The 60,948-nt window shown below is 42.8% G+C and overlaps 2 protein-coding genes and 1 pseudogene across 4 annotated transcripts; 2 read left to right on the forward strand and 1 right to left on the reverse strand.

Moving 5' to 3' along the window:
- Window positions 1-24,027: 24,027 nt before the first annotated feature.
- On the forward strand, window positions 24,028-25,328 carry LOC129024813 (sperm protein associated with the nucleus on the X chromosome N2-like). Its single transcript, XM_054472037.1, has 2 exons — window positions 24,028-24,218; window positions 24,863-25,328. Exons 1-2 carry the CDS (start codon window positions 24,144-24,146, stop codon window positions 25,247-25,249), a joined length of 462 nt encoding a protein of 153 aa, XP_054328012.1. The 5' UTR covers window positions 24,028-24,143; the 3' UTR covers window positions 25,250-25,328.
- Window positions 25,329-31,226: 5,898 nt separating this feature from the next.
- Window positions 31,227-42,087, reverse strand: LOC129024575 (protein SSX7-like). Of its 3 annotated transcripts, XM_054471723.1 has the most exons (8): window positions 41,999-42,087; window positions 40,678-40,766; window positions 40,142-40,256; window positions 39,470-39,565; window positions 37,578-37,627; window positions 35,466-35,601; window positions 33,807-33,911; window positions 32,626-32,726 (listed from the first exon to the last, which is right to left on the reverse strand). In XM_054471723.1, the coding sequence occupies exons 2-8, from the start codon at window positions 40,744-40,746 to the stop codon at window positions 32,626-32,628; spliced, it is 672 nt and encodes a 223-aa protein (XP_054327698.1). In that variant the 5' UTR covers window positions 40,747-40,766; window positions 41,999-42,087. The 3 variants fall into 3 exon arrangements, with proteins under 3 accessions (XP_054327699.1, XP_054327698.1, XP_054327697.1); XM_054471724.1 differs by lacking the exons at window positions 33,807-33,911; window positions 35,466-35,601 and adding an exon at window positions 31,227-31,836 and having other exon boundaries at window positions 32,622-32,726; XM_054471722.1 differs by lacking the exons at window positions 33,807-33,911; window positions 41,999-42,087 and adding an exon at window positions 40,377-40,517 and having other exon boundaries at window positions 40,678-40,746.
- On the forward strand, window positions 40,762-44,830 carry LOC129024081 (ornithine aminotransferase, mitochondrial-like; annotated as a pseudogene).
- Window positions 44,831-60,948: the final 16,118 nt, after the last annotated feature.

Genomic DNA, 60,948 nt, shown 5'->3' on the forward strand with positions numbered 1-60,948 from the left:
ATTTGACACTTCGAGTTTATGTGATTCATATTTGCAGGAAATATCTTCTTCCATCTTTTATTGGTATCTTATTTATATTTAGAGTGCAGTTCTTTTTTTTCAAGATACAGATTACTGATAAATACATTGTGAAAATCAAGATCTTCTTACGACTGTGCAACAACAATAAAAATACCAAAAAATTAGATGCAGAAGGTAATATACAACTAAAATATTATGCAGAAATACACAGAATACTTTGCTAGGTTCTTCAAAAGAACCTCAATCAAACTCTTTGACAGCCTTTCTGGAAAGATATCTTGACACCAAAGTGATATAATTATATGAAAAATATAATTTTATCCCCGTATTTTCTACAGTAGGGTTTTGGATAAAATTTCATTTCATGAAGGTGTTCTTTTGCTAAAAATTCTTTGAAAAACAACTATATAAAATGATCTCTCAGAGTTCTCTTAGCTTTGAAATCTGAGGATTCAAATATCCTTCTGTAGATTGAGGAGGAAAAGTAAAAAAAAAATATATATATATATCTATATATATATCTATATATATATCTATATCTATATCTATATATATATCATAGGGGAGGAAATGTTGGTCTCCTGCACTTTTCTTTTCTTTTTCTTCCTAGACTAACCAGTCTGTGTTGGTCCTCAGATGGGCTGTTAATCCAGGGAAGAGTTGGCCTTCTGGAGAATACATGGATTTAATGGAGACCAAGGCAGGTTTGAATCGCTCAGAAACAACAGCCAGAATAACTTTTGAAGGGCTGTAAATGAAGATGATTAAAATCCTCTGATTTATGTTACTTTTCCCTCAAGTTTCTAAAAGTGCCTTCCCACCAAGAGCTGTTTGGCTAGAGGCAGAAACGTTTGTTCAGCCCTATTTTTCTCTCTCTCCTTCCTTCCTTCCTTCCTTCCTTCCTTCCTTCCTTCCTTCCTTCCTTCCTTCATTCCTTCTTTCCTTCCTCCCTTCCTCCCTTCTTCTCTCCCTCCCTTCCTCCCTTCTTCTCTCCCTCCCTTCCTCCCTCTCTTACTTCTTTCCATCCTCTCTCCCTCGCTCCATTTGTCCTTATTTTCTCCCTTCCTCCCTCGCTCCCTTTATGTCTCACTCCCTTCCTTCTTTCCTTCTTTTTATAAAAAGAAATGAACTGATATTTTTAAGTAGAAAGATCAGAAGAGTTCACAATTTTTTGCGAGTTTTCTTTTAACTTTTATTTTGCATTCGGGGGTGCATGTGCAGGCTTGTAATATAGGTAAACTCATGTCATGGGGTTTGTTGTACAGATTATTTCATCACCCAGGTATTAAGGCCAGTGCCCATTAGTTATTTTGTTGATCCTCTCCCTCCTCCCGTCCTCTACCCTCTGATAGGCCCTGTCATGTTGGCCCTCTCTGGGTGTCCATGTGTTCTCAGCAATTAGCTCCCATTTATAAGTGACTTCTTGTGGTATTGGGTTTTCTGTTCCTGCATTACTTTGCTAAGGATAATGGCCTCCAGCTCCATCCGTGTTCCTGGAAAGGACATGATCTCACTGTTTTTTATGGCTGCATAGTACTCCATGGTGTATATGTACCACATTTTAAAAAGTGCAGTCTATTACTGATGGGCATTTAGGTTGATTCCATGTCCTTGCTATTGTGAGTACTGCTACAATGACCATACATGTGCATGTGTCTTTATAACAGAAAAATTTATGTACCTTTGGGTACAGTCCCAGCAATGGGATTGCGAGGCCAAATGGTACTTCTGTTCTTAAGTCCGTGAGGAATTGCCACACTCCTTTCCACAATGGTTGAACTAATTTATACTCCAGCCAACAGGGTGTAAGCATTGCCTTTTCTACACAAACTCACCAGCATCTGTTATTTTTGTTCTTGCTTTTTATCCAGTCTTATAGACTCTGACTCTGTTTTTTGAGACGGGATATCTTTCTGTCTGTGAACGTGAATTCCACTGGTGTCTGAGACTTCCCAGGATTCCAGCTCTCTCAAATGCCTGTGTTTGAACTTTATGAATTTGTTACATTTTCAGTGGTTTTCTTCTTACCCCCTGTTATGGCTGTCACTTCTTCCACACATGCTCTGCCACAGGTGATGCAGTTTGTGTGTCTCATCCCTCCTCAGAGGGACTAGTCACCCTTTTGGATCAGTTCTCATGGCTGCCTTGTTACCTCAGGTCTCTCATGATCTACAAACAAAGCAAAACAAAAGATAATGTTATAGATTATTAGGCTTTTTCCCATTTTCAAGGCTAAAGTGACCTTCTCTTGAGGCTTTCTAAATCTTGCCTGGTGGTAGAACTCTCCTTTGTTAATATTTTGACTACTGGTACAAAAATACAGCATTCAAATATGTGAAGTAAAAGATAATCCAGGGGCTAGCTGACTATGGCTTGAGATCTAAATACAGCCCATAGCTTGTTTTGCGTAGCCATTGAGATAAGGATTTTGTTTCCATTTAAAAGTATTATTTCCAAAAAACACAACACTATGCCACAGAAACTTCGTGACCCACAAAGACTGAAATAATTACGATCAGATCTGTTAAAGCAAAATTTGGTGATGCCGTATTAATCAAATACCGGTTATTCTGCTTTGCATTGTTGCATACATCTTTTCATCCATTAATTAATTTATTTACACTCGAATTGAAAATATGGATGTCACTCTATCTCCTCAAGAAAGCATCCAGCTTTATGATACGATGGTTTCAGTCTGGGAAGCTTGTCTCAAAGCTCAGGTCAATACACAAACATATATTTGAGGTAGGAGACTGGCAGGACTTGTTTTCTGGTCATAACTGAGCCTAGAGCCTATGATCAGAATCTATGGCTATTTCTGAAACACACACTGTCCGAATGACCTACAGGTATATTCAGGGAAATTAGTTACCAGTCCAGAGATTTAAATGTGTAGTAACACAACCTAAAAGAAAAAAGTAAACAGGCGTGAATGTATTTAGTCTACAGAAGAATTTATTCAATTACGTTTATTCGAAGCATGGCAGAAAACCCAGAACCAGAGAACAAAGTGATTAATAAAAGCATTTATAAAACTAGCCAAGGTGAGAGGATGGCTTGAGCCCAGTAAAAGGAGACCAGCATGGGCAACACAGTGAGACCACTATCTAAAAAATAAATAAACCAATTACCCAGGTGTGGTGTCTGCATCTGTAGTAGCAGGGACTGGGGAGGCTACATCGGGAGGATTGTTTGAGCCCAGGAGATGGAGGCTTCAGTGAGGTATGGTCATGCCACTGCCCTCCAGCCTGAGCAACAGAGTGACACTCTGTCCGGAAAAAAAAAAGTAAAAAAGGCTTTATAAATAAAGATATGAAAATAATTTATTTCTTCCACAAAAGATCTTTCTGAGACACATCCTCCGGTAAGGGACTGTCTGTTCCCAACGTTTCTGAATGCATGAGATTGGACAAAGAGAGACGAAAGCTCTCAAGTCCCTTTTTCTACTACAAATGCCCTGGGGATGCCCTGCAAAGTCCCTGGCTCAAAGTGCCTGTCCCTTTCTATGAAAGTTCCTCGGTGCCCTGCAGTCATACCTCCTGCATTAGTGTGAGAAATTGGCATAGACTATCCAGGGACATGGGGAAGGGAAACCAGGAAAGATCTGAAACAAAGTAGGAGATAAAAGATTGGAAATTGGCGACGGAGCGTGTTATGGGCTAGGGTGTTCTGGATTGGCAAATTCTGGAATTCTTGTTAAGTACAGTGAGGCTGGTCCTACGAGGGAAGGAGAATAATTTGGGGGTGAACAAATTTCTGCACGTGGATCTGGTGCTCTTTTTAGTTTAGAATGGTGCATTCAGTGTGGAAAGGATGTTAGCTTTGGCGCTGTGGGAGTAGTTAGCATCACCTGGTGAGAATCCCTCCACTTAGGTTGGAGAGGGGAGGAGGAGGAGTCTGTGATTCAGACCCAGTCCCCTGGTTGTAGGGACAGGAAGGAGTGTTTTGAGGATGGACTTTTAGGCTGGGTCAAGCAAGCATTTGCGTATTGTCTTATTAGATATTGGGTGAGGTGTAACGCTGGCCAAGTATTCCATATAGAAGGGGGAGAAAATATGGGGATATTTTGGAGGATAAAGGGGGATTTGTACATGAGTTTACATGGGCTTAGGCTGAGGGGCTTTTGGGAAATGACTCATAAACGCATGAGGAACAGTGGGAGAATTGAAGTCCAGGCCATTTTAACCTTTAGGGAGAGTTTGGTTAGTTGTTGTTTTTTATAAAATTTTTCCTGAAGATTCGGGGTGGCAAAGAATATGCAAAGCCGATTTAATGTTTAGAGCCTTTGCCAGCTGTTGGTTAAACTGTGAAACAAATTGGCACATTATCTGACTGGATGCAAGAGCGAGTTTAAACCGGTGGATAATATGGGTGAAGAGAATAGAAGCGATGGTGCGTGCCTTTTTGGTGGTGGTGGGAAAAGCTTTTGTCCATCCAGATAATTTATCTACTATTATCAGAAGGTATAGGAATCACTTTCTGGGGGGCATGTGAGCGATGTTGATTTGCTAGTCCTGCCCTGGTAAGTGTCCTCAGGCCTTGTGTGTTGGAAAGGAGGTGGTTTGATAGCTTCCTGAGGGGAAGTTTGAGTGCAAAGGGAACATGCCTTAGTAATATCTTTGAGATGGGCAGCCACGGTGGAAGAATATATATAAGTTTTTAAAAACTGGAGTAGGGGCAATAACTGGCATGGAAATGGTTGTGCGCATATGAAAGTACAGAAGGTTTTTTAAACTTGGACAAGACACTTTTATCATTGAGGTGGAACCATTTTTTCCTGAATGGCGCCAGTCCGGGCAAGTGGGGTTCGTTCCTACTGGGTATATGCAGGGTGTATGCTGGGAAAAAATGAGCAATAACGATGGGGTTTTAAAGGCTGCCTGCCAGGCTGCCGAATTTGTTGAAAGGTTTTTCTCGGTTTTGGCATCTGTAGCCTTTCAGTGTCCCTTGCAATGGATAATGGTGGCTTTTAGTGGTAGTTTATCCACCCCCAGCAGCTTATGTATAAGTTTGCCATTTCTTATGGGAGTTCCTTTTGTAGTTAGGAAACCCTGTTCCTGCCAGATTAAGGCATGAGACTGTAGGATATAGTATGCATATTTGGAATTGGTGTCAATGTTGACCCTCTTTCCCTTTGCTAGTGTGAGGGCCCTGGTTAGGGCAACTAGCTTTGCCTGTTGAGAGGTAGCATGGGGTGGGAGAGCATTGGACTCTAGGAGTTTATTTTCAGCAATGATGGAATAGCCAGCTGCTGGACACGGCTCCCTAAAAGAGCTTCCATTAATTAATCATGTATGTGTTCCCTGCAAAGGGGCATCTGAAGTGTGTTGGAAGTGGGAGGAGAGGGAGTCTAAGAGGTCCAGGCAGGAGTGAGAGCGCTTAGAGTCGGAAGTGTTTACAGGGAGGAAGGTGGCTGGGTTGAGAGTTTTATGTTTCTGGAAGGTGATTAGAGGGTTACCTATGAATAAGGCATGTACCTGATGTAAGCAGGATGGTGTGAGGGATAGAAGAAATTGATGGTTTATGAGGTACTGTAGGTAATGGGAAGATGCAATAGTAATGTGTTGGTAAAGAGGGAGTTTCCGTGCCTCTAAGGCCAGCAACGTGGCCGTCCCCAAGATTTTTAGTCAGAGTGACCAGCATTGGATGACAGAGTCCAGTTGTTTTGAGAGATGTGCAATGGCTTGTGCGGCATCACCGTATGTTTGGCAGAGTGGTCCAAGGGCAAGGCCTTGGTCGGAATGTACATACAAAGTAAAGGGCTTGGTGAGGTTGGGCAGTCCCGGTGTCAGGGCAATTAAAAGGGCATTTTTAAGTTTTGTTTGTTTGTTTGTTCGTTTGTTTTTGTTTTTGTTTTGTTTTAGTGGGAATTGATGGGGTAACCTCGGTTTGGGGGTTTTGGGATGGGCCCATGTGAGGCCATGTAGAGTGGCTTGGCCAGCAAGTCAAAGTTGGGAATTCACAGCCAAAAGTATCCCACAAGGCCCAAGAAGGAGAGGAGGTCCTTTTTTGTGTGTGGGGAAGGGGCATGTCCCAAATTAGCTCCTTTCGTTGGTTTGGGATGGTTCGAGAATTAGGGGTTAGGACAAACCCATGTTTGTGCTACCTGAGATTTTGTGGGTTAGGCCCAATCTCCTTGATTATGGAGGAAGTTAAAAACCTCAGTGGTATGTTGAATGGACAGGTTAAGGAAAGGGCTACAGAGAAGGAGGTCATTGACGTATTGGAGGAGGGCCCTAGGAAAAAGAGGAAGTTCAGCTAGGTCCTTGATGAGGGCCTGTCTGAATAGGTGGGGGCTATCCTGGAACCCCTGTGGGAGTATAATCCATGTTAGTTGGGTGGACATGTGAGTATTAGGATTTGGCCAAGTTAAAACAAAGAGACTTTGGTAAGCTGGGTTTAAGGGAATAGTGAAATAGGCATCTTTTAGCTCCAACACAGAGGAGTGTGTGGTAGAGGTAGGAGTACAGGAGAGTAGAGTATATGGGTTGCAGACCACCAGATGGATTGGTACCACTGCCTGGTTAACAACTTGGAGATCCTGGAAAAAGGGCTAAGTCTTGTCTGTCTTTTGGAAAGCCAGAATAGGGCTATTGTGGGGAGAGTTGACAGGCTTGAGAATTTTAGCTTGCCAAAGTTTACAAATAGGATTGAGGCCCCTTAAACCGGCTGGATTAAGGGGATATTGAGACTGACAAAGGAAAATGGAGGGGTTCTGAAGGGTTATTTTAACTGGGATGTGATGTGTGGCTATTGTGGGTTTAGAAACATTCCAAACTTTAGAATTAACAGAAGGTAACGGTAAATAATGAGGATGAGTGGGGGGAGAGGGAAGCATTTCGGTGTCAGAGTAAAATAAAAGGGGTAGAATTGTAGGAATCACATTGCATGGAGGCCTGGAATTTACTTAATATGTCCCACCCCAAGATAGGTGTAGGGGCTGAGGGATAACCAGGAAAGAGTGGGTGAAGGGGGGTGTTGAATAGGTTGTATAATAAAGGACGAGTCTGTGCCTAGAGGGGATTCTATTGACTCTCACAATAGAGACCGAAGAACTGAAAAAGGATCTAGAATATTCGGGTAAAATCGAGTAACTAGTTGTCCCATTGAGCATCCAATAGGAAAGACATGGGCTTACTAGAGACTGACAGAATTACCCTGGGTTCCGAGGTGGTGATGGCAGTAGGGGCAGTGGACTCTAGGCCCCATCTGTCTTCAGGTGTGGGTGGTGAAGCAGGATGAAGAGTTTCACTGAGCACAGTTTGACTTCCAGTGTTGCTTGGTACCACAGATGGGGCAAGGTTTTCAGAATATCCTGGGATTAGGGTAGGCTTTTTCCCAGTGTCTGTGTTGGACGCACCTATAACAGGCTCCTGGAGTTGACTGTTGCCAGGTTGAGGAATTCTGTATGCCTTGGGAACCCTGTTGACTGGCAGCTACCAGCATTTGGTATTTAGCCTGGTCTTTCTTTAGGTTTGGGGTTTTCAGTGCTGCCTCTCTATTCTTAAAGACCTTAAAGGCCACTTTGATTAAGTTTCTTTGGGAGGCTTGAGGGTCATCCTCCATTTTTTTTAAGTTTTCTTCAAATGTCTGGGGCTGACTGGGAGATAAAGTGTAAATGGAGGTCGATTTTGCCCTTATTGTTACTAGGGCTTAAGGTGGCATATTTAGTTGTGACCTTTGGAAGGCAGGAGAGGAAAAGAGCAGGGGCAACTTTATTTATGCCAGCTAGAAGGCATGATATGATATGGCCTGGTTTCTGTCTGTCTACGGAAGTTGCCTGACAATTCCAATTGGGGTCAGTTCTGGGGACAGCTAGGGTCCCTATTGGGTTGTGAGCAGCATCTTTTTGTTGGAGGGTGTTCTCATAGGTCTGGGTGCCAATAAAGATGCGTTCCCTGTCCTCCAAGGTGAGGGTAGAGGAGAGGATGACATATATGTCATGCCAGGTAAGGTCATAAGATTTAGGGAAGTACAGAAATTCCTTGCAGAAGGAGGTAGGATCCATTGAAAAGGAGTCAAATCTCTTCAATATGGGAGAAGTCAGCTAGGGAACTTGAATTCAGATTATGCCTTCAGGCCTCGCAACCTCCTGCAGGGGAAAGACTTTGGAAGGCCTTTGGGCATGTGCCTGGTTTTCGGCAAAAGAGGGTTGGGCGTGAGACCTGGTTTGAGGTGGAGAAGGAAGGGGGATGGAGGGCGACAGTAAGTGGGTGGAGGAGCTGGATCCGAAGGAGAAGGTGGAGGGAATGGTAGTGGGCAGGAGGCAGAGGAAGGGGTTTGTTGGCCAGGTTGAGATTCAGAGGAGGAAGGCGCTTGTCTGGAGGAGGAGGCATTTTGGGGGGTTTCTCCTTGAGGAGGAAGATTTGAAAAGGTGAACAAGATTGGCAGAGAGGGAGAGTGAGCTGTGAACGAAGATATAAGCAAAGCACTTCAGATTACTTACCATTGTGTTGGAGAAAGTTTTTTAGATTATGTTGAACTTGGAAGTTGAATGTTTTGTTTTTTTGGAAGAGGGGAGTGAATACTCTGGATGGGAGTGAATACCCCTGAGGAAAGTGAGTACCCTGGAAGAGAGTGAATACCCCAGGGGGAGCGAGTACTCCAGAGAGAAGTGAATACACCAGAGGAAAGTGAGTACTCGATTCCACCTGGAAGAAGGGACCTGGAGAGTCGGGGCAGCCGTGTACTATTCATGCTCCCCAGGGGCTGGATCGGCCAGAGTGGCAAACGTTCTGACTGTCCCCTGAGAAGGGAGGCTGCGGTCACCTGGTGACTGGGGAGACCTCTCACCCAGCACTTGATTGTTTTTTGGAGAACAGGCAGAAATAGAGAGGAATCCGGAAAGGAGGAAGAGGGAGACTCACCCACTAATTGACGCCCAGTGTTGGATGTGATGTCCAGAAATGGGGGTGATCCTTGTTGCAGCAGCTCAGAAAGGGGAAGCAAAGGAAATAAAAAAGGTCGACAGTTTGATCAATATCTGGAGGTTATCCCAGGTCTGGAGAAGACTAGAGTATAAGGGGAACGGAACTAGGAACAGGGAGATGACTCAGGATCCGGAAGCAGGCCCCGGTCTAGTTTGTGCTGCTTTCTGCTTTCCCGGTTGCAGGAGAAAATTTACCCATTAGAACCCAATCACCACTCCAGGTTTTCACACCAAAATGTTAGGTTTTGAAGAGAAGGCGAGGATGAAAGAAAGACACACAGAGAGGGGGCAGCTCAAACAGCAACACAGGAATACTGCAGACGCTTGTGGAAGTGGGGGACCAGCTTAATGCCAGATCCCACCACCACTTACAGTCTGGGGTACTTACAGGTATGGGTGGGAGGGATCTGGGCAGTATGGCTTGCTGCCCGGCAGGATATTGATAAGATGTTCTTATGATCAGGTGGTTTGGCCCTTTTTCTTGTGGAATATCATCGTGGTGTTCCTTAGAACTTTGCCAAGCAAGATACGATAGGGATGTTTCTTTAGTTGGGCCTTTGTCTGCCTTGTGGACAGGTGGTTAGGCAGGATGTTTCTCACGGCCTGAACCCCCATGGGATGTTTCACTTTGACCAAGGTCTGCAAAAAGCAAAGAACTAACAAAATCGTGCAGTTTGGACTAACAGACGACCTTACCCATGCTCCTCTTCTTCTTCCCCATAGATCCCTACCCTGTGATTCAACCTTGTTCTTCTCTGGATCAAACCCCTTCCTCAACCTGCATTCCTTCTCATAAAGCCCCCCTTGCTATCCAGTCTCTATCCTATTCACCCACAATAATGTCTTTCTGGCCTCTCCCTGTTTTCTTAACAGATGCAGGAGACACCAAACAGAGACTTAGCCCTCGAACCGAGTTTGAAAAAGAAGAAAACGTCAGAATATTCAACAGTATTAGTGTTGTGCTACAGGAAGACTAAGAAAATACATTCAAATCAACTGGAGAATGACCAGTCCCGAGAGAACTCCATCAATCCAGTCCAAGAGGAGGTGGACGAAGGCCTAGACTCCGCTGAAGGATCTTCACAGGAAGACGAAGACCTAGACTCATCTGAAAGATCTTCAAAGCAGGATGAAGACCTAGACTTACCTGAAGGATCTTCCCAGGAGGATGAAGACCTAGGGTTATCTGAAGGATCTTCACAGGAGGATAAAGACCTAGACTCAGCTGGAGGATCTTCACAAGAGGACAAAGACCCAGACGCATCTGAAGGATCTTCAGAGGAGGGTGAGGAAGACTAGTCAAACATGGAGAAACCAAATTGGACAAATCCTCACCACCAACGGCGATGATTACAATAAAATCAAGTTTGAGAAGCTGATGGCTGTGTATATCTCTGCCTGTTTTCTGATGGTGGGGGGGAAGGGAAGGGAAGAGGTAGGCATTTGAGAAGGGAGGGATATGAGGTCCTGTAGGGTTGGTGGACAGACTCACAGGTTGACAGTAAGCCAGACATTGTAAATAAGGCCTGGGGGAGGACTGATTCCTAAAGAAAATTTTCTTCTTAAAATTTTATCTCACAGGAAGTGGAGATGTGTATATGTTCATGCAACTGTACCTGGCAGCACGTAGTTCTGCTGAATGTACATATCAAAGGTATTCTCATACCCTTTCCATTTGATATTTTCCTAGGTTAGAAATATATGCTTTATATAGAGTAAATGTTCTGTAAAACACAAAGCACAATACAAAAGAAGATAGTAGATGTAGGCGTAAGTAAACAGCAGGAAAGCATTGCTTGTAATGAAATGATTGAAAAGCCAATTCTAAAACAAAATTTTCAATGCATCTTAAATATTTATGTTACTGTTTTAATGACCTCAACAGTCTTTTATTTTTATTTTTATTTTATTATTATTAGACTTTAAGTTTTAGGGCACATGTGCACAATGTGCAGGTTAGTTACATATGTATACATGTGCCATGCTGGTGTGCTGCACCCATTCCTCAACAGTCTTTAATCAAGATAAGTATGCTTTAGAAATGTGTTGATATCCAGAAAGTGTGAATATTCAAAATCGCCATGACTTGGGAAAAGGAAAGTAAAACACTCCAAGTATGAGGAGCTTTTTTCCATGGAATGTGAACTGCAAGGTGGTGAGAAGGGTTAGGTGTGATGTGGTGAGATCGTTTTTAGGAGAGTGTGTCTATTATCAGCTTTATAACACTTCCATTTTGCATTATAATTTCCTGAAATTCATCATTTAATTAAGGCTATAGATTTTGATTACAATGTTTCTTAAAATGTCAAACAGTATAATATTTATAGTGAAAAAGAAAACTGCTTGGTGGATACACATCGGTTAGCGGGGAAAAGACACCACAGGGATTCACCATGGAGTCACCTGTGGATGGGATTTTAGTTTCTGTCTTTGAATTGACCTTCACATAGTGCCTACCTGTTGAGAGTTCAGGGGATGTTGGAGAGATAATTAGGTAAAACAAGAAGGTCTTCACAGGATACATGAGGGAGTTAAATAAAAATTCAGGAGCAATAACAATTTTAGTTATTTGTAACTGTTGTTTGCTAAGTCATAACATTGTCATTGATAACATGAAAACATAAAATATACTAAATACCAATAGACAAAACCCAGTTTTCTTTTCTCTAACCGAATACCTAAATACCTAGCACTGATTTCCAGAACAAAATCCCCCACATACCATCTTTGGAATAAAAGAATATTCTTTCAAGTTGTCGGACCACAAGGTAAAAACAAAAAATCCCAATGCTTTTTTTCTTACTCTTTGATATGCACAATTGAAGGTATTTCTCATTGCAAACTAATATTTCCATCCAGCACGTGACATGAAAGAATTTTTCATATTAGGATAGTAATACGGGATCACATTCTTTAGCCTTAGGCATTGCAGAGGGGGGGGGAAAAAAAAAAACTAAGCTGAGAGAGGCGGAGCAAGAAAAGCAGAATAGAAGGCTGCACCGATCAGCCCTCTCGCAAGGACACAAATTTAACAGCTATCCACACGGAACAAAACACCTCCATAAGAACCCAAAATCAGGGGAACTCTCATAGCACCTGGTTGTATCACTGAAAGAGGCACTGAAGAGTTAGAAAAAACAGTCTTAAATCGCTGTCGCCACCCCTTCCCTACCCTAGGCAGTGGCAGTGTGGTGTACAGAGCATCCCTGGAAGCTGGAAGAGCAAGAGCAGAGCAGTTGTGAGGCACTGAACTCAGTGCTGTCTCTTACAGGAGAAAAGAAAACCAGACCAAACTTAGCTGATTCCCATCTGGGAAGGGATCATTTAAACCAACTCTAGCCAGAGGGCAATTACCCATCCCAGTAATCAGAACTTGAGTTTCTGCAAACCTTGCCACCACGGGCTAAAAAACTGTTCCAGGTTTCTCAGAAAACCTTAAAGGCAGTCTAGGCCATAAGATCTGTAATTCGTAGGTGAGTTCTAGCATAGAATTGGGCCCAGAGGCAGTGGACTGTGGCGGGTATGTGGAGGGGTGCACATGACCTACTGAGACATCAGCTGGGGCAGCCAAGTGAGTGCTGGTGTCACCCCTGCCCTAGCCTCAGACTTCCCAGCCAGCAGCTCCATAAAAGGCCCCTTCCTTCCACTTGAGGAGATGGAATAGTGAGGAGCATTTTTTTTTTTATTGCATCTTGAATACCAGCTCAACTACAGCAGGACAGGGCACTGGTCAGGATTGTGAAGCCCCTGTTCCAGGCACTAGTTCCTGGATAACATTTCTAGACACACCCTAGGCCAGAAAGAAAACTGCTGCCTTGAAAGAAATGGCCAAGCCCTGGCAGCATTAATCACCGGCCAACTGAATAGTCCTTGGTTCCCGAATAGACAGCAGCGATAACCAGGTACTACATCAAGGACCTTGGGTGAACCTCTGAGACATACTGGCTTCAGGTACCAACATGGTAAGAGGGGAATAGAGTAACAAGCAGGCTACTGGGGTCCCCGATTCCAGGACTTGACTTCTGGACAGCATTTCTGGACGTGCCCGTGACCAGACAGGTGCCCACTGCCCTGAAGGGTGAGTCCTAGTCCAGGCAGCATTCACCAGGAGCTGACTTAAGAACCCCTGGGACTTAAGGGAGCATCAGTGGCAGTGTTGTAGTACTCTCTATGGCCTGTAGTAGGGGATGCTACAGGATGAGGCTCCCCTGCCTTTGAAAAACGGAAGGAAGTGTGGGAAAAACTGCTTCTTGTGGTTTGAGTGTCAGCTCAGTTGCAATACAATAGAACACCAGGTCTTTATCTCTAATCCCTGACTCCTGGATGACACCTCTGAACCCACCTGAGGGAACTCACTGCCCTGAAAGGAAGGACACAGGCCTGGCTAGCTTTGCCACCTGCTGATTACAGAGCCTCAGGGCTTTGAGAAAATATAGGCAGTAGCCAGGGAGTGGTTATAGCAGGCCTTTGGCAAGACCCAGCTCTGTGCAGGCTTCGGGTCTGACCCAGCACAGTCATAGTGTTTGTGGATACAAGAGTGCCTGTATCACTCCACTCCCAGCTTTAGGTGGCTCAGAACATGGAGACAGAGACACACAGTTTGTGTGGGAGAAAGTAGGGGAAAGGAACAGGAGTCTCTGCCTGATAACCCAGAGACTTCTCCTGGATCTTTTCTGAAACCCTCAAAGTGGTACCTCCAGAAGTATGCAAGAACTGCAGCATTACTGCGCTTGGGGTGCCCCCTAAAGCAGATACAGCTTGAAACAAAAGCCCCAAGTCTTTGCAAATAGCTGGAAAATATTCTCAAAAAGGATGGTTACAAACAAGCCCAGACAGTGAAGACTACGATAAGTAACTAACTCTTCAATGACCAGACACTGAAGAATATCTACTAGTATCAACACCATCCAGGAAAACATACCCTCACCAAATGAAGTAAATAAGCCGCCAGGACCAATTCTGGAGAAACAGATATGTGACCCTTCAGACAGAAAATTCAGAATAACTGGGTCATGCCTGCAATTCCAGCATTTTGGTAGTCCGAGACAGGTGGATCACCTGAGGTCAGGAGTTCAAGACCAGCCTGACCAACATGGTGAAACACCATCTCCACTAAAAATAGAAAATTAACTAGGCGTGGTGGCTCATGCCTGTAATCACAGCTACTGGGGAGGCCGAGGCCAGAGAATTGCTTGAACTCAGGAGGCAGAGGTTGCAGGGAGCCGAGATCGCACCATTGCAGTACAGCATGGGCAACAAAAGTGAAACTCTGACTCAAAAAAAAAAAAAAAAAAAAAAATAGGCGGGTTGATAAAACTCAAAGAAATTCAATGTAACACAGAGAAGAATTCAGAATTCTATCAGATAAGTTAACAACAAGTTTCAAATAATTAAAATGAATCAAGCAGAAATTGTGGAGCTGAAAAATGCAAGTGATAGGCTGCAGAATCTCTCAAATTCTGTTAATAGCAGAATCAATCAAGCAGAAGATAGAATTAATAAGCTTGAAGACAGGCTATTTGAAAATATACAGTCACAAAAGACAAAAGAAAAACCGAGTAGAAAGCAATGAAGCATGCCTACAGGATCTAGAAAATAGCTTCAAAAGGACAAATCTAAGAGTTATTGGCCTTAAGGAGGAGGTACAGAAACACATAAGAGTAGAAAGTTTCTTCAAAGAGATAATAATAGAGAACTTCCCAAACCTAGAGAAAGATACAAATATCCAAGTACAAAAATGTTATAGAACACCAAGCAGACTTAACTCAAAGAAGGCTACTTCAAGTCATTCAATAATGAAACTCCCAAAAATCAAGGATAAACAATCGTTCTTAAAGCAGCAAGATAAGAGAAACAAATAACATCCAATGGAGCTCCAATATGTCTGGCAGCAGACTTTTCAGTGGAAACCTTACAGGCCAGGAGAGAGTGGCATGACATATTTAAAGTGCTGAAAGAAAAAATTTTTAACCTTAGAATAATATATCTAAAACAACTATCCTTCAAACATGAAGGAGAAAAAAGAATGGTCCCAGAGAATCAAAAGCTGAGGGATTTCATCAACACCAGCCCTGTCCTACAAGAAATGTTACAAGGAGTATTTAAACCAGAAAGAAAAGGACGGTACTGAACAATAAGTAATCAACTGAAGGTACAAAACTCAGTGGTCATTGTAAGTACACAGAAAAACAGAATATTATAACAAAGTAACTGTAGTGTGTAAACTGCTCTTATTCTAAGTAGAAAGACTAAAGGATAAACCAATCAAAAATAAAAAGCACAACTTTTCAAGACGTAGTCAACACAATAAGATACAAAGAGAAACAACAAAAAATTAAAAAGCGGTGGGACAAAGTTAAGGTGCCGCTTTATTAGTTTTATTTTTGTTTGTTGTTTGTTTATGAAATAGTCTTAAGTAAATATCAGATTAAAAATAACGGTTTATCAGATATTATTTGCAAGCCTCAAGGCAACCTCAAACTAAAGAACATGCAATATATACACAAAAAATAAAAGGCAAGGAACTAAATCATATACCCACAGAAAAATCATCCTCACTGAGAAAAGACAGGAAGGAAAGAAAGAAGGAATATAAGATCACAAAACCATCTGAACATAAAAAACAAAATGATAGGAGTAAGTTCTTACTTATCAATAGTAACATTGAATGTAAATGGGCTAAACTCTTCCATTAGAAGACATAGACTGGCTGAATGTATGAAAAAACAAGATACATTGATCTGTTGCCTATCAGAAACACACTTCACCTCTAAAGACACACATAGACTGAAAATAAAGGGATGGAAAAAGATGCTCCATGCCAATGGAACCAAAAAGAAGCAGGATTAGCTATATTCATAGCAAACAAAATAGATTTCAAGACAAAAAATGTAAGAGGAAAAAAAAGTCACTATATAATAATGAAGGGATCAGTTCAACAAGAGGATATAACAACTTTACCTATATGTGCACTCAATCCTGGAGCACCAAGGTATATAAAGGAAATATTATGAGAACTAATGGGAGAGATAGGTCCCAATACCATAATGGCTGGAGGCTTCAACACCCTACTTTCAGCATTCGACAGTTCTTCCAGACATAAAATCAACACAGAAACATCACACTGAATCTACATTATAGACCAAACGGATCTAACAGACATTTACAAAACACTTCTTCCAAGGACTGCAGAATACACCTTCTTTTACCCAGCCCATGGATCATTCTCAAGGATAGAATTTATGTTAGGTCATAAAACAAGTCTTAAAACATTCAAATAAATTGAAATAATATCAAGCTTCTTCTCTGACCACCAAAAAAAAAAAAAAAAAAAAAAAAACGGAAAATAACAAGGGGAACTTTGAAAATTATACAAATACATAGAATTAAAAAAAAAATGCTCATGGAAACACAACGTACCAAAACCTATGAGATACAGCAAAAGCAGTATTAAGAGGGAAGTTTATAGCTATAAGTGCCTACATTAAAAAAGAGGAACACCTGCAAATAATTTTATGATGCATCTTAAAAAAATAGAAAAATAAGCTCAAACTGAACCCAAAATTAGTAGAAGAAATAATAAAAGACCAGAGCAGAAATAAATGAAAGTAAAATGAAGAAAATCAAAAGACTATCAAGGAAACAAAAAGTTGGGTTTTTTTTTAAAGCTATACAAAATTGATAAACCTGTAGCCAGACTAAGGAAGAAAAAGGAGAGAAGTTTGAGATAAATAAAACCCGAAATTAAAAGGAGACATTACAGGCTAATACTGCAAAAATTCAAAGGATTACTGTGGTGACTATGGGAAACTGTATGTCAACAAATTGGAAAATCTCCCGGAAATGCATAAATACTTACCTATACAAACAACCAAGTTTGCATGAAGATATCGAAAACCTGAGTAAGCCAATAACACGTAACAAGATAAAACTGTAATAAGCAGTCTCCTAGTAATGGAAAGCCTAGGACTTGATGGCTTCACTGTTGAATTCTACCAAACATTTAAAGAAGAACTAATACCAATCCTACTCAAACTATTCGAAAAAATAGAGGAGAAGGAAATGCTTTCAAAGTCATTCTAAAAGGCCTGTTTTACCCTGATACCAAAACCAGACAAAGACACATTAGAAAAAAAAAAAAAACCTACAGTCCAATATGTCTGATGGATACTGATGCAGAAATCCCCAACAAAATACCAGCAAATCAAATTAAAGAATACATTAGAAAGATCATTCATCATGACCAAGTGAGATTTATTGCTGGGATGCAAAAAGATTTTGACAGGTACAAATCAGTCAATGTGATTCATCATATCAACAGAATTAAGGCTAAAATCATATGATCATTTCACTTGATGCTGAAAAGACATTTGATAAAATTCGAAATACCTTCACGGTAAGAATCCTGGAAAAAACTGGGTATAGAAAGAACATACCTCAACATAATAAAAGCCATATATGTCAGACCCACATCTGCTATCATACTGAATGGAAAAATATGAAAGCCTTTTCTCTATGATCTGGAACACAACGAAGATGCCCACTTTCACCACTCTTATAAAGTGCTGGAAGTTCTAGCTAGCATAATCCATCAAGAGAAAGAAATAAACGGCATTCAAATTGGAATGGAAGAAGTCAAACTATCAGTGTTTGCAGATGATATGATCTTATATTTGGAAAAATATAAAGACCCCACGAAAAAACACTCAGAACACATAAACAAATTGTTTAAAGCTGCAGGATACAAAATCAACATACACAAATCTGTAGCATTTCTATATGCCAACAGGGAACAATCTGAAAAATAAATTTAAAAAATCATTCCACTTACAATAGCCACACATGAAATTAAATACATAGGAATTAACTTCACCAAAGAAGTGAACAATCTGTATAATGAAAAGTAAAAAAACACTGATGAAAGAAATTGAAGACGACACCAGAAAAGAAATATATTCCATTTGAATAGATTGGAAGAATCAATAGTTTTAACATGTCCATACTACCCAAAGCAATCTACAGATTCAGTTCAATCTCTATCAAAGTACCAATGAGATTTGAAGAATCTCCAATGATTTTTCCAATGATCTCCAATCCTAAAATTCATGTGGAATCACAATAGATCCAGAATAGCTAATGCTATCCTGAGCAAAAAGAACAAAACTGGAGGAACCACATTACCTGACTTCAAACTATTCTGCCGAGCTATAGCAACCAAAACAGCATGATACTGGCATAAAAACAGACTTACAGATGAATGGAACAGAATAGAGAACAAATCCGCATGCTTACAGTGAACTAATTTTCAACAAAAGTGCCAAGAACATAATTGGATAATAGACAGTGTTTTCAATAAGTGGTGCTGGGAAAACTGAATTTCCATATACAGAAGAATGAAACTAGACCCCTATCTCTTACCATATAACACAAACAAATCGAAATAGATGAAAGAGTTAAATCTGCAATCACAAACTGTGATATTGCTATAAAAAACATTGTGGAAAATATTCAGTACATTGGTCTGCAAAACATGTCTTGAGTAATATCTTACAAGCACAGGCAACCAAGCAAACATGGAGAAATGAGATTACATCAAGTTACAAAGCTTCTGTGAACTATTAATAAAGTGAAGTGACAACCCACAGGATGGGAGAAAATATTTGCAAACAAGCCACATGACAAGGGATTAGTAGCCAGAATATATAAAGAGCTCAAGCAACTCTATGAGAAAAAACAATCTAATAATCTGATCAAAAACAGGGAAAAGATTTGAATAGACATTTTTCAAAGGAAAACATAATAATGGCAAACAGGCATGTGAAAAGATATGCAACCTCACTGATCACCAGGGAAATGCACATATAAGCACAATGAGATATCAACTCACCCCAGTTAAAATGGCTTTTATTCAAAAGACAGGCAATAACAAATGCTGGCGAGGATGTTGAGAAAACACAACTCTTGCACACTGTTGGTGGGAATATAAATTAATACAACCATAGTTTGAAGGTTCCTCAAAAACCTAAATAGAGTCACCATGTGATCCAACACACCTACTATTGGGTATATACCAAAAAGAAAGGAATTCATTCTATTGAAAACATATCTGCACTCTCATTATTGAAGCACTGTTCACAATACCTGAGAGTTGGAAGTAACCTAAATGTCCGCCAATAGATATATGAAGAAAATGGGGTACGTATACAGAGTGGAGTACCATTCAGCCGTAAAAAGAATGAGATCCTGTCATTTGTAACCACATGGATGGGACTGGAGATCATTAGGCTTAGTGAAACAAGGCAGGCACAGAAAGACAAACATCACATGTTGGCACTTATTTGGGGGATCTGAATAACAAAACAATTGAACTAATGGACATAGAGAGTAGTAGGATGGTGACCAGAGGATGGAATCTGTATTTAGGGGTTGGGAGAAACGTGGGGAAAGTTATGAGTATAAAAAACAGAAAGAATGAGTAAGACCTCCTATTTGAGAGCACAACAGAGTGACTGAAGCCAACAGTAACTTAATTGTACATTTCAAAATAACCAAAAGAATATTATTCGTTTGTAACATAAAGGATAAATTCTTGAAGGGATGAATAGCCCATTCTTCATGTCAGGGTTATTCTTTATTGCATGCATGTTTCAAAACATCTCATGTACCCCATAAATATATGCACCTACTATGTACTCACAAAAAATTAAAAATAATAATTGAAAAGACAAAAAGTTAAAATGTTGAGCACTATAGAAAATTTCTGTCTACTCAGAATGTTTGACTTTAAGGAGTCAGTTTTATTTTCTGTCAGGCTGGACGTTACTTCAGAATGCTTTTTCAATATGCCAGATACGGAATATAGTTTTGGGTTGGCATGTAGAACACTTTCCTTCAAAAAGTGCAGAATGAAGACCATGGTCTTTATATCCCTACGACTAGCCCAGTGCTTGAGATAGAATATGTTCCCTCTTTAGAATTGCTGAGAGAATTGATGGTCTTTGTTTGGTAGCTTATTTCTGTCTAAAGAATCCTATTTCTGGGTTAATCCCCCATCTTAAACCAACAGCTTTGCTCTTAGGTGCTAGTATTTTTCCAGTAGTAATGGAATCAGAAGGAAGAACCATGGTAGTTCAAGGCAGGATAGCCCCACCACACTGTATTCTCCCAGTGGTAATAGAGTCAGAAGGAGAAACCACGGTAGTTCAAGGTAGTACAGGCCCACCACACATAGTTTTACACTGGAGTTGTAAGTCTGGTTGGCTTGAATCATAATATTGCCTAAAGTTTAAAGGAATGATAGTATCTTTAAAGGTGAGGATTACAGAATCCTAGCATATTTTTTTAAATGACATTGGTTGTGCCAATTTACTCATTCTACAGCTGAGGGATCTGAAGCCTACAGAAGGTATGCAATTTACCCAGAGTACCAGAAAGAATATGAGATTTAGGGCAGATTGAACTAGGTTTGAACACTTTTACAATTATTGAGTTATTGAGCTTCCCTGGGCCTCAATTTCCTCACCAGTAAATGGGACCCCCGTGATGATATCTACCTCCTGGGTCTGCTGTGAGTATTGCACCTGGGCTAAACATCGTCCCTCTTTCCAGGTTCACTCACCACCCTTATTCACTTGCTCTGTCCTGGGAGGCTATTTAGAAAGGATTGTCTCAATAGGCTCCTGGACTCTGATGTCCACTGGATTTGGCTAATGGGGAGCCCCAAGGAGAGTCAGAGGTTGGAGGAAGGAGGGAGAGTGAGGGCTGTGGACTTACTCTCCTGGCTCCATCCCTGTGAGTCACCTCAGGCTGGATAAATCACTTGTTAGAGGTCACTGTTCTTCTCAAGACAGCTATTTCCTCATGATTATTGATCATTTCCGGTTCTAGTAACCACTTCCTCCCTGCTCTCATTCCTCTGGGTCTGGAGTGATGGCAGCTGCAACAAGCACTATCTCTGATGGTCTCCCTGCATCCACCTGTTTGTAAATGGTTCCTTTGTAGATAAATATTTGTCAAATTACTCCATTTTGGATGTACCATCTATTTCCTGTTTGACTTTGATACCATATGCTTACAGCAGAGCCTGGCATATAGTAGGTTCTTGGTATATGGAATCTGTTGCTTGTAGTAATATTAGTAGTAGTGGAGAGGTAGTCGTGGTTGCAGTGGAGGCAATGGTGTTGGTATTTTTCAAAGCCACTCATTCAGTCACACGCAAAGCCAGTAGAACATTGTATCCCTCTCCCGTACTCAACTCTTTCTCGTTGATTGCTCTTCACCCGTCTGTGCTCCAGAGGAAAATACATGGTTGGCCTCTAACTCCTTGCTCTTTGTGGCCACAGATTGGGGCAAATCCCAAGCAGATCCTATCCTATATCTGGTACTTTGTGTGGTGGTTAAATCTGTGTTAGACACCTAAAAAGTGTGAAAAATTTATTAAAAAGGTAGCTGAAGTTTATTATTATAACAAAAGTAGTGTCAGTTTATAATATCACTTGTACACAGGCCCAAAAGCAAGAAGTAAAACAGTTCCCAGGACTCCCTGCTTCTTGTCCCGGTTGCATTCTGACTTATAGTGTGATGTGGGAGAGTCACTTTAAGTATGTTCCACAACCTGATATGATAAAGAAGAATACTCTTGAAAACTGAACACATCAGAAATAAAAAGGTTCAATACAATGAAGTCGTTGTACACTGACGACCTTTAATTTTTTATTCTTCATTTTGGTTGAAAACATAATCACTAAGGTTTTCGATAGGAGTTACTGTATAAAGTCAGTTGTAATCTTTCAATAGAAATATGCACTAAAAGTTTTCCTAACATTTGGATTAATTTTCCTTGGATAGTGATATACCCATCAAAACATTTTTTGGTAAACAAATTCAGAAAACAATTTTAAAAGGCAATAAGGTAATTGAAAGTTGTTATTTTCAGCAATTGTAATCAGTTTCTGACCTACTCTATCTGATGTGGCCTTTTGGTGTTTTGTTTGTTTGTTTTTCTTTCTACAACATGACATGACAGAGTTTTATTCTCACGGTTAATTGCAGACTAGAGTACAAAAAATTATTAAAAGTTTGCTTGTGAGCATTTAATAAATGTAATTGTTGAACTCTAGACAACATCTGGGGTTCACTAAAAAAAATTATATACGTTAATACCAATCTTCTTTTGTTTCGTTTGTGTTTAGATGACAGTCATGGGACTACAATAAATTGGTTGTGTCTGGAGGTCAGCAGGGTATTTCGCTAGGCCTCTCTTGATTTTGGGGTGTATGAAGTAAAGACATGTGAGCTTGATGAACACTGAAATAAAATTCCAGGGTCTGTTTCTCTTGTGTTTTATTTTTTAAATTTATTTTCCGTTATCGAGTTTTGTTACTTCCTATAGAGGATGAGACAAGTGTCAACCAGTGAGAAGAATCTAGGGCCATGCCTTCTCTGTATTTGGCCCTCTCTCTTATTGCCTTTTAAAATATTTTTAGCTTTTTATTTTGAAACAATTATAAGTTCACAAGAAGTTTCAAACGCATGTACATGGAGTCCTTATGTACCTTTCAACCAGTCTCTCCCAATACTACACTCTTCAGTACGCTACCACATTACACTATCAAAACTAGAACACTGACATTAACATAATCCAGAGCTTTTTCAGATTCAACACTTGTCTTTTGGGGTATTCTAGGCACTTTACATTTCCACGTGGATGTTGTAATTATCTTGTCAATTTCTATTAAAAACTATTTTAGGATTTTGGTTAGATTGAGTTGAAACTATAGATGAATTTGGAAATAACTGGCATCTTACAATATTGAATATTCCAACCAAAAATCAAAAATACATTTCAATTTTTTCTTATGCCACTAATTTATCTTTGCACTTTTTTTGTAGTTTTCAGTGTACAAGTCATTTACATCTTTGTTCAGATTTGTCCCTAAGCCTGACTATTTTTAGTGATATTTTAAGTTGCACTGTTCCTAGTTTCAACTTTCAGTTGTTGAAATTAACTTCCAGTCCACCCTAGGACTACCATTGGCTGAAACACTGTCTCTTCTAATATATAAATTTCGAATATATAACTTCTAATAGATAAACATACAATTGATTTATATGTTGATCGCTTACTCTGCAATCTTGCTAACCTCAATTATTGTAGAAGCATTTTTTTTAGATTGACTTTTCTATATACACTCTCATGTAGTCTTTGACAAAAGATACTTTTACTTGTCCCTTCCAATCTGAATGCATTTTTTTTTTGGCACTGGACACAATCTCCAGTACAAAGCTTAACTATGCCCACATTCTTGCACATGTTAGTCTTAGATTGTAGTATCCTGCAGGTAAATACTCAGAACAACTTCCAGCACTTGAATATTTACTCCTTCCCCCACCCCACATACTGGTAGAATTCATGTTGGGATACTACATTTACTATGAACATACACCCCTGATTTGAAACAAGACTAGGATACACGGTAAAGAATGCTTATTCACTAAAGTTTTGACAGACTGAGGTCATTGTTTCAGATTGGAAATAGGAAACTTAAAAGAACTACATGGACATTGGGTAAAAGAACATGGGTTGAAATTTGCCTGGCAGTAGCCCAAAAGTAAATGGTCTTCAAGGTGCATATGAAGGAACTGTAAGAGGGAAATGGGATAATTCACATCTCCACCAATAATTAAATGTAGCCACACTAGCTTGGGGGATTTGAGGTGAGACATCTAAAATACTAAGTCATGGTGAGGGCTGGAAGACAAAACAATGAATCACTTAATAGGAATGGCTGTGGGGAAGGGCTTGAAGGAATCATCCTGTCACTTCCATGTGAACCATGAACATTAAACATGGAGAAATGAGGAGCGGCAGCAGATCAGTTTGAGATGCATCTTCAGGGGATGCTGAAACAACAACAGCATTTGGTTTCCTCTACACCCCTGTCACCCCTCCCCCACAAGCCCAGGGAGTGGTCAGCAGTGGTGCTTTGTGATGTCTAAGCCACCCTAGGACTGTTATTGGCTGGGACACTGCCTGTATGATCAAACACAGCTCAAGGGTGTGGCTTTGCCTTGTCACCAGCAGGGTATATATAGGGAGGGCAAGAGCTCTGGGCCACTGGGAAGCTTCAATATAGCTGTGGAAGTCTGGACTCCACAAGATCCTGCTGTGGACATTCAACAACCAACCAGAATCATGGAAAAGCCCACTTCAAGCACCAATGGGGAGAAGAGGAAGAGCCCCTGCGACTCCAACAACAGAAATGATGAGGTAAGATTGTTAGGTTTTGAAGCGAAGGTGAGGATGAAAGAAAGACACACAGAGAGGGGGCAGCTCAAACAGCAACACAGGAATACTGCAGACGCTTGTGGAAGTGGGGGACCAGCTTAATGCCAGATCCCACCACCGCTTACAGCCTGGGGTACTTACAGGTATGGGTGGGAGGGATCTGGGCAGTATGGCTTGCTGCCCGGCAGGATATTGATAAGATGTTCTTATGATCAGGTGGTTTGGCCCTTTTTCTGGTGGAATATCATCGTGGTGTTCCTTAGAACTTTGCCAAGCAAGATACGATAGGGATGTTTCTTTAGCTGGGCCTTTGTCTGCCTTGTGGACAGGTGGTTAGGCAGGATGTTTCTCATGGCCTGAACCCCCATGGGATGTTTCACTTTGACCAAGGTCTGCAAAATAGCAAAGAACTTACAAAATGGTGCAGTTTGGACTAACAGACGACCCTACCCATGCTCCTCTTCTTCTTCCCCATAGATCCCTACCCTGTGATTCAACCTTGTTCTTCTCTGGATCAAACCCCTTCCTCAACCTGATTCCTTCTCATAAAGCCCCCCTTGCTATCCAGTCTCTATCCTATTCACCCACAATAATGTCTTTCTGGCCTCTCCCTGTTTTCTTAACAGATGCAGGAGACACCAAACAGGGACTTAGTCACCGAACCGAGTTTGAAAAAGATGAAAACATCAGAATATTCAACAGTATTAGTGTTGTGCTGCAGGGAGACTAAGAAAATACATTCAAATCAACTGGAGAATGACCAGTCCCAAGAGAACTCCATCAATCCAGTCCAAGAGGAGGAGGACGAAGACCTAGACTCATCTGCAGAATCTTCAAAGCAGGATGAAGACCTACAATTACCTGAAGGATCTTTCCAGGAGGATAAAGACCTAGGGCTATCTGAAGGATCTTCACAAGAGGACGAAGACCTAGACTCATCTGAAAGATCTTCACAGGAGGAAGAAGACCCAGACGCATCTGAAGGATCGTCAGAGGAGGGTGAGGAAGACTAATTAAACATGGAGAAACCAAATTGGACAAATCCTCACCACCAACGGCAATGATTACAATAAAATCAAGTTTGAGAAGCTGATGGCTGTGTATATCTCTGCCTGTTTTCTGATGGTGGGGGGGAAGGGAAGGGAAGAGGTAGGCATTTGAGAAGGGAGGGATATGAGGTCCTGTAGGGTTGGTGGACAGACTCACAGGTTGACAGTAAGCCAAACATTGTAAATAAGGCCTGGGGGAGCACTGATTCCTAAAGAAAATTTTCTTCTTAAAATTTTGTCTCACAGGAAGTGGAGATGTGTATATGTTCATGCGACTGTACCCGGCAGCACGTAGTTCTGCTGAATGTACATATCAAAGGTATTCCCATCCCTTTTCCATTTGATATTTTCCTAGGTTAGAAATATATGCTTTATAAAGAGTAAATGTTCTGTAAAACACAAAGCACAATACAGACATACACAGACCCCTCTGCTCACTCTCTCTAGAGGGACACAATTAAAAACATTGGTTATAGGGCCGGGCACAGTGGCTTGCGCCTGTAATCCCAGCACTTTGGGAGGCTGAGGCGGGTGGATCACCTGAGGTTTGTGAGGTTTTCAAAGAAAGATCTTGATCAAAAGAGGGAATGTGAAAGCTGACTGTGCGAATGAACCAGCTTCTCCAGTGCCACTGAGCCTCATTTCAAAGCAGTGGAGATAATTAGAAAATTGTACTGTTACTATAAAAGAATAACAAAAGGGGGAAATTGTAAGGGTAACTAATCATAAAATTGAGATTTTCCTGTTGCCAAAAGAGCAAGAAGAGACCTTTCTCCATTTCACTTTCCTTAGAGCATTTCCTTGAGAAAATTTGTATTTGTAAATTCTTCCTTTGATATGTAAGCCTCTGGCCACCCTACAACCCAGGAACGTCTTGAAGTTGAACTCGAGGCCTCAAGTGATCCTCCAGCCTCAGCCTCCCAAAGTGTTGGGATTACAGGCGTGAGCCACCAAGCACCGCCACCAGGAATGTCTTTCTTCAGGGCCTTGGAGCCATCTCTTTGAAAGGTGAACGTCGAGGAAGATGATGTCCCTGTCTCCCTGTCACCAGGGGAGTTTAACCTAGATGCCTTGCTCCAAGCCGTAAGCACCTGCTTGTCATAGAGATATGAGTTTTATTTTTCCTTCAGATAAAGACAATTAACTAACACAGATGGGCACTCCAGTTACTCGATGAACTTAGGACTTGCCTGGGAGCATTTAGTGTTCACCCTTGGCTGCTGCTGTACAACAAGGCCAATTACCCACATATCTGGACTTTCTGATTTCTGCTACCACTTTTTATTTTTTGTTTTGTTTTTGTTTGTTTGTTTTTGAGGTGGAATCGCCCTCTGTTGCCCAGGCTGGAGTGCAATGGTGCAATCTCAGCTCATTGCAACCTCTGCTGCCCAGGGTCCAGCGATTCTCCTTCCTCAGCCTCCCGAGTAGCTGGGATTACAGGCGTGCACCATCATGCCCAACTAATTTCTGTATTTTTAGTAGAGACGCGATTTCTCCATGCTGACCTCATGATCCGCCTGCCTTGGCCTCCCACAGTGCTGGGATTACAGGCGTGAGCCACCACGCCTGGCCTCTGCTAACACTTTTGGATTGTATGAAACACTACACTTGAAAGTGTGGGATCTGTCTTCCTAGACAGCTGTCAAAGGAGCAGTTGATGCAATCTAGAAGTGTAGGGGAGTTCACATCTGTGGGGTAAATTTTGCCCAATAAGAAAAGGAACCAGGAGTGAGAGTCAGGTACGTAATTCCCCCTCCCCTCCCCTCCTCTCCCCTCCCCTCCCCTCCTCTCCCCTCCCCTCCCCTCCTCTCCCCTCCCCTCCTCTCCCCTCCCCTCCCCTCCTCTCCCCTCCCCTCCCCTCCCATCCCCTCCCCTCCCCTCCCCTCTCCCCATGCACCATTCCAGGCATTGTTTCTCAGTATAGTCTGTCTAGAGGTGTCCTGTATGGCCCAAAGCCTGTTTCCTCGGGAATCTGAGCTAAAGCAATGGGCATTCAAACACTCGAAGACAGTGTTAAGTGTTGTGGAGGACCCAGATCTGGGCAGAGGAAAATTATCCCAATAAGAAAATTGACAATTTGAGGATGTGGAATAGAGGGAAGGACTAGAAGAACCAGTAGTAGTATAGCTTGGGGTACTATTTTTGGAGCAAAAGGCAGTTCTGGTGATTGTTGCAGCGAATTGCTCAGCTCTGTTTTATATATATATATACATATATATATATCCCTTCTTTCCATCATTCTCCCCTATGAAATCGTCCATAAAGTATCCTTTTATAACTATCTATTGCCTGTGAAGTGAATTTTCTTTTTTTCTTTATCTTTTTTATTTAGAGATAGAATCTCTGTCGCCCAGGCTGGAGTACAGTGGTGCGATCTCGACTCACTGCAATCTCCACCTCCCGAGTTCAAATGATCCTCCCGTCTCAGCTGCCCTAGTAGCTGGGACTACAGGTGCGCACCACCAATGCCTTGCTAATTTTTTTATTTTATTGTATTTTTAGTAGAGAAGGGGGTTCACCATCTTGGCCAGGCTGGTCTTGAACCCCTGACCTCAGGTGATCCACCCGCCTCAGTCTCCTAAAGTGTTGGGATTACTGGCGTGAGCCATCGCGCCCAGCCTGTCACTTTCCTTTTGGAGAATAAAACATATTGAGTCTTGTGCCAAAATGCAGGGGAAGCTGCACCCAGACAGGTAACAAAATATTATATATATATAGATAGGTTTTCTACATACCAATATTAACCATTTAGAAAACCAAATTGAGAAAAAATACACTTATATGGTGACAAATATACATAAAATATCTAAAACCAGATGATTGGAGCAAGATGGCAGATAGATCCCGTGCCCCACTCAACATTCCATTGAACTGGGAAGAAAATGTTTTCAAGGGTCAATTCTCAAGAGTAGAGGAAAATAAGAAAACCTGTCAGTGGTCCACCAGAAATATTGAGGCATTCCTGGGAGATAGAGTAGATGGGATCAGACTGATAGAGAAACCCAAGGAGACAAGACCACAGCTCAAATCACTGTAGTAAAGAGATGCTGTTTGAGACAAGAGACTTACTCTGTCTCCCAGGCTGGAGTGCAGTGGCGTGATCTCGGCTCACTGCACACTCTATCTCCCAGGTTCAAGGGATTCTCCTGCTTCACTCCCCACTGTAACTGGAATTCACAGAGGCCTGCAACCACGGCCAGCTGATTTTTGTATTTTTAGTAGAGACGGGGGTTTCACCCTGTTGGCCAGGCTAGTCTCCAACTCCTGACCTCAAGTGATCTGCCTGCCTCGGCCTCCCAAAGTGCTGACATTACAGCGTGGGACACTGCGCCTGCCCAGGAGATGATCTTTGTAAAAAAGCCTCTGAAAAACTCCAAACCCTGAATCAAAAAAACACGGAGCTGGAAAGGGCCTTAGGATAATCATCAGGTAGGTTAATTTAAAAGTTCTTTAGAAACATCTGAATCAGCCAGATTCCCCTCCAACACCACACTCAGATTGGCTGGCAGTAGCCACTTTTGTCTCTAAGATGAAACTCTGACAATTGTTCATTAAAGAAAGTGAACGCCTGGCAAGGTGGCTCACACTTGTCATCCCAGCACTTTGGGAGGCTGAGGCAGGAGGATTGCCTGAGGCCAGGGATCCACCCCAGTCTAGGCAACATAGTGGATGCTGTCTCTACAAAAAAATACAAAAACTAGCTGGGTGTGGTGGCCTGTGCCTGTAGTCCCAACTAGATCGGAAGCTGAAGTGGGAGAATCCCTTGAGCCTGGGAGCTCGAGGCTGCAGTGAGCTGTACGTGCATCACTGCATTCCAGCCTGGTCCACAGAGTGTGATCATGTCAAAAAAAAAAAAAAAAAAAAACTACACACACACACACACACACACACACAAATGTAACGTATCAGAACTTGGTGTAACTTCAGCCCTTCACAAGGAGAGAAACACATTTGTGGAGAGGGGACCATGTTCACTCTTTATCTATCCATGATAGACAGATAGTCCGGAGCTTTATATACCCATGGAACCTAAGGAAAAATGTTGCCTGTCATAACTCACAATCTTCCAGCCACCCTTCCTTGTATCTGTCTTGTGGGCTTGGGGAACCAACTTATGGATCCCATCGTCCCAGGGAGAAAGAAAAATCAAATCCTTCATTATCTCTTTTGGGGTATGCTCTCCTCTATTTGCATGGAGGATATGGCACTCAATATCTAGTAGCCGAATGTTACATTTGTGTCATACAGAACTATATTGGGATAAAATAGAATTTGTTTCCTCTGAGACACAGGTAGAGGTACGTCCACACTGACCTGGGTGGCAGCCACCTCTTCCTGCAGTGCCAGGCAGGGCATGCTCACAGATCTGGGGAACCTCTTACTCCTGGAGCCCCACAACCTCCTTCTTGGCACCCTCTCCCTCTGGTGGCTGTGAAAGCCCACACTTGGCCTTGGGTCTCTCCTGCCACTCTTCTGCCCACCCTGCATATCTCTGTCTTCCACGATCCCTGCTGTGACCACGACTGCCTGTCCCTCCCTACACTCTCTCTCCCCTAGGGCTCCTTGTCTTCGGTAAATGAACCCACAGCCTTTACATTGTGATTGGAAACAGAGCCCGAGGCTTGTTCAATTCTCCCTCCTTCCACCACACATCTGTCCTCCTTAATGTTTCTGAAGTCAGTGAGCTCCAAACTCAGCTCCTCCTGCACCTGCCAGCTGTAGGACCCGTGACAAGATGCCTACCATCTGTCTGGGACTCTGTCTCTCATCTATCATATAGGCGTAATGATGACAGTGTCCTCCTTCTAAGGCTGGGGAGAACCAGGAGGCCAAGGTGATGGGCTATGGATGGTCAAAACAGCTCCAATCCTGCCTCCACCTGGGGCTGGTGTTTCAAGTCCATTGTGTGTGAATGGAGCTTTGATGTCTCCATTGACACACAATGGTTTGTTCTAAAATAGACTCCCCTGTGCCCTTCTTTCCCCACTACTGTTTCACCTCTGTACCATGCAATGGTACCTGTGAGAAAGAACTGTCCCATTCCCAAATCATCGTCCCCACCCCAGCCCCCAGGCCCTTGATTGGTGAGACCCTTGATAGGCAGTCTCATGCTTCTGTCCAGGAGACTTTCCCACCAATTGCTCCCCTGCATGGAGACTAAGTGGACTCTTCTATTCCCTGGCCATCACAGGGTCTACAGTGCACGCATCTGCCTGATTCTTCCACGTTCCCCAGATGACGATTTCATCTGTGTCTCCTCCCACATCCACCCAAATGGACCCTCTCAGACCTTGAAACCGAAAATCATTCAGAGAGCAAAGGCCAAGATGCTCAACCACCTGCTGCAGAATCCTGCTCCAGGAGTGAAATGTATAGTCTCTATCAAAATAAAAACTGGAGGCCAGGTGCTGCGGCTCACGCCTATAATCCCAACACTTTAGGAGACCAAGGTGGGATGATCGCTTTGGCCCAGGAGGTTAAGACCAGCCTGGGTAACATAGAGAGACTTTCTTGACAAAACCTTAAAAAAATTAGTGGGTCATGATGGTGCATGCCTGTAGTCACAGCTTCTCTGGAGGCTGAGGTGGGAGGATCACTTGAGCCCACGAGTTCAAGGCTGCATTCAGCTATGATCATGCCACTGCACTCTAGCTTGGGCAGCACAAGACCGTTTCTCTAGAAAAAATAAACAAACAAAGAAACCCAACAACTGGAAACATCCTCCTCTGGAATGGGGGTCAGGAACATCTGCCTGCCTTGTTCCCTGATGTCTCTCCAGCACCTAGAACAGTGCTCAGCACGAGAACACACTCATTAGTGTTTTGTTGAATAAATGACTCCTTTGACACAGCAATTCAACTTCTAAGAATCTTTCCTAAAGAAATATTCACACATGTGCAGAGACCTGTGCGCACATTAATGAGAGGAGCAAACAACTGGGGAACGTTTGCAAAGGTTTATTAACTGTCAGTGACTGATACAGGGAATGAGAGGAGGGGAGTACATGCTGAACAGGAAACAGATTGAGGGGGGCTTGACCAGGACCCATGGCAATGGGGAAAAGCATATGGGAGATGCTTATACTGGTACTTGGTGTGTGTGTGTGTGTGTGTGTGTGTGTGTGTGTGTGTGTGTGTGTGTGGTGTGTAAATGCAGAGGAGAAAATCGGAAATTAAACACTCAGATCTGCCCTCAGTAGTCACACCTGGGGAGAGAGGAGGGCAGTGCTGTTCTATAGAGAGAATACCTGACTACACTTGCTTTCTGAGGTAGGTGCATGGATACACAAACCGAAATACACATTAAGCATGTCTTGCTCATCAATGAAAATGCTAATATCTAACAGAATGGCACACGTAAGAAAGTACAACGGAAACACTAACATCGAACTCTTGGCACACTAGGAAAAATGACGCTCAACTTTTCACTGTTGTGAACACTTGCTTTCACTTGCTATACACCTGATGACGAGGGGTCCGCAGCCATGCTGATGTTCGTGAAAGGTCACCACGTTCTGCTTCTCATCATGGGCATGTGTCATATCCCTGAGGCTGAGGCAAGAAGAGAGAAGGAAAGTAAGTGGCAGTGAGTTCCCACTGCCTGATAACTCAATCTCAACTCCTCCTGTCCTGCAGACCCTGCACACTCTGATTCTGCCCTACCCCAGGACCTGCACACGCCTTCCACGGTTCCTCGAAGTGAACCCTCTGCTCATGCCACAGTGACTTCTTCGCCTGGGTTATCCATTTCTAGGCTAGAGGAAGGCATGGCCCACACACAGGGCTGACCTGGAGTTTGGGAACCCACAGCATCCTGGGTAGGGAGCATCCCTGGATATACAGGGCAGGGAGTAAAAAGAGCTTGCGAAGGCCAGGTGCGGTGGCTCACGCATGTATACGCCAGCACTTTGGGAGGCCGAGGCGGGCGGATCACAGGGTCAGGAGACCGAGACCATCCTGGCTAACACGGTGAAACCCCGTCTCTACCAAAAATACAAAAAAAAAAAAATTACCCGGGCGTGGTGGCGGGCGCTTGTAGTCCCAGCTACTGGAGAGGCTGAGGCAGCAGAATGGCGTGAACCCGTGAGGCGGAGTTTGCAGTAAGCGGAGATCATGCTGCTGCACTGCAGCCTGGGCCACAAAGGGAGAATCCGTCAAAAAAAAAAAAAAAAAAGAAAAGAAAACTTGGGAAATCTCATCATTCAGCCTCAATGCTGTACCCTAGAAAATTATGAGAAGGGAATGATTTGGGGAATAAGTGACAAGATGGGATACCAGTACCATAACAGAATAGCACATCTGCAGGGATGTGGGGGATGAGCCGAAGGTTCACTTACGGAGTTACTCGTCGTCTTCTTCAGGGTCGCTGATCTCTTCATAAATCACCAGCTGCTTTCTCTCATGCAGTCTGTGGGTCCAGGCATGTTTCCCCCTTTTGGGTCCTATGATGGGGAAGAGTTGGAAAATGAGGGTTGGGTCGGTTGGAGAGTGTTAGGCTCTGTTTTCTCAAAAAAAGGAGATGCCTCCCCCCTCCCAAGTGCCCATGGGCCCTCTTTATCCAGTTTTTCACATTCTCTGGCTTAGAGAGGCTGAGACCTTAGACCCACACCAATACAGGCCAAATGCCAATTAAATTTTTAGCTTCTGTCCGTTGTTCTGTTCCGTTGTCGGGTTTAGATTCCCCACCTCTTCACTTATGGGAACATCCACCGTTACCTCCTTTCATTCAGCACGTGTTTTTATTAAGGGCACCGAGGCATACTTTTTTTTATTGCACCATATTTTCATAGTGCTTCACAGATGCTGCAATGTTTTTTTTGGAAACTCTCATCAATTTTACACTTTTCCATTATTATTATATCTGTTATGGTGATCTGTGATCAGTGAGCTTTGATATTATTACTGCAATTGTTTTTGTTGTTTTTTAGTCTTTTAAAATAATTTTAATTTTTTAATTTTTAATTTTTGTTTTATTTTATTTTGTTTGAGATGAAGTCTCGCTCTGTCGCCTAGACTGGAGTGCAGTGGAGCAATCTCAGCTCACTGCAACCTCTGCCTCTCCGGTTCAAGCGATTCTCCTGCCTCAGCCTCCCGAGTAGCTGGGACTACAGGAGCATGTCACCACGCCTGGCTAATATTTTGTATTTTTAGTAGAGACTGGGTTTGACGGTATTAGCCAGGATGGTCTCGATCTCCTGACTTCGTGATCGGCCTGCCTCGGCCTCCCAAAGTGCTGGGATTACAGGCGTGAGCCACGGCGCCCGACCTTGTTTTTTATTTTTGTGCGTACACAGTAGGTGTATATACTTACAGGGTACGTGAGATGTTTTGATACACGCATGCCATGTGTAATAATCACATCATGGAAAATAGGGTATCCATCCCCTCAACCATTTATCCTTGTGTTACAAACAATCCAATTACACTCTTCCAGTTTTTTTAAAATGTACAATTAAGTTATTATTGACAATAATCACCCTGTTCTGTGTAATTGTTTGGGGGGTGGGTACCAGGAACTGCACCCATAGAAGATGACAAACTTAATCGATTAATGTTTTGTGTCTTCTGACTGCTCCACCGATGAGCTGTTCCCCATCTCTCCTCCTTTTCTTGGACCTCCCTATTTCTTGAGACACACCTATATTGAAATTAGGACGATTAACAACCCTATAATGGCCGCTAAGTATTCAAATGAAAGGAAGAGTCGCATGTCTCTCACTGTAAATCAGAAGCTAGAAATGGCTAAGCTTAGTGAGGAAGGCATGATGAAAGCCAAGACAGGCTGAAAGCTCGGCCTCTTGCACCAAACAGCCAAGCTGTGAATGCAAAGGAATAGCTCTTGAAGGAAGTAATAGCATGTAATGTAAAGGAAAAGTTCTTGAAGGAAATAATAATACTAATACTCCAGTGAACACACGAATAAGAAAGCAAAACAGCCTTACTGCTCAAATAGAGAAAGTTTGAGTGGTCAGGATATTTGACGAAACCAGCCACAACATTCCCTTAAGCCAAAGTCTAATTCAGAGCAAGACCCGAACTCTCTTCAAGTCCATGAAAGCTGAGAGAGGTGAAGAAGCTGCAGGAGAAACATGTGAAGCTAGCAGAGGTTGGTTCATGAAGTTTAAGGAAAGAAGCCATCTCCATAACTTAAAAGTGCAAGGTGAAGCAGCAAACCCTATAAAGCTCTAAAGCACTAAAGCTGCAGCAAGTTATCCAGAAGATCTAGCTAGGATCACTGTTGAAGGTGGCTACACTAAACAACAGATTTTCAATGTAGATAAAATAGCCTTCTGTTGGAAGGAGATGCCTTCTAGGACTTTCATAGCTAGAGAGAATTGACTCGAACTTTGAAAGAAGTTCTACTGTGGGTAAAATGCTATCCAACAGCATCGCATACTACAGAGAAATCCTTCATGAAACGGAAAGTTAATCAACGTGGCAAATTTCATTGTTGTGTTCTTTTAAGAAACTGCCACAGCCACTCCACCCTTCACCAACCACCACCTTGATCAGCCAGCAGCCATCAACACCAAGGCAAGACCCTCCACCAGCAAAAAGAGTGTGACTCACTGAAGGCTCAGAAGATTGTTAGCATTTTTAACAATGAATTATTTTAAAATAAAGGTATGTACATTTTTAGACATAACGCTATTGCACTCTTAGTAGACTGCAGTACAGTGTAAACATAATGTTTTTATGCACTGCCAAACCAAAAAAACAATGTGTGTGACTCACATTATTGCAGTGGTCTGGAACCGAATCTGCAATATCTCTGAAGTACACCTTTACTGGGTATCAGGCACCGAGCTGAGTAAGATATTATCCCAGGTTATCAAAGATAGAATTGCTTGAGCACCTTTCATGTCATCAGGCCTTCTAGATTAAATTTAATGTCTCCAAACAATTTATGAACTATGATTCTTTATTTCCATCTTATGGACTAGGAATCTGGAGCTGAGAAAATTTGGAAGACTTGCCCCAAGTCACGTGGTTTTTTACATGGATGACAACTCCAGTCGGTATCTCTGGAAGTCCAGTCAAACATCTCATCTGGAGCTGGGCGAGCTCCTCAGCCCAGCCTGGACCCAGGCTTGTCTGGGGTCCATGCCACACACCCAGTCCACACACCTGAACATAGCCAGGGAAGCCAGAGGGTTTGTTCCCGAATTCTTTCCTCTTACCAGATGTCTTGTTAATCTTCTCAGAGGTACTTGGTTTTCCCGGGGGGCACAGCTGTTTCCCATTGTTCTGTGAGCCAGATGCTTCTGGCACTCCCTTCGAATCATTTCCTTCCTCTGCTGGCTTCTTGGGCATGATCTTTATAATGTGAAGGTCACAGATAAACAGTATCGGTGACATTTCTATAGTGCTTTAGAGCTTACAAAGCGTCTTCACATGCATTACCTTAATCAATGTTCTCAACAATGCCAGGAGAGTTACACATGCCTAAATTAGGAGAAACCTGGGAAGTTAGAAGGGAAAGGAATGGCCTATGTGAATATGGTTTCCAGGGCTAGAATGCTTATCTTCACACTCTTTAAGACTGACATTCTTGCAAACAGCAAAAATCTCCATGCAATTGAGAGTTTGGTATACAAAAGATTGGAAGAAGGATAGCATTCTAAGAATTCACAAGGTCTACAAAAGGAAGAGCTTCTATAAAATACAAGGGATCTCATATAAGCTCTTAGCTGCTGGGAGAGTAAGTGTAAAAACATAGAGAGGGGGAAAAAACACTGCTGGGAAAGATGGTGTGGGGGGATGAATACAGGGAAGGGAGAGGTAAAGAAATGGTTTGCTGAAATTAATCTAGGCAGCAAAGAGAGCAGTACCAGATCTGGCATACCACCCTACCGAGGCACCAACATTGAATGTGGAATTCAGTGAGGTGGTACCATACCAATTCTGGTTGCACTGGGATGTGTCACTGACCAACAATCTTAAGCTACTTTTTTTTTTTTTTTTTTTTTGAGACAGAGTCTCACTCTGTCACCAGGCTGCAGTGCAGTGGCACAATCTCGGCTCACTGCAACATCCGACTCCTGTGTTTAAGTGACTCTCATGCAACAGCCTCCAGAGTATCTGGGACTGCAGGCAGGCGCTACCACGCCCCGCTAAGTTTTGTATTTTTAATAGAGATGAGGTTTTTCCCTGTTGGGCAGGATGGTCTTGATCTTTTGACCTAGTGATCCATCCACCTCAGCCTCCCAAAGTGCTCGGATTACAGTCGCGAGCCACCACGCCCCGCTCTTAATCTACTTTTTATTCAGCTTCCTCACATATGAAATAGTGAAAAAATACATGTAGAATAGTCTACGGGAAAGTCCTCTCTGAGCTTGTAAACACTGTTTAAATATAGTAATAATAACAATTAATACCTTTCATGATCCTTCCTTGAATTCGGTCTCCACACTGGCAACCCAACTCCCAGATCCCTTTACCCTCTAAACCAGAGTTGAATCTGCACTTGTGGGGTCACTCATTCAGGGGCCTCTGAGGGATCCCCTGGGCTGGGATGGGGGCTTCCGGGATGCCCCAGGTGCAGACAAGGTCCTCAAGGAGCTCACAGTAGGGAGGGGCCAACAGTGAAAACGATTCCTAAGCCATGCAAGTGGTCCCGGTAACAGAGCAGAGGCCAGCTGGTCTTTCCTATTGGGAGAATGGGTGTCTCAATGGAAGCACCAGCAGGCCCTATGGGATGAAGCCCTAGTGAGCAACATCTGAACTTCATAAACAAATACAAACGTGAATGAGGTTTAAATGGCTTGGAGCTCTGGATTAGACTACCACTGCCACTGCGCCTCAGGAAAATTCTTTAACATCTCTGTACCCTGATAGCCTCATTTTATTATTATTTTGCTGATAATTATGGTCTATAACATGAACTATGATTCTTTACTTCCATTTCATGGACCAGGAATCTGGAGCTCAGAGAAGTTAGAAGATTTGTGTCAAGTCACATGGCTTTTATATGGGTGACAACCGAAGTGTGTGACTCGTTATTATTTGGAGATAATAATAGAAACAATGTCATAGAGGTCTTCTTAAGGATTAAATACAGTAATCCATGTGAACTGCTTGAAATAGTATCTGGCATCACTATGAAAACAAAAGATGTATTAAGGATCACAACTGTTAGTATTATCAAGCCGTCGGTGCTACATTGGGTGTTGTGATAGACATGGAGAGAAGGAGGCAGTGAGGACATTTTTCATATTCTCCCACTCTTACCAGTGTTCACATCCGTGGAGGGACAAAGGTTCTCTGGTCCTTTAGATTTGAGAGATACTCACCTTTGGGAAGATTCTCTGGAGCCTGCCGAAAGTCATCTGAGGACGTTCAACTGAAAGAGAATACATCAGAATTTTTCTTTGTTGGTAAAGATTTCCAGACTCTAGAGACTTCTGTAGCATCAGGGTATTCTGCAGCAGAGGGTTATGAGTCCACTCATTGTTGAGGAGTTATTTCAGATTTGCTTCTGAATTATGTTTAGTCATGGTTGATTCATTTATCTGTGGCATCAACTCAGAATTTTCCATCTCATGGTTTATCAAATGGGGACTAAACCCCATCACAGTCTCATCTTATTCCTTTACATATCTTTTACTTTTTCCCAAATAATTAAATTGATTGGTTAGGAATCTGAACTGTATCCACTCAAGATATGCAACAACTGAAAATCATTGTACACTTCAAATGGGTGAATCTTATGGTATGTGAATTAAGCTGTTAAATGTGTGATGAACCATGGATGATTTAGTCCAGTGGCTCTGAAATATTTTCAGTATAAAGACACTCCTTTAACGTCAAAATCTTGGCAGACACTCAAGCACTGGATTTTCAGATCTCTTACAGTGATCGTGGGAGATTGTAGAATCTGGCCCTTTTAGTTGGGGAGTAATAGGTCTATTGGAGACAGTTTGGACATTCTGACCTTGTCTTATAATTGTGTTGTCAGAGCAGAAGAGCAAGTAAACACATATGACCCCTTTATATTCCTGAAACGTACAAAGATCTCTACCGAAGAACCTGTCTTTTTTTCACCCTATGTTATCTCTCCTCACTGACAAGTGGGAAAGCTCTCTGTGTGTTGGATGAGGGATCACTCTTTCAAACTCACTCTTGAGCTCATCACAGAGAATCAGGGTTCTTTGGGAATGAGAAGACTCTTTGGTTTTGATAAAATACAGAGAAACAGCGATGCTTATTACATAATGTGTTCATCACCCTCACTCCTAAGATACCTATCCAGTACCTACACGCTGTTAATGAAACAAACTCTGGAAGTTTCTGGCGAATCTGCAGTTGCAACATTTTCTTTCTTTTTTTTTTCTCTTGTAACTTTTTTTTTAGCAGTCCTTTGATTCATTAACAGTGCTTAGGAAGAACAACATGTCATTTAAAAAAGAAATATTTCAAACACACAGAAAAGTATGGGGAATAATATTGAGTCCAGTCGGATCTCAACATTACCCCACAGCTATGTTAGGTTTGATTTATTTATTCAGAATATTAGAAAATCTGCAAACAGGCCGGGCGTGGTAGCTCACACTTGTAATCCCAGCACTTTGGGAGGCTGAGGCGGGTGGATCACCTGAGGTCAGGAAGTATGAGACCAGCCTAGACTACATGGTAAAACCCCGTCTCTACCAAAAATAAAACAATGAGCTGGGTGTGGGGGCGGGCACCTGTAACCCCAGCTACTCCAGAGGCTGAGGCAGGAGAATCACTTGAACCCAGGAGGTGAAAGTTGGAGTGAGCTGAGATTGCCTTGTTGCACTCCAGCCTGGCCGAGAAGAGTGAAACTCCATCTCAAAAACAAAAACAAAGAAAACCCACTGTCAACAAGTCACAGCTGAAGCTGTCTGTGCAGCACTCAGCAATCCCTGCCTTCCCTCCCTCCCCCACTTACAGCCAGTCACCTTAATTTGATGGATTTTTATTCACATTCATGTTTGTATACATTTACCATTTACTTATTATCTATAAAAATATATATTCTTGTTTTTCATGTTTTAAAATTTTATATGAATGGCCTCTGTAGTTAACTTTCTGCCTGCAATTTTTTTTCACTCAGCCCTGATGTGTATGAGGGAACAAATGCCTGAGGATCTTTCCCAGGTAGCTGAGCTGAAAAGCAGCTGGGCTTGAGGAGACCCTTTCCAGCCCCTTCCCATCTACTCACCCTGATTCCCTTGGTTACGGTCATTATCAAAATCATTCCCCTGGAGGTCTGTGGCCCCTGTATTACACATGAAAGGTGGGAGGGTGGCCTTGAAACCTAGAAAGAAGCAAAATGTTTATTCCTTAAGAGACAAGCTTTGACCTGCCACGATGGCTCATATCTGTAGTACCAGCGCTTTGGGAGGCTGAGGCTGGAGTATTGCTTGAGGCCAGGAGTTCAAGGCTGCAGTGAGCTATGACTGCACTACTGCAAACTAGCCTAGGTGACAGACTGAGACTCAGACTCAAAAAAAAAAAAAAAAAAAGAAAAGAAAAAAGAAAGAAAGAAAGAAAGAAAGAAAGAAAGAAAGAAAGAAAGAAAGATACAAGCCGAGAGAAGGAAGGTAGGGACGGTGTGGGGGTGCCGGGATGCCACAGAGACACTTGGACTCATCAGAACAGAAGCCTAAGGGAGAGAAACGTGCAGGATCCAGGTATGAGCTCCACTGTGGCCAGTCCCTGCCCTCAGCCCTGACAGGATACAGAAGAGCAGAACACCCAGAAGCTGCCTTGTGATTTTTCCCTGCACAAAAGGAAAATGTGGGGTACTTTCTGCAGCCTAAGAAGTAGCCAAAGCAGGAAAAGGGATGCTCATGTGTCCCCAGACTTGTCTGTACCTAGAACTTTCTGTTACCTAGTTTAGTCATGGCCTCATACTTTCTCTTCATATACACATAGATGATTTTCTCCGAGGATTTCATCTTTTCCCACTCTTTCTTAGAGAAGTATTTGGCAATATCATCGAAGGACTAGGAAAAGATAAAAGAGGAATTTTGTCAGTGACTCAGTTAGACATGTCTGCCATTCAGCTGGAGTCGCTTCCCGTGTGCTGGATCTGGGAAGTGAGGATGATGCCATGGCTAACTGACAGAACATGAGCGACCTTTCCTAGCTTCACCCCTGCCACACAGTAGGGCTTTAATGCTGCTGACTGGCTCTCTTCCCACTTTCCAGAATGGACTGAGATTCACCAAATGTAGTGCACGGTCACAGACTTGTCTCCAAGAATGGTAGTTGATGACAGAGCGAGGATGGGAGGCTCCCAAGGGTCCAGATCTCCCCCAAGACCCTGGTCCTTGTCTCCAGTATCTCTGTCCTCCCCTCCTCAGAAACTTGGTCACCCCACACTGTCCCCTGGGCCACTACTCTGCCCCCTCCAGGTCACCTCACCTTTTGTATCTTCTCTTGTATTTGAGCACCAGCCCTAGGTCTCCTTGCAAAGGCGTCGTCTCCATTCATGGCACCGAGAGCAGTATGACCTGCAAGAGAAACAGACTGAGTCTTTCCAGCCACAGGAGCTTTGGTCTTGTGGAGGAAGAAATCTGTGAAGGTCGGCCACCCTCAGTCACCTGGAATCAGGTGCTTCATTTCTCCATTCGGGGCTTATCTTTCCCTGAGTAATGGCATGGGGAGAAGTCAGATGAAAATAGGGAACCAGGGGTCTCTGGGAGAAGTATTGATTTGGGATGACAGGTTTCCTATGGGCAAAGCAGCCTTGAGTCTTTAGGAGGGGTTGGCTAATGTTGTTAGTAGTTTCCCTGGGGCTAGGCTTACTCTGAAAGATGTACAGACCCTTGTTGGGGAGGCAGAGATGTGACTGTGTAATTTTATTCAGTGGGGGCATGCTGACACCCCCACTCAATAAATAAAGGAAGGGAAATGAGTCCCAGAGATAACATGGTCTCTCCGGTGATGGATCTGATCAGGCAGAGGGATGGGGGGTTCCGTTCTGTGGAAGAGAAATGAGCATGGCTAATATGAACGGATTTAGAGGCTATTACTGGGTAATTTGTAAATTATTAGAAGAAGAGAGCTAGAATTTCTGAGACTACAAGAGCCCGCCATCACTTAGAGAGAATGTAGGGAGTTTCAAGGTGCAGCAATCAGCCAGGCACAGTGGCTCACGCCTGTAATCCCAGCACTTTGGGAGGCCAAGGAGGGCGGATCGCTCGAGCCCATGAGCTTGAGACCAGTCTGGCCAACATACCGAAACCATCTCTACTAAAACAACAACAATAACAAACACACACGTGCACACACACACACACACACACAAACAGAAGCGGAGTGGTGTACGCCTGTAGTCCCAAGGCCTACGCGAGGGGATCACTTGATCCCAGGAGGAAAGATTTGAGTGAGGTTTTTTTTTTTTTTTTTTTGAGTCATGGTCTCTCTCTGTTGCCCAGGCTGGGATGCAGTGGTGTGATCATGGCTCACTGCAACCTCCGCCTCGTGGGTTCAAGTGATCCACCAGCTGTGGCCTCCAAAACTGCTGGAATTACAAGCGTGAGCCACCGTACCCGGCCCAAATTTGTTAAGTTACTAGAGTTCCCAGGAAAAGTCCCATACCTGAAAAAGTTAGAAACTGACAGGAAGGCTTTGAGATGGCGACCTGCCTCACATACACTCCTTATTAAAACTAGATAACAAATGCACCACGGAGGAGGGGAGGGGTAGGAAGAACGGAAAAAGAAAATCAGCGCATGCTTACTCTGATTTTGGAAGAATCCAAAGAGAAAATCAGACCGTGCGTACTCTGAGTACGGAAGAATCGAAAGAGAGAGAAAGTCAGAGCATGCGTACTCTGAACTTAAAGTAGCCAATCCCGGGGGATGCTTTAGGCGGGAAAATCAGAGTCTCCGCCCCCAGTTTGAGAAGGTTCTGTCCCTGGAGGCTGGACTGATAGACGTCACATCCTCATCAGCTTCCCTTATCCCGCCTACTGTTCTGACTTCTGATTGGCCAGATGGAGTTCACTAACTGCCCTGATTGGTCCATCATCCTTGCGCAGTGACATTGCACAATATTGTCTTCTCCTCCAGCAACACTTTGTTGCCACTGCAACAAAGTGGGTGGTCCTCAGGCGCCATCAGGAGATTTTGAACTCTCTGAAGACCGTCCCTGGATCTCGGGTTAAAAATCTGGATTCTAGTCTGAACAGCGAGAAGAAAAAAATAGTCGGATCTGTGATTTTTCTACTTGAAAGACACAATGTTTTCCAGACTAGCACATTTGCAGAGCTTTGCTGTACTTAGTCGTGGCTTTCATTCTTCAGTGGCTTCTATATCTGTTGCCACTGAAAAAACAGTCCAAGGCCCTGCAACCTCTGATTACATTTTTGAAAGGGAATCTGAGTGTGGTGTGCACAATTACCATCCTTTACCTGTAGCCCTGGAGAGACGAAAATGTATTTACTTATAGGATGTGATTGTGGTATTGGTTACATCTGCCTTGGCCAATCTTCCCACCTCGGTCTCGCCACTACAGGTGGGAACCACCCCCCCCCCCCCCACTAATATTTTTTGTTTTTTGATTTTTTAAGAGACGGTTTCGCTATGTTGGCCAGGCTGGCCTCAACCTCCTGGGCTCAAGGGATCCTTCCACCACGGCCTCGGGACTACAGGCATGCACCACCCGGCCCATGCTTTATTTATTTATTTATTTTTTAGTGGAAACCAGGTTTCGCTATGTTGGCCTGGGCTCAAGGGATCCTCCCGCCTTGGCCTGGGGACTACAGGCATGCACCACCCTGCCCAGGCTATTTTTTTTGCTTCTTTGTTTCTTTCTTTCTTTAGTAGAAACCGGGTTTCGCTATGTTGCCCAGGCTGGCCTCAATCTCCTGGGCTCAAGTGATGCTTTCATCTCGGCCTCAGGACTACAGGAGTGTGCCATTCTGCCCTGCTCATTTTTATTTTATTTATTTATTTATTTATAGGAAAGACAGGCTTTCGCTATGTTGGCCAGGCTGGTATTGACCTCCTGGGCTCAAGCAGTCCTCCGACCTTGGCCTCGGAACTACAGGGGTGAGCCATCCCACCCACGCAATTTTTTGTTGTTCTTGTTGTTAGTAGAAATGGGGTTTAGCTATGTTGGCCAGGCTGGCCTTGACCTCCTGGGCTCAAGCAATCCTCCCGCCTCAGCCTGGTGACTACAGGCTCACACCACCCCGCCCCCACTAATATTTTTAATTTTTCTAGTAGAGAGTTTTGCTATGTTGTCCTGGCTGGTCCCTACCTCCTGGGCTCAAGCGACCCTCCTGCTTCTGATTTGGGACTACAGGCATGCACCACCCTGCCTTTTGCTATTTTTCCCAGGCTGGTCTTGACCTTCTGGGCTCACTCAATGATTTGAACCTTGGAAGCGGAGGTTGCATTGAACTGAGATCACACCACTGCACTCCAGCTTGGGCGACAGAGCAAGACTGTCAAATAAATAAATACATCCATACATGAAAGAAAGAAGAAAGAAAAGAAAGAAAAGAAGGAAAGAAGGAAAGAAGGAAGGAAGGAAGGAAGGAAGGAAAGAAGGAAAGAAAAGAAAGAAAGAAAGAAAAAGAAAGAAAGAAAGAAAGAAAGAAAGACAAGACAAGACCAGCTGAATCTCTGTAAAAACAGTAAGCTTTGTGGTATATTAACTTACCCTCATCCCATCTCGTGCTCCCAGCTTGGTTCTGTTCACTGCTGATGAAATACAGATAGGATTGGCCAGAACTGGTAGATGGCTAGCTGTTGATCATGAAAATGTCAGACCTGATATAGTCCTCCTTGGAAAGGCCTTTTCTGGGGGCTGATGCTCTGTGTCTGCAGTGCTGTGGGAGAATGACATAATGCTGAGCATTAAGCCAGGGGAACATGGGTCCACATACGGTGGCAATCCACTAGACTGCCGAGTGGCCATCGCAGCCCTTGAGGTTTTAGAAGAAGAAAACCTTGCTGAAAATACAGAAAAAAATGGGTATTCTCTTGAGAAATGAACCCATGAAGCTACCTTCTGATGCTGTAACTGCCGTAAGAGGAAGAGAATTATTGTGTGTATGTATGTATGTATGCATGTATGTATTTAGAGTCAGAGGTTCACTCTGGTTGCCCAGGATGCAATGGTGCGATCTTGGCCCACTGCAACCTCTGCCTGCTGGGTTCTAGCGATTCTCCTGCCTCAGCCTCCTGAGTAGCTGGGATTACAGGCACGCGCCACTATGCCCAGCTAATTTTCATATTTTTAGTAGAGACTGGGTTTCACCGTGTTGGCCACGCTGGTCTTGAACTCCTGACCTCAGGTGATGCACCCACCTCGGCCTCCCAAAATGTTGGGATTACAGGCGTGAGCCACTGTGCCCGGGAGGAAAAGAATTATTAATTTCTATTGTTATTAAAGAAACCAAAGATTGTGATGCTTGGAAGGTGTGTCTACGACTTCAAGATTATCCACTTCTGGCCAAGCCAACCCATGGCGACATCATCAGGTTTTGCCTCCGCTGGTGGTCAAGGGGGATGAGATTCGAGAGTCCAGTGAAGTCATTAACAAGACCATTTTGTCGTTCTGAGGGTAGCAGCTGTTTTCAGTGGTCCCTGGGAGCTGGCTGGAGACAGGTGGTCTTGTAAAAGCTCTGCTCTTAATGCGGGCACATTCCACTCCATGTGTCTTCAAAACCTTTTTGTGGAGTATCTGTTTTTTTCAGTTGATACATAGTAGAACAACGTTTATGAAGCTGCTGTTTGCTTTGTAACGTAAGAGCATGCAATGGCATCTATATTCTGTGAAAGTGTTTCGATGTGTTGTGTACTTTCTAAGGTTAAACGTATCTATATATACAGACAGCGTTTAAATTACATCCTTCAGTATACTTTATATATGTTTTTATAATTTTCTTGCTGGTATAAATGCTTTGTATTTGAAAAAGTTATCTCTAGGGAATTACATAAAAGACTTCACCTTATAAAGTCAAATCATTGTTATCATTGAATTTTAGGAAGGATGAATGGTTAAGTATGTATAAAATACTAATATTAAGTAAACTTCATGTTGGCCAACACCAGGATGTATTCTATGGATGTCATTATTTTCAATTAAGAATTAGTGTTTAACATTCCTAAATTGTTTTGAGTGCTTGCTTATAATTTGTTTAAAAAAGTTTATTTTTAATATTTCTTTAAATGTAACATAAAGCTTATATTTCAGAAAAAAAAAAAAAAGATACAGAACATGCCCGGGTGCAGTGGTTCACGCTTGTAATCCCAGCACTTTGGGAGGGCGAAATGGGCAGATTACTTGAGATCAGGAGTTCGAGACCAGCCTGGCGAACATGGAGAAGCCCCGTCTCTACTAAAAATACAAAAATTAGCCGGTCATGGTGGCACACGCCTGTATTCCCAGCTACATGGGAGGCTGAGACAGGAGAATCGCTTGAACCCGGGAGGCAGAGGTTGAGCCAAGATCATGCCACTGCACTACCGCCTAGGTGACAGAGTGAGACTCCCTCTCAGAAAAAAAAAAAAGGGTACAGAATATTTCCATCACCATAATGCTATCCCTTGTGCTACTCATTTTTAGCATCCACCATCCCTAACCCCTGGCAACCACTAATCTAATCTGTTTTTCATTTCCATAATTTCGTCTTTTCTACAATGCTGTATAAATGAAATCTTACGGTATACAACGTTTTAGGGGCTTATTTCATTCAGCATAATTCCATGGAGATTCCTCCAAGATATTGATATTTATGTATCAATAGTTCATTGTTGTTGTTGTTGTTGTTGAGACGGAGTCTCACTCTGTCGCCCAGGCTGGAGTGCGGTGTCTCGGCTCACTGCAACCTCTGCCACCCAGGTTCAAGCGATTTTCCAGCTTCAGCCTCCCAGGTAGCTGTGACTACAGGTGCGTGCCACCATGCCCGGGTAATTTTTATATTAGTAGTAGAGATGGGGTTTCAACATATTGGCAAAGCTGGTCTTGAACTCCTGACGTCATGATCCACCCGCCTCGGCCTCTCAAAGTGCTGGGGTAACAGGGTGAGCCACTGTGCCCTGACAATAGTTCATTTTCATTACTGAGTAGTATTCCATAGGATGGATGTACCACAGTTTGACCATTCACTTATTTTAGGACATATTGATTATTTCCAGCTATTGGCTATTACAAGTAAAGCTGCTATGAACAATTATGTACAAGTTTCTGGATGGGCATACATTTTAATTTCTCTGAAGTGTAATTGTTGAATTGTATGGTCATTGCATGTTTAGTTTTATAAGAAACTACCAAACTGCGTTCCAGAGGGGCTGTAAGATTTTACCTTCCCAACAGCACTTAATGAGGTGTCCAGTTTCTCTGCATCCTTGTCACCATTTGGTGTTGTCGCTATGTCTTTTATTTCAGCTATTTTAATAAGTGTGTAGTGATACCTCACCGTGGTGTTAATTTTCATCTAGTGAAGTAAATTAGTGTTGAACATCTTTTCATGTGCTTATTTGCTTATTTCCTCTTCAGTGAAATGTATGTTCATATCTTTTCATGATTTTCTAATTGGATTATTTGTTTGCATTTTTTACCATTGAGGTTTCTTTTATTATTATTATTTTTCTTGAGACAGAGTCTCTCTCCGTTACCCAGGCTGGAGTGCAGTGGCATGATCTTGGCTCACTCCAACCTCCGCCGTCCAGGTTCAAGCGATTCTCGTGCCTCAGCCTCCCAAGTAGCTGGGATTACAGGCACGCATCATCATGCCTGTCTAATTTGTGTATTTCAGCAGAGGTGTGTTTTTTGCCATGTTTCCCAGGCTGGTCTTGAACTCCTGGCCTCAAGGGATCTGCCCTCCATCGACCTCGACCTTTCAAAGTGCTGGGATTACAAGTGTGAGCCACCATGCTCAGCCTACCGTTGAGTTTTGAGAGTAGTATACATATCCATTATATATTGTGGATGTGAGTCCTTTCTTGGATATGTGGTTTGCAAACATTCTCTCCCAGGTCATGCCCTGTTTTTTCATCCTTTTAAAAAGATTTCTTGCAGAGCACAAGTTTTAAATTGGATGAAATCTAATTTATTTTTTTCCTTATGGATTATGCTTTTTGAACCGTTCACTATGCCCTAGATCTCAGATGTTTCTCCTATATTTTATTGTAAAAGTTTTCTTTTAGTTTTATATTTTAGATTTAAATCTATGATCCACTCGAGTTACTTTTTTGTATAAAGGTATGAAAATTAGGTCTTTTTTTTTTGGCCTATGTCTACAACACCTCCAGCACCATTTGTTAAGCAGACAATCCTTCCTTCTTTTTGTTTCTTGGTAAAAAATCAGTGTGGGGCTATTTCTAGGTTCTCTATTTTGTTCCAGTGATCTATGTGTCTATTCTTCTCCCAGTACTACACAGTCTTGATTCCTGTAGCTATATAAGAAGTATTGAAATATGAAAGAGCCATTCCTCCCACCTTATTCTTCTTTTTCAAAAATTGTCTTAGCTATATAAATATTTTTTGAGATGGAGTCTCACTTGTGTCGCCCAAGCTGGAGATCAGTGGGGTGATCTTGGCTCACTGCAGCCTCCACCTCCCATGTTCAAGTGATTCTCCTGCCTCAGCTTCCCGAGTAGCTGGGATTTCAGGCGCGCACCACCACACCCAGTTAATTTTTGTATTTTTAGTAGAGACGGTGTTTTGTCATGTTGGCCAGGCTGGTCTCGAACTCCTGACCTGAAGCGATCCGCCCATCTCAGCCTTCCAAAGTGCTGGGATTACAGGCGTGAGCCACCACTCCTAGCGTTGTCTTAGCTATTGACAATTTGTTACAGCAACAATCAAAAATGAATATACGTAGAAACAGATTAGTGTAACAAAATAGAAAGTCAAGAAACAGACTAATTTATATACCAACTTCTGCATGCATTTCCAAACAAACAGTGGGCAAAAGATAGGTTGTATAATAAAGGATTGGTGACGTGTCTATCCATTTGAAAAAATGAAGATTAAATCCTTACTCTGAACCACATAAAATAATAAATTCTAAAAGTTCAGAGACATAAATGTGAAAATGTGAAGTCATAAAGAACTAGATGAAAATTCAGGAAAATATTACAGTGTAAGACATCTTGAATTGGCATAAGCAATTCCTGACATTACACCAAGGCTATAAACAATTAATCTGACATAGTTAAAGATGTAAAAATTAAAGTATCATCTAAGTCAAAAGACACCATAAACAACTGTTTAAAAAGGCAAATTTTAGGCTGGGCGCGGTGGCTCACGCCTGTAATCCCAGCACTTTAGGGGGCTGAGGAGGGCGGATCACGAGGTCAGCAGATCAACACCATCTTGGCTACCACGATGAAACCTCGTCTCTAATAAAAATACAAAAAATTAGCCAGGCACGGTAGCACGCGCCTGTAGACTCAGCTACTCGGGAACCTGAGGCAGGAGAATTGCTTGAACACGGGAGGCAGAGGTTGTAAATTTAAGAGGAAGGAGAAGATTTCAATAAGCAATGGTGAGGAGAAAAATACTAGAATTTATTGAAAAGTGTAAAGTTTAGATTGTAAATTAAAAAAATTATGGTCTTGAACTAAATTTGCAGGTATTATAAACATGGAAGATGGGAGGAGGGACAGAAAAGAAAAGAGAAGTTCTTTTGGTGTTCAAGGAATGGATACAGATACTAATGAATGACAGAATGGTAGGATGGTTAAAAACACGAGCATTTTATTTTGTTTTATTTTAGACAGGGCCTCACTGTGTTGCCCAGGCTAGAGTTCCATAGCACAATCATGGCTCAATGTAGCCCCAGCCTCCTCAGCTCAAGTGACCCTCCTGCCTCAGCCTCCCATGTAGCTGGGGCTTCAGGTATGAACCACCACCCCTGGCTAATTAATTTTTTTTGGTAGAGACAGGGTCTTGCTATGTTGCCCAGGCTGACCTTGAACTCTTGTCCTCAAGCGATCCTCCCACCTCTGCCTCTCAAAGTGGTGGGATTACAGGAGTGAGTCACTGTGCCCAGTTAACACTAGTATTTTAGAGTACAAACTCTGGAGCCAGACAGCTTGGGTTCAGTTTCTGGCTTCTCAACTTATTAAGCTATGTGACCTTGTGTAAGTCATATAACCTTTCTGTGTGTCAGGCTACTCAAGAGTAAACTGGGAATAACTACATTATCTAACTCACTTGATTACTATGATTAAGTGGGCAAATACATGTAAAGCACTTAGAATAGCGCCTGTCATGTGGTTAAGTGGTATATATCTTTTAGTTGTTGTTAGTAATTACTTCAAATTACTTTTAAAATGTAAAGGCATATCTGGTTCAAGAAGAAGATAGTGAACTAGGAATGGCTGCTGGTTTCCTTCCCAAACCAAACCTTGCAGATGCCACAGAGGAGGTGGGAAGTGGTTGGAGTTCAGAACAGTTCCTGTAACAAAACGCTTGATGGTTTGGCCCCACTGGGGGATGAGACGGCTTAGAGTGGGAAAAGGTCAGAGGCCACAGATGGAGGATCAGCTCAGGTGGAGCTTTCTAAGTTGCATTCTTGTTTTCTCCTTGTTTTCTGGAAGGCTTATTACCTGTTCTGTAAACATATAGAGCAGACATTTGGCAGGGCTGGCCTAGTGCTAGCCCAAAGTGGCGTGATAACATTAAGGAATAGGGGGCTTGGAAAGCTCCTAGAAAGAGTGCAGACTCATCAAAGCTGGCCAGTAACTGAGCATTCCTTTCCTACCTCTTCCTCTGCCCTCTGAGCTAGGCAATTACAACCAATATCACCCACCCGTAGACTCCCTCCACTCTGTAAGGCAGAAATCCCGTAAGTGTCTCTGGGGGCTAATAGGCTAGGAACTGGAAAGAACTGGCTCAGCTCAGCTCTAGAGGCTCTGTATCCTATGACCTATCAATCCAGAAACCCTAAAACTCACATGTAGTTTCTGGGGTGACACATTTTTCCCAGGGACAACGAGTTATATAGAAAAACTATCAGATAGGCCAGGCGCGGTGGCTCATGCCTGTAATCCCAGCACTTTGGAAAGCCAAGGCGGGGGGATCACCTGAGGTCACGAGTTCGAGAACAGCCTGGCCAACACGGTGAAACTCTGTCTCTTATAAAAGTACAAAAATTAGTGCGCTGTGGTGGTGTGCACCGGTAGCCCCAGCTACTCGGGAGGCTGAGACAGTAGAATCGCTTGAACCCGAGAGTCGGAGGTTATAGTGAGCCAGGATTATGCCACTGCACCCCAGCCTGAGTGACAAAGTGAGACTCTGTCTCAAAAAAAAAATCCTTTCTTTCAACACTTTGGAGTTATTACACCATTGTATCCTTGCCTCCAGTGTGGTATTTGAGAGACCCGATGTCAGTTTAATTATTTTTCCTCTGTAAGTAACCTGCTATTTCTCTCTGATCATTTTAAAAACACTTTTTCTTCCTTTCACAATTTTACATTTCACTTATCCTGTGTGTGTGTGTACTTATAAATACCTTTAAATCTTAAGTCATTTTTCTAAATCTGAGAAATTCTCTTTCATTACTTATTTAAGTACACTCTCTTGTTTAATGACTATATTCTCTTCTTATAAGGCTACTATTAGATGTGTTTTGACATTTATTCTTTTATCCTCCCTATTAATTAACTTTTCTTTCATTTACTTCATCTGTGTCCATTACCGATTAGTTTTATGAATTCTTTAGACTCATTTCCTCAGGTCAGCAATTGCCTTTTCAACTATATCCGTTTTAATATCCAACCTATTTCACTGAATTATTTATTTGAGCATTTAATGTTTTCATATCCAATCTATCCAATAAGTTATTTTTTTTTATTTATTTAGGATGGAGTCTCGCTCTGTCACCCAGGCTGGAGTGCGGTGGCGCGATCTTGGCTCAATGCACCTCGCCTCCCGAGTCCAAGCAATTCTCCTGCCTCGGTAGATAATTTTAAAAAAAAAAGCTGCATTTGGTGGTGTGTACCTGTAGTCCCAGCCACTCAGGAGGCTGGTGAAGGAAGATTGCTTGGGCCCTGGAGTTTGAGGCTGCAGTGAGCTAGGATTGGGTCACCGCACTCTAGCCTGAGTGACAAAGTGAGACTTTGTCTATGAAAATTAAAAAAAAAAAGATCGTAGGCACGATTTTACTCAGAAGGCGGAGTACTATGAGATGTACACGGGCCACTGCAATGGGTTTTTGTGGCAGGAGAGATATTGGGATCGACTTGGACTCCACCAAGGACAAGTGGGGATTTATAGTCTAGAGTAGGGTGGCGGGGAGTGGGATCAGAAGATGGGAAATTACTTGGAGGAGACATCAGGTGCAGGGGGATTCTGGCCAAACAGACTTGACAGGAATTTTGCTGAAACAGGCTTAATGGGCAGAGTCCCTGGATGGGGAGGTGTGAGCCACCTCACCTGGCCAACAGGCTTTGTTTAATATGTCAGTTTTCATAAGTAATCTAGGTATAATTGTTAAAAAATGAATAAACGAGGTAAATGTGAGATACAGGTTTATAAATGAACTTTTCATGTAATTGGAAATCTTTTTTCTCTTGCTCTTATCATAGGAAGATGAAATATTAAAGTTATGTTATGTTAGATTAAGTAATAGGTACTCATTAAATGTCGGGATCATTTCCAACTAAGAAAACAGCTGAAACAAATCACTAAACATAAATACAAGTTTGTTCTTGGCCCTTAAGTTTTATAAAACACAAAAGATATTTGGATCTGTTAATAAGACGCCCTGTTCTACATTGAAAATCATTCTGGCTGGGCGTGGTGGCTCACGCCTGTAATCCCAGCACTTTGGGAGGCCGGGGCCGGTGGATCACAAGGTCAAGAGATCGAGACCATCCTGGCCAATGTGGTGAAACCCCGTCTCTACTAAAAATACAAAAATTAGCCGGGCACGGTGGCGGGCGCCTGTAGTCCCAGCTACTTGGGAGGCTGTGTCAGGAGAATCACTTGAACCCGGGAGGCGGAGGTTGCAGTGAGCCTAGATTGCGCCACTGCACTCCAGCCTGGGCGACAGAGCGAGATTCCATCTCAAAAAAAAAAAAATTTGTTCTATAAAACTATTTTTAAAGATTATAAAATATATATTCATGAGATGTTAATATATAACAGTTCCAAACTACTTTCTAGATATTTACTAAAAATTAAGGTTACAGCCGGGCGCAGTGGCTCATGCCTGTAATCTCAGCACTTTGGGAGGCCAAGGTGGATGGATCATGAGGTCAGGAGTTCGAGACCAGCTTTGCCAACATGGTGAAACCCCGTCTCTACTAAAAGTAAAAAAATTAGCCCTGTGTGGTGGCCCGCGCCTGTAATCCCAGCTACTCGGGAGCCTGAGGCAGGAGAATCATTGGAACCCGGGAAGTGGAGGTTGCAGTGAGCCAAGATTGCATCACTATATTCCAGCCTGGGCAACAGAGCAAGACTCCGTCTCAAAAAAAAAAAAAATTAAGGTTACTAAAAATTAAAAGTTCTTAGTATACGTAGTTCCATATACAAAATGTACAGAAAACAATTTTTATATCAAAAAATGTTGTGTGGTCTGAGTGATAAATATATTTTTATCCTAAAATAAAATGATTGGTTGCCTTAGTATAAAAAAAATAGTTTAGCCCAGGTGCGGTAGCTCAGGCCTGTAATCTCAGCACTTTGCGAGGCAGAGGTGGGCAGTTCCTGGTGTCAAGAGATCGAGACCATCCTGAACAACATGGTGGAATTCTGACTCTACTAAAAATACAAAAACGAGCTGGGCGTGGTGACTCTTGCCTGTAGTTCCAGCTATTTGGGAGGCTGAGGCAGGAGAATCGCTTGAACCCAGGAGGCGGAGGTTGCAGCGAGCTGAGATCGCGCCACTGCACTCCAGCCTGAGATCACGCCACTGCACTCCAGGCAGAGTGAGACTACGTCTCAAAAACAAAACAAAACAAAAAAAAAAAAAACAGTCTGTGGCCATACCACCTGAATATAATATGCCAAATTTTGTCTGATCTCAGAAGTTAAACAGGGTCAGGCTTGGTTAGTACTTGGATTGGAGTCCAATATAAAAATGAGAAATTATAGGACTAAGACTGGGGGTAAAAACACGATGGAATGTCTACGCACGTTGTTGACGTTTATGAAGGATGAGCCTTGGGAAGGAAGTCTTATATATGATCAGATTGGTTGGGATTGAAAATAGATGGTTTATCAATTTTTCTAAAAATCGAACATTAGTGTCAAGGGTGAACTGAAGCAGGGTGAGTCTGCTCCTCTAGGTTTGAAATAGGTTTTCTTAACAGGTTGATCTATTTTTCTTTATCTTTTAAATAATCAGTCTAAAAAAACAGGGATTTTCTTTTAAGATAGTTTCTTAACTGCATTTATTAGGTTTTTGTTTTTGTTTTTGTTTTGCTTTCTGAGACAGAGTCTCGCTCTGTCGCCCAGGCTGGAGTGCAGTGGTGCGATCCAGCTACTGCAGTGAGCAAGGTTGCTCACTGCAACCTCCATCTCCCAGGTTCAAGTGATTCTACTGCCTCAGCCTCCTGAGTAGCTTGGATTACAGGTGCCCACCACCACGCCCAGCTAATTTTTGTATTTTTAGTACAGACGGGGTTTCACCATGTTGGCCGGGCTGGTCTCGAATTCCTGACCTCCAGTGATCTGCCTGCCTTGGCATCCCGAAGTCCTGGGATTACAGGCCTAAGCCACTGCACTCAGCTATAATTAGCAATTGTATAATAAATTTAGTTTGTACAATGGTTTTGAATGAGGATCCCAAGCCTAGGGGCCACCGGCTAAGCAAATCTAAAGACTGTGGGGCAATTGAATGAGACCTCTTATAGTCTTTGAGTAGCATATTAGGACTGGGTTGAATTAAAGCAGAGTGCCAACTCTATAAAAGGGACCACTAGGTGAAGGAAAGGATTTGGAGATCAGGTTCTGTCAAGTGAAAAATGTAGACATTCAGGGGGTAAGAGTCTCATTGTGATATGAAGACTTATTCTGGCATCTTGGGAAAAACTGTCTATAGTGTGGAAACAACTTCTCATCCTGATTTGTCGTTCGAATGTCTCTGGTTATGGCATTGGACAGTTTGGTGAACTTTTTGTGTGGTCCATACATCAAGCACAAGACTTGTTCTTTAAAATTTATGCAGTTTTACCTTATAGGAGTTGTAAATCAAAAATAAAATCCTAAGCTCCCTGCCCCCAACCATCTGAATAGATGTCCTCCTAAGCCAGGGCTCTTTTAAAATTCAACTGGAGAGATGGTTTCAGGCCATGACAGGAAGTGGGAGTCAGGCATGCCTCATTATACCTCTCTGGCATCAACATCAACACAGACTTGAAGTGTGATAAGAAACATGTTGGCCGGGCGCGGTGGCTCACCCCTGTAATCCCAGCACTTTAGGGGGCCAAGGAGGGCGGATCACGAGGTCAGGAGATCAACACCATCCTGGCTAAGACAGTGAAACCCCGTCTGTACTAAAAATACAAAAAATTAGCTGGGCGTAGTGGCACGCGCCTGTAGTCTCAGCTACTCAGGAGGCTCAGGCAGGAGAATCGCTTGAACCTGGGAGCCGGAGGTTGAAGTGAGAGGAGAAGGAGCCACTGAACTCTAGCCTGGCAACATAGCGAGACTCTATCTAAAAAAAAGAAAAAAAAAAAAAAAAGAAAAGAAAAGTAACAACCTGTTCTCTCTGAAGCGTAGTACCTGAAGGCTTCCTCTGCAAATAAGAACTTAAAAAAAACTAAGAACGACTCACTTCACATAATCAACTTTTACAATGATTAAAGCAGAGTCCTGCTTAGCAATGCACAAAAATTCTCCTTTGTGATCCATTCATTTTACTGCTGTTGACTTTCTTGCTTATGCTTTCAGACAGAGTCCCTCTCCTTTGACCAAACTTGAGTCGGGCTCCTCTGAGTCCTGTTTCTGACTAGGTCCCAACCTCGGGCTCTGTCCTTCATCCAGGAACTCTGCCCATTTAGCCTGTTTCAGCAAAAATCCTGTCAAGTCAGTTTATCCAGAATCCCCCTGCACACCTGAGTTTTCCTCCAAGTAATTTCCCATCTTCTGACCCCCGGCTCCTACTCCCTGACTACAAATCCCCACTTGTCCTTGGTGGAGTTGAAGTCGATCCTCATATCAGTCTCCCACCGTAAGACCCCATTGCAGTGGTCCCTGTGCCTATCACGGTAGTGCCCCCTCTGAGTAAAATCGTCCTTACGATCTTTTTTTTACTTTCAGAGACAAAGTCTCACTCTGTCACTCAGGCTGGAGTGCAGTGACCCAATCCTAGCTCACTGCAGCCTCAAACTCCAGAGCCCAAGCAATCTTCCTGCCCCAGCCTCCTGAGTAGCTGGGACTCCAGGTACGCACCACCATACCCAGGTATTTTTTTTTTTTTAATTATCTACAGAACCAGGAACTTGATACATCCGTCTAATTTTTGTATTTTTTGCAGAGAGGGGGTTTTGCCACATTGTCCAGGTTGGTCTTGAATTCCTGGGCTCAACCAATCCTCTTGCCTCGGGCTCCCAACATGCTGGGATTACAGGCATGAGCCACTGCAGCTGGCCCTTCCTTACAGTCTTTAATAAGTGCAATAAATACTTGCTTGCTTTAACATTTCCCTGTGTCTTCAGTCTCCTGAAGTGTTATATGCCTGACATTGCCTTACTCCACCAAATATAAAAATTCCTTTCTTTCGCTGGGTGCAGTGGCTTACCCCTATAATCCCAGCACATTGGGAGGCCAAGGCGGGCAGATCACCTCAGGTCAGGAGTTCGAGATCAGCCTGGCAAACATGTGAAACCCCATCTCTACTAAAACTACAAAAATTAGCCAGGTGTGGTGGTGTGCGCCTGTAGCCACAGCTACTCAGGTGGCTGAGGAGGAGAATCGCTTGAAACTGGGAGGCAGATCATGCCACTGCACTCCAGCCTGAGTGACAAAGCAAGACTCTGTCTCAAAAAAAAAAAAATCCTTTCATTCAACACTTTGGAGTTATTACACTATTGTATCCTTGCCTCCAGTGTGGTGTTTGAGAGACCCGATGAAGGTTTAAATATTTTTCCTTTGTAAGTAACCTGCTATTTCTCTCAGATCATTTTAAAAATATTTTTTCTTTGACTTTCACAATTTTTTATTTCACTGTTCCTGTGTGTGTGTATGTGCATGTGTAGGGTGGCCCTTTTGAATCTTAAGACATTTGTCTAAATCTGAGAAATTCTCATTCATTACTTTTTTAAGTACACTCTCCTTTTTAATGACTATATTCTGTTTTCATAAGGCTACTATTAGATGTGTTCCAACATTTATTCTTCTATCCTCCCTATTAATTAACTTTTCTTTCATTTACTTCATCTATATCCATTACCGATTACTTTTATGAATTCTTTAGACTCACTTCCTCAGCTCAGTAATTGCTTTTTCAACTATATCCATTTTAATATCCAACCTATTTCACTGAATTATTTATTTGAGCAATTAATGTTTTCATATCCAATCTATCCAATAGGTTTTCTTTTTATTTATTTGTTTGAGATGGAGTCTTGTTCTTTCACCCAGGCTGGAGTGCAGTGACTCCATCTTGGCTCACTGCAGCTCTGCCTCCTGAGTCCAAGCAATTCTCCTGCCTCAGCCACTTGAGTAGCTGGGACCACAGGCGTGTGACACTATGCCAGGTGAATTTTGCATTTTTAGTAGAGATGGGGTTTCACCACGTTGGCCAGGCTGGTCTCGAAATCCTGACCTCAGGTGAGCCGCCCGCCTCAGCCTCTCAAAATGCTGAGATTACAGGCGTGAGCCACTGTGCCCGGCCTTTTTTTTTTTTTTTTTTCTTTTACAGTTTCACTATTGTTGCCCAGCCTGAAGTGCAATGGTGTGGTCTCACCTCACTGCAACCTCCGCCTCCCAGGTTCAAGTGATTCTCCTGCCCCAGCCTCCTGAGTAGCTGGGGTTACAGGCATGCACCACGACACACAGCTAATTTTAGTAGAGATGGGGTTTCGCCATGTTGGCCAGGCTGGTCTCAAACTCCTGACCTCAGGTTATCCTCCCGCCTCTGCCTTCCAAAGTACTGGGATTACAGGCGTGAGCCACCGTGCCCGGCCTATCTGATAGTTTTTCTGTATAACTCTTTGTTCCTGGGAAGGTGTGTCAGTCCAGACACTCCACGTGAGTTTCAGGGTTTCTGGATTGATAGGTCGTAGGATACGGAGCCTCTAGAGCTGAGCTGAGCCAATTCTTCTTCCAGTCCCTAGCCTATGAGCCCCCAGAGACCCTTACAGGAGTTCTGCCTTACAGTGTGGAGGAAGTCTACAGGTGGATGATATTGGTTGTAATCGCCCAGCTCAGAGGGCAGAGGGAGAGGTAGGAAAGGAATGTTCAGTTACTGGCCAGCTTTGATGAGTCTGCACTTTTTCTAGGAGCTTCCCAAGCCCCTTATTCTTTAATGTTATCAGGCCACTTTGGGCTAGCACTGGGCCAGCCCTGCCAAGTGTCTGCTCTATGTGTTTACAGAACAGGTAATAAGCCTTCTAGAAAACAAGGAGAAAACAAGAATGCAACTTAGAAAGCTCCACCTGGGCTGATCCTCCATCTGTGGCCTCTGACCTTTTCCCACTCTAAGCCATCTCATCCCCCAGTGGGGCTAAACCATCAAGGGTTTTGTTACTGGGAACTGTTCTGAACTCCAACCACTTCCCACCTCTTCTGTGGCATCTGGCATCTGCAGGGTTTGGTTTGGGAAGGAAGCCAGCAGCTATTCCTGGTTCACCATCTTCTTCTTGAACCAGATATGCCTTTACATTTTAAAAGTAATTTGAAGTCATTACTAACAACAACTAAAAGATATATACTAATTAACCACATGACAGGCGCTATTCTAAGTGCTTTACATGTATTTGCCCATTTAATCATAGCAATCAAATGAGCTAGATAGTGTGGTTATTCCCAGTTTACTCTTGAGTAGCCTGAGACACGGAAAGGTTATATGACTTACACAAAGTCACATAGCTTAATAAGTTGAGAAGCCAGAAACTGAACCCAAGCTGTCTGGTTCCAGAGTTTGTACTCTAAAATACTAGCGTTAACTGGGCACAGTGACTCACTCCTATAATCCCGCCACTTTGAGAGGCTGATGTGGGAGGATTGCTTGAGGTCCAGAGTTCGAGGTCAGCCTGGGCAACATAGCAAGACCCTGTCTCTACCAAAAAAAAAAAATTTTTTTTAGTTACCCAGGCATGGTGGTTCACACCTGTAGTCCCAGCTACATGGGAGGCTGAGGCAGGAGGGTCACTTGAGCTGAGGAGGCTGGGGCTGCAGTGAGCCACGATTGTGCTATGGAACTCTAGCCTGGGCATCAGAGTGAGGCCCTGTCTAAAATAAAACAAAATTTAATGCTAGTGCCTTTTACGATTCTACGGTTCTATCATTCATAAACATCTGTATCCATTCCTTGAACACCAAAAGAACTTCTCTTTTTTTTTCCTGTCCCTCCTCCCATCTTCCATGTTTATAATACCTGGAATTTTATTTCAAGACTATAATTTTTTAAGTTTACAATAAAAAGTTCACACTTTTTAATAAATTTTACTAGTTTTCTTCTCATCATTGCTTATTAAAATCACCTCCTTCCTCTTAAATTTACTTTTCTCTTCTCATAGACCTGTATACCAATAATGATTTCTGAAGGGTATATGCGTCACGAATTTTCTGAAATATTTTTTCCCTCATTCCGGATTATCCTGGCTGTATATAGATATCTAGGTTCAACTTTTTTGTTTGTTTTTGTTTTGTTTTGTTTTGTTTTTTGAGACGGTGTCTGGCTCTGTCACCCAGGCTGGAATGCAGTGGCACCATCTCGGCTCACAGCAATCTCCACCTCCCGGACTCAAGCGATTCTCCTGCCTCAGCCTCCCAAGTAGCTGGGACTACAGGCACGTGGCACCACACCTGGCTACTTGCTGTATTTTTTGTAGAGATGGGTTTTGCCTTGTTGGCCAGGCTGGTCTCAATCTCCTGAGTCCAAGCTGTCCTCCCATCTTGGCCTACCGAAGTGCTGGGACTATAGGCGTGAGCCACTGTGCCTGTCCCAAAGTTCTTTTTAATCGGCTCCTTGAAAAACTTCTCCATTGCATTCTCTTTTCTCTCTTTCTCTCTGGGGCCTTTCAGGATTTTATCTTTATCCTAGAAATTTTACTCCTAGAGAGTGTGTGTGTATATGTGTGTGCGCGCACGTGTGTGTGTGTGTGCGCGCGCGCCTGTGTGTTAATCAGGTTCAGAACTAGGTGACTTTTTTCAGTTTGAGGATTCATGTGTTTGTTCAGTTGAGAAAATTCTAGAACATTATTTCTTCAAGTACCGCCTTCTCTACAGTCTTTCTATTCTTTTTTTTTTTTTCCTTTTTGAGTCGGAGTTTTGCTCTGTCATCCAGGCTGGAGTGCAGTGGCACAATCTCAGCTCACTGCAACCTCTGCCTCCCGGGTTCAAGTGATTCTCCTGCCTCAGGCTTCCACATAGTTGGGATTTCAGGTGCCCACCACCACACCGGGCTAATTTTTATATTTTCACTGGAGACGGCGTTTCGCCATGTTGGCCAGTCTGGTCTCAAACTCCTGACCTTAGGTGATGTGCCTGCCTCAGCCTCCAAAGGGCTGGGATTACAAGCATGAGCCACGGCGCCTGGTCCAGTCTTTCTATTCTCTACCTCTGCAACTTCTATTGGAAGAACGTTGAAACCTCTGGGCTCTATCCTCCATTTCCTTTATTATTTTCATTTCATACTTTCTATTTCATAATCCTTTTCTGCTATACGGTGAAGTAGTGCCAAGCCTGAACACATTTTTTGATTGGGTTGTTCCAGTTTCTCTTACTGATATGCGAAAGCTTTGTTGTATATTACAGATGGTTACTGTTAATTTATTGCGGATGCTTCACCAATTTCCCCAACATTTGCCTTTTTAAACAGTTGTTCGTGGTGTCTTTTGAATTAGATGATACTTTAATTTTTACATCTTTATGTCAGATTCATTGTTCATAGCCTTAGTGTAATATCAGGAAGTGCCTATGACACCTCAAGACGTCTTACACTGTAATATTTTCCTAAATTTTCATCTAGTTCTTTATGACTTCACATTTTCACGTTTAAGTAACTGATTTTTTTAGAATTTATTATTTTATGTGGTTTAAAGTAAGGATTTAATCTTTATTTTTTCAAATAGATAGACACTTGTCAAGCAATCATTTATTATACAACCCGTCATCTTTTGCCCACTGTTTGAAAATGCATGCTGAAATTTGCATATAGATTAGTCTCTTTCTTGACTATTTTGTTTCACTAATAAATGTTTCTATGTGCGTTCATTTTTTATTGCAGCTGTAACAAATTTTCAATAGTATAGACAACGCTGGGCGCAGTGGCTCACGCCTGTAATCCCAGCACTTTTTGGAAATCTTTACCAACAAAGAAAAATTCTGATGTATTCTCTTTCAGTTGAATGTCCTCAGATGACTTTCGGCAGGCTCTAGAGAATCTTCCCGAAGGTGAGTATCTCTCAAATCTAAATGACCAGAGAACCTTTGTCCCTCCATGGATGCGAAAACTGGTAAGAGTGGGAGAATATCAAAAATGCCCTCACTGCCTCCTTCTCCCCATGTCTATCACAACACCTGATGTAGCATTGACGGCTTGATAACACTGAC

Source organism: Pongo pygmaeus, chromosome X, assembly GCF_028885625.2.
Source record: "Pongo pygmaeus isolate AG05252 chromosome X, NHGRI_mPonPyg2-v2.0_pri, whole genome shotgun sequence".
Classification (NCBI taxonomy): Eukaryota; Metazoa; Chordata; class Mammalia; order Primates; family Hominidae; genus Pongo; species Pongo pygmaeus.

What these genes read in the sequence shown, in the direction of transcription:
- LOC129024813 (XM_054472037.1), top strand. Translation starts at nt 24,144, where the DNA reads ATGGAAAAGCCCACTTCAAGCACCAATGGGGAGAAGAGGAAGAGCCCC. An exon ending in CCAACAACAGAAATGATGAG is followed by an intron (nt 24,219 to 24,862) that starts GTAAGATTGTTA and finishes TTTTCTTAACAG; the next exon opens with ATGCAGGAGACACCAAACAG.
- LOC129024575 (XM_054471722.1), bottom strand. Translation starts at nt 40,746, where the DNA reads ATGAATGGAGACGACGCCTTTGCAAGGAGACCTAGGGCTGGTGCTCAA. An exon ending in TCCAGAGAATCTTCCCAAAG is followed by an intron (nt 35,602 to 37,577) that starts GTGAGTATCTCT and finishes CACATTATAAAG; the next exon opens with ATCATGCCCAAGAAGCCAGC. An exon ending in GAAGATTAACAAGACATCTG is followed by an intron (nt 32,727 to 35,465) that starts GTAAGAGGAAAG and finishes TCCCCATCATAG; the next exon opens with GACCCAAAAGGGGGAAACAT.